We start from the raw sequence: 71,749 nt of genomic DNA, 5'->3' as shown, positions 1-71,749 counted from the left end.
TGTCATCAAGATGGCAGTTTCAAACATTATGTTTTTAGTATTTGTGTGTCACCAACTGGTACTCAATGGTAAAAAACCTTAGTGTAATGTTTCAAAAGTTTAAAAGTTAAACTTGATTTATTATTTGTTTAACCTTACATCTTGTTTTCAGGTTTTGCTTCTCCAGTTGGGCGTCATTTATACCAGACTGGTATTAAGCAATTCTGTTTTAGGAGCAAAGGTTTGAAATTCTTATGTGGTTTTTAACATTGTGCCTTTTTGTTTGCACTGTGTACTTAAGTTTGAGGCCTGATGACTTTGGTATTAAAGTTAATAATGCCTTTTGTTTTCCAGGTGGTCCCTTGTCTTTTCCTTGTGTGATCAAAAAAAATCCAACATGGCCAGTGGTAGCGAAGTCTGATATGGTTGTTGAGATGTCTTTGCAGAATGCATCTGGGCTAACTGTCCAAAAAGGTGACTTTTGTACTGATGCTATGAGGCTGAGGTTGACCTTGACCATGAGGGAAGATAACTACAGCTCTTTATTTTTGCACCAATTTTCTTTAGGCATTGATGGGAAGTTGACGCCATCCAGTTCTCTTTCCAAAAAGGTTGATGGGAAGTTGATGGAATCCAGCTCTCTCTCCACCACCAAGGTTGATGGGAAGTTGCCTGTGTCCAGCCCTGTCCCAGTTAAGGAGTCCAGCCCTCTCCCAGCTGAGGGTGATGGGAAGTTGCCTGTGTCCAGCCCTGTCCCAGCTGAGGGTGATGGGAAGTTGCCTGTGTCCAGCCCTGTCCCAGCTGAGGTTGATGGGAAGTTGCCTGTGTCCAGCCCTGTCCCAGCTAAGGAGTCCAGCCCTGTCCCAGCTAAAGAGTCCAGCCCTGTCCTAGCTGAGGGTGATGGGAAGTTGCCTGTGTCCAGTCCTGTCCCAGCTGAGGTTGATGGGAAGTTGCCTGTGTCCAGCCCTGTCCCAGCTGAGGTTGATGGGAAGTTGCCTGTGTCCAGCCCTGTCCCAGCTGAGGTTGATGGGAAGTTGCCTGTGTCCAGCCCTTTCCCAGCTGAGGTTGATGGGAATTTGCGTGTGTCCAGCCCTGTCCCAGCTAAGGAGTCCAGCCCTGTCCCAGCTGAGGTTGATGGGAAGTTGCCTGTGTCCAGCCCTGTCCCAGCTAAAGAGTCCAGCCCTGTCCCAGCTGAGGGTGATGGGAAGTTGCCTGTGTCCAGTCCTGTCCCAGCTGAGGTTGATGGGAAGTTGCCTGTGTCCAGCCCTTTCCCAGCTGAGGTTGATGGGAAGTTGCCTGTGTCCAGCCCTGTCCCAGCTAAAGAGTCCAGCCCTGTCCCAGCTGAGGGTGATGGGAAGTTGCCTGTGTCCAGTCCTGTCCCAGCTGAGGTTGATGGGAAGTTGCCTGTGTCCAGCCCTTTCCCAGCTGAGGTTGATGGGAATTTGCGTGTGTCCAGCCCTGTCCCAGCTAAGGAGTCCAGCCCTGTCCCAGCGGAGGGTGATGGGAAGTTGCCTGTGTCCAGCCCTGTCCCAGCTGAGGTTGATGGGAAGTTGCCTGTGTCCAGCCCTGTCCCAGCTGAGGCTGATGGGAAGTTACCTGTGTCCAGCCCTGTCCCAGCTAATGAGACCTGCCATGTCCCCACTGAGGTTGATGGGAAGTTGCCTGAGTCCAGCCCTGTCCCAGCTGAGGGTGATGGGAAGTTGCCTGTGTCCAGCCCTGTCCCAGCTAAGGGGTCCTGCCATGTCCCCACTGAGATTGATGGGAAGTTGCCTGTGTCCAGCCCTGTCCCAGCTGAGGTTGATGGGAAGTTGCCTGTGTCCAGCCCTGTCCCAGCTAAGGAGTCCAGCCCTGTCCCAGCTGAGGGTGATGGGAAGTTGCCTGTGTCCAGCCCTGTCCAAGCTGAGGTTGATGGGAAGTTGCCTGTGTCCAGCCCTGTCCAAGCTGAGGTTGATGGGAAGTTGCCTGTGTCCAGCCCTGTCCCAGCTGAGGTTGATGGGAAGTTGCCTGTGTCCAGCCCTGTCCAAGCTGAGGTTGATGGGAAGTTGCCTGTGTCCAGCCCTGTCCAAGCTGAGGTTGATGGGAAGTTGCCTGTGTCCAGCCCTGTCCCAGCTGAGGTTGATGGGAAGTTGCCTGTGTCCAGCCCTGTCCCAGCTGAGGTTGATGGGAAGTTGCCTGTGTCCAGCCCTGTCCAAGCTGAGGTTGATGGGAAGTTGCCTGTGTCCAGCCCTGTCCCAGCTGAGGTTGATGGGAAGTTGCCTGTGTCCAGCCCTGTCCAAGCTGAGGTTGATGGGAAGTTGCCTGTGTCCAGCCCTGTCCCAGCTGAGGTTGATGGGAAGTTGCCTGTGTCCAGCCCTGTCCAAGCTGAGGTTGATGGGAAGTTGCCTGTGTCCAGCCCTGTCCCAGCCGAGGTTGATGGGAAGTTGTCTGTGTCCAGCCCTGTCCAAACTGAGGTTGATGGGAAGTTGCCTGTGTCCAGCCCTGTCCCAGCTGAGGTTGATGGGAAGTTGCCTGTGTCCAGCCCTGTCCAAGCTGAGGTTGATGGGAAGTTGCCTGTGTCCAGCCCTGTCCCAGCTGAGGTTGATGGGAAGTTGCCTGTGTCCAGCCCTGTCCAAGCTGAGGTTGATGGGAAGTTGCCTGTGTCCAGCCCTGTCCCAGCCGAGGTTGATGGGAAGTTGTCTGTGTCCAGCCCTGTCCAAACTGAGGTTGATGGGAAGTTGCCTGTGTCCAGCCCTGTCCCAGCTGAGGTTGATGGGAAGTTGCCTGTGTCCAGCCCTGTCCAAGCTGAGGTTGATGGGAAGTTGCCTGTGTCCAGCCCTGTCCCAGCTGAGGTTGATGGGAAGTTGCCTGTGTCCAGCCCTGTCCAAGCTGAGGTTGATGGGAAGTTGCCTGTGTCCAGCCCTGTCCCAGCTGAGGTTGATGGGAAGTTGCCTGTGTCCAGCCCTGTCCCAGCTGAGGTTGATGGGAAGTTGCCTGTGTCCAGCCCTGTCCCAGCTGAGGTTGATGGGAAATTGCCTGTGTCCAGCCCTGTCCCAGCTAAGGAGTCCTGCCATGTCCCCACTGAGGTTGATGGGAAATTGCCTGTGTCCAGCCCTGTCCCAACTGAGGTTGATGGGAAGTTGACTGTGTCCAGCCCTGTCCCAGCTAAAGAGTCCAGCCCTGTCCCAGCTGAGGGTGATGGGAAGTTACCTGTGTCCAGCCCTGTCCCAGCTAATGAGTCCTGCCATGTCCCCACTGAGGTTGATGGGAAGTTGCCTGAGTCCAGCCCTGTCCCAGCTGAGGGTGATGGGAAGTTGCCTGTGTCCAGCCCTGTCCCAGCTAAGGGGCCCTGCCATGTCCCCACTGAGATTGATGGGAAATTGCCTGTGTCCAGCCCTGTCCCAGCTGAGGTTGATGGGAAGTTGCCTGTGTCCAGCCCTGTCCCAGCTAAGGAGTCCAGCCCTGTCCCAGCCGAGGTTGATGGGAAGTTGCCTGTGTCCAGCCCTGTCCCAACTGAGGGTGATGGGAAGTTGACTGTGTCCAGCCCTGTCCCAGCTAAAGAGTCCAGCCCTGTCCCAGCTGAGGGTGATGGGAAGTTACCTGTGTCCAGCCCTGTCCCAGCTAATGAGTCCTGCCATGTCCCCACTGAGGTTGATGGGAAGTTGCCTGAGTCCAGCCCTGTCCCAGCTGAGGGTGATGGGAAGTTGCCTGTGTCCAGCCCTGTCCCAGCTAAGGGGTCCTGCCATGTCCCCACTGAGATTGATGGGAAGTTGCCTGTGTCCAGCCCTGTCCCAGCTGAGGTTGATGGGAAGTTGCCTGTGTCCAGCCCTGTCCCAGCTAAGGAGTCCAGCCCTGTCCCAGCTGAGGTTGATGGGAAGTTGCCTGTGTCCAGCCCTGTCCCAACTGAGGTTGATGGGAAGTTGACTGTGTCCAGCCCTGTCCCAGCTAAAGAGTCCAGCCCTGTCCCAGCTGAGGTTGATGGGAAGTTGCCTGTGTCCAGCCCTGTCCCAGCTGAGGTTGATGGGAAGTTGCCTGTGTCCAGCCCTGTCCCAACTGAGGTTGATGGGAAGTTGACTGTGTCCAGCCCTGTCCCAGCTAAAGAGTCTAGCCCTGTCCCAGCTGAGGGTGATGGGAAGTTGCCTGTGTCCAGCCCTGTCCCAGCTAAGGAGTCCTGCCATGTCCCCACTGAGGTTGATGGGAAGTTGTCTGTGTCCAGCCCTGTCCCAGCTGAGGTTGATGGGAAGTTGCCTGTGTCCAGCCCTGTCCCAGCTAAGGAGTGCAGCCATGTCCCCACTGAGGTTGATGGGCAGATGACTGTGTGCATATGCTCTAAAGTCTCAAACAGATCTAGTAAATATCTAAATATGCCACTTTCAGATCTTATTTTTACTCAATAAAACCAGTTCTCTTTCTCAAAGTGCTGCTGTTTTTTGTTTACTCACACTCACTTGAACAATTGAGGGTGAATTCACTTGACAACCACAACAATGGTGGACTACTTATGTTTAAGGGTAAGCTGATAACCTCAAGGTATATGCATAACTTTCAGGGTATGCAAGTAGCAATCGACTTCCTGAACATAACCTTTCTTTTTATCATTATAATTGGCACCAGACAAATGATATAGTTCTTATTCACACTGGTTAAAGATTAATGAAAATATTGAAAAATTATTGCACAATCACCAAATGGGTGGTGATATGCACCAAGTACATAAATCAGCATTTAACAAAAGTAAAAGACAATAGTATGCAGGTTTTTTTTTGTTTTTTTTGCATCTGTTTCCATGATTTGTCTCTCTGAGAATGTCTTTGTGTTAACCATGAACATACTCCTGGACACATTTTTGGAACCAGCATACCTCGAGTAAGCAAAGTTTGGTTTAATCAACCAAGAGTGCAGGGTATGTTTGACTGTACACTTAAAAAAAAGAATAGACATAGAAATAGAACTGTATTGTCCTGAAGAACCATTTATATGCTGAAAGAAATGGTTCTTTGTGTTTGAGTTTAGGGTTCTTTATTCTCACCTTTTTATTTTCAGAATCTGTCACTGACAAACAGTGGTGGTAAGAGTACTAAAAAAAACATACTCAAGTAAAAGTACCATTACATTCCAAAAAATGTAGTGTGAGTAGAGTACTTGTCCAAAAACTACTTGAGTAAAAAAAGTAGCTTATTTAAAAGTACTCATGAGTACTGAGATGTGGATTCTACCCCCTTATAATAAACACTGTACATTACAGTAAAAAAAAAAAAAAAAATTGAAAACATAGTACACACTGTAATTTACAGTATATTTTGTTTGTCAGAAAGATTGAAGAATAACTATCCTCCATCTTTTTAAAATGCATTAAAACAACATGGAAAGACTAGTACAGAGACTGGGAGCTGAAAGAGTTGTTCTCAGTACACTTGTCACCATTTAAATCATATTATTTGAAAAATAAAATAAATAGTATTAAAATTGGTTGTAAGACCACTGAGCCTGAGCATGCAATTGTTGCACATAAAATATCAATATTCAGAACAGTGCAAACAATTCTAAACCCTTTAGAAACTCATACAAGAGTTCAGCATCACACACACCATGAGATGGGTTAAATAGAGAGATAAAAAATAACCAATTTATCCCCAAAACTGTACCAGTTTTAGTGTTTTGAAAAAGAAATGAGAATCATTAACATGATCAGTTTACCTCACCTAATAAACTGAAAAAGGTTAGGATAGTGAACTAACACTAATTACACTGTAATTCCATGCCATTGAATATGTTAAAAATTAAAAGGTAAATGCACATTGTTCTAGAAGGGGGGCATCATCCCTTACATTTACTTAAATTGTTATGCTGATAATATAATTTTTAAGGACATTTTTGAATTAAATAGAGAAGTATTTCCAGAGAAACTTTTCAAAAGAAATACAAAAACGCACGTCTCTGCAGTCTCTGCGAAGCTGTTTTCAGCAGCATCCACAAATAATAGGAACAAATAAAATGTTGAAAAATGTTTTTGTGCAAGTGCACTTGCTAAATGAAGGCGGATTAAATGAAATGGATCGATCAAAAAACCTGTAGTTGAAAAGAGCTGTAGTCACATACTGACAGAAACACAAGTTAATGCACTGCATATTGAATCTGGTCCTCCAATTTCAGTACATAAGGTGTTTTTCCACAGTTTTAGAGTGTCCCCAACACAACTTCACAGCACGCAACATGCGGTCACATACTAAACTCCTCAAGGGTCAACGAGGTGCTGACTTCTCCAAGTGACGCTGCATGACACCGCATTTACGCACATATTATGAACGTAGTATGCAGAAATATAAAATGTACCTTAGCATATTAGAGGAAGACGCTGATATCTCGATGGATAAATTTTTTTGATAAAACAAGCATGTAACGATAACGACCACAAATGGAGGGAAAATAGCGGAGTAAAAGTACCGATACATCACTTAAAATGTACTCAAATAAAAATAAAAGTACAATGATTTTTAACTACTCAAAAAAGTACAATTTCTTATAAAAACTACTTCAATACATTTACATTTTTACATTTATACATTTGGCAGACGCTTTTATCTAAAGAGACTTAACATTAGGCTACATTCCAAGGTACACATTTTTACATTCTTATCAGTTATTACAGTATTTATATTTAATTATATTTACAGTATAATTACAGTAATGTGAGTTTTTGTAATTCATTACTTCATGCCCTTGCTGCCAAAGCAACCTCAGTACTGATTTTCTGGAGCTCAGCTACAACTGTCAATATACTCTCAACAGGTAAATGATTTCTTTCTTAAAATGTCTATAAATTATAGCCTAACTTAAAATTTGTTAACATGATTGGTAGGAAACCAGTCTCTTTCTCTTTTTAGTTTAACTGAACTTGTAAGTGTGAGCAGCTCTGTTCAGAGGATACTTCTCTTCTCCACAAAGTAAGTAACAGAGATATGGAATTTATTATCCATTGTTTTTTGTTTTGTTTTGTTTTTAAAAAAAGACGGTAACAATTGTAACAATCCAATTGTGTATTTCAGATGCTGTCACATATCATAACCTCTTCATCTGCAGAGAGAAACTGCCACTCAGAATACACACATAATGAAGGAAGTAAAGACATCATATGAGGATTGATGAGATATTTCACAGGAACTTGGTCTATATCATGTTCAGTGTCAAGTGTTATTTATTCATGTATTCGCTAACAACTGTTATTAGAGCATGTGTCATTTTTGCTACAATCTGTCATGCCAATAAAAAAGTACCTAATTGACACAAAATACTGTTTTTTTTCATGTAACACCCAAATAGAGGCAATAAAGATAAGACCAGGCAGATAGAGGACTGAAAAACAATATTAATAAATAATATATAAATAATAGTAAAATTAATAATATGAATATACTAATATTAATGAAAATAGATATTGTTGAAAATGTTATTTATAACATTATTAAGGTCCTATATAACACTTTCAAAGCATGGTTCTTTATGGAACCTTATAAAAAGGGTTCTGCTATTGTTACAAACCGAAGAACCCTAATTTGGTATTGTTTAGACCACAGGTGTCAAACTCAGTTCCTGGAGGGCCACAGCCCTACAAAGTTTTGTTCCAACCCTGCTTCAACACACACACACCTGCAGTTTTCAAATAAGCCTTAAGGACTTGACTAGCTGATCAGGTGTGTTTAATTAGGGTTGAAGCTAAACTCTGCAGGGCTGTGGCCCTCCAGGAACTGAGTTTGACACCCCTGGTTTAGACCCATTTTTCTTAAGCTCGAGATAACCTTGCTTTCTGGAATACACCCCGGAAGTATTCAGTCGTGTGGAGTATTCATGTAAACACAGTCTGTTATGTACCATGCAAGCTTAAACCGTTAGGAGAGAATAGGATGTGTAACAGTATATTAGATCCGTGTATTCACTCTTAAAGGGACGGCAGCCTCATAAGCTGCTAATTTATATAGTGAATACCATAGTGTTTTATTTTCATATTTGAGTATTCAATTTCTGTAGTATTTCTTACTAAAGCATTTTAAATAAACCTAGGCTACCTGAAAGCGCTTATTTAAATTGTATGTATATTTGTAAATGTTTTCTATTGTATTTGTCCTTTTGTTTGTAGTTTAGTTTTTTCATTTCTTCTGTGACATTAAGAATAGAACAAAAATTGCCTGCCTTTATTACAGAAGACTGCCGGTCGTGTGTGAAATGATTGCAGTCAGCATAGTAATATAATACTGGGTTGACTAAAATGGGAAGATAAACAAAATACATTTCAAGGTTCACATTTAATTCAGTGGGATTTTTTTCTTCAAGACCCACCCCCTGTGCTTAGTTACCAGCTGAGGTTGATGGGAAGTTGCCTGTGTCCAGCCCTGTCATGATAAAATGACATATTGTCACGAACCGCTCTGAGACACGAAGGTGAGATCCAATTGCAGCTTTATTAAGGGGCAATCCAGACACGCAATCCAATAAACAGGCAATTGGTCAAAACACAGGTAGACAATCCAAACAAACAAAACAAAAACAAGACAGGCAGGGGTCAGAGGCAAGAGAGTAATCCAAGGAACAGGAAAGAAATCCAAAAACCAAGAAACAAGAAAACCAGGAAAACGCTCAGAGTTGCAGTGTGACACTAAACAAAACTTCGCCATGATTGAAAGAATGAACAAGGAATAAATAGGCTGAAACTGACAAGGTGATGAGATACAGGTGAATGAAATACAGGTGAATACAATCAGTGATGATGAGTCCGGGCAGTGAGTTATGGGAAATGTAGTCTATGAATGAACAAGATAGTCTGGTGTGGAGTGCCCTCTGGTGGCTCTCATGGGCACTCCAGCTAGTGACCGTTACACATATAAGCAGTTCCGTATTACAGTTTTTCTCAGTCGCTTTGGTGCATTTCTCACATCACTATTTACATTTGCACAACAGTTAATGCAGTTCTCAAAACAATTAGTACAAACTGCAAAACCTAGTTGATAACCTGCAAAAGCGTGTCACTTGCTCAAAATGGAGAGCTCATTCCTCAAAAGCAAGTATTCATGTCAATGAAAGTGTCAGTGTCATCAAGATGAAAAGTCCTGACACCATTGTTTATGAACAAGATAGTCAAATGGCTTTGTCATGTTTTCATTATGACAGTTTACTCTGTAAATGTTATCCAATGCAAAAAAGTCAGATCTTGGTGACAAGACAGCACTATATACTATTTGCACAGCCATTTAAAAAATACAGTAAAGTTACACATTACTGTATTTAGTGAGGTAACTGAATATGTATGTTTCACATTTTTACTGCATATGCTCTTTGCAATTCTAATTTGTTCACAGCATTGTGCAAAAGAAAAAAATACACCCTTATTTACAACACACATAAACTCCCTTTGGGTAGAGCTGTGCACAACTGTACACAATATTGTACATATTGGAACATATTGGAATATTTGTATGTAATGACTCAAGCAATGAAATGAGGACTATTAGTTTTATGAATGACTATTCAGCATTCACAAGTATAGTTAATTTTGACTGACATGACATAAGCAGATGATAATGTTATAAAACAGTGGAGAGTTGTATGAAAGCAACTGATGCATGTCCAAAAGCATTTGCAGTTTGCTGGAAGGAATGAGAAACTGCTACTATGATGTGCACAAATGACTGAATGTTGTGGAGGTTGAACTAACTGTTGTGCAAATGTAAATAGTGATGTGAGAAATGCACCAAAGCGACTGAGAAAAACTGTAATACGATCGATGTGATTTTGATTAGATTCAGTGGTCTGAATATTAAGATATTATATGCCTACTTTACACTTTTAATAACCCACAAATGCAACAAAAATAAAAGTTTGAAAGCTACTGTATGAATATACTGTATGAGTGTGATTCATTTAAACTGCAAGATTGTCACTGCATGATTTTTTTCCCTCAGTATTTTTGACATTTTCCAGTACGTAACCACAGACGTACCCTCGGTGGGGCAGCGAAGCGGAATGACCGGCCCGGACGTGGGTGGCGTAGCGACCCGGTGGTCCTGACAGAGGAGGCCAGGGAAGGACCAGTGTTCCACGGGGACCTGCTCTGACAGGGGTCTGGTGACAGAGGGGGACGAGAGTGGCGAGGCAGACTGCCATCCACAGCCTCTTGGGGCTCGGAGGAAGGGGCATCAGTTCTTAGAAAAAAGATTCTCCACCGGTCCTGTTACCAGCTCCTGAGAAGAACTGAGCCCTAACTCCAAGCTGCCCGTCTCAGGAGTGCTGCTTAGCTTGGCATTTGGCCGGCTAAGGGGGGGACACGGGCGGTGCCACCCTCCTGCTCGGGGCCGGTGAAGGCGGAGGAGGAGCCGCAGGGAGGTGGCCTCGGCGGGAAGCAGACTAAGGAAACCGCACGTAGGGCTAACTGTAGGTGCAGAAGGCCTCAGTCTGCTTCTGGGGGGGTCGAAGACTGTTGGGCGCAGTCCTCAACCACACCACCGAAGAGCCCAGCCTGGGACATGGGGAAGCTGAGAAAACGAGTTCCCAGACACCCTCACATCAACCTGGCTGAGCCCATTCCTGGACCACACTTGTGGACATCACCTGGCCCAGGGATCAAGCAGCTACCGATGTCGCCCGTAGAGTGAGGTCAGTAGTGTGCATGACGGATCGACCAGCCCTGACATGGGAGGCATAGCGTCCCAGCGTGGGGGCGTGGTCAAGTTTCCGCGTTCTGTCAGTGTTGGCCAGGGAAGGACCAGCGTTCCACAGTGGCCAGGTTTGACAGAACTCCCGGGTCAGCACTGCCTCAAAGGCGAGAATTAGGCGTCTTGCAGACAGAATAGCTACAGTAAATTTGAAGTCACAGAGAGAAATGTTTTAAGAGTTGCAAACTTGTAGATTATTTTTTCTCTCTCTCTCCCACAACACAACAGTTACACCTTCTCAAATTCTTCATTGCAAGAGCACAAATTCTATTCTACAAATCAAGAAACTCGTACGCTCACATTTTTGCTGCAGTGAATATGGTGCAAAACACATTCACACACCCGCATCAAAAAATGTGAAGTCACAGAGAAATTTTGCTCATCCGCAAATCAGTATGTGAATTCATCCAAGTTGCACACTTGTAGAATATTTTCTAACAAATGTCTTGGATATTTTTCCAGCACAAACACGAGTACATGACTACAACTCTTTAAATCTGCTGCGACGAGTCTCAAACACTGTTTTTCGCTTTCAAGTGACAAGTTTCCTGTGCTCTCCCTTTTGTACCATTGGTCCGTGTGAAATATGGAGCAAAAGTGACTTGTGAATCTGTAGAGGCAGTGGGCGGAGCCTACATGAATATTCATGAGTTTCCCAGACATGCACATGGAACTGATCATTTTAGTTCACGCTCGTAAAGTTCATAATGTTTTTATTAGTCTGCATGTTTTGTGCATTCGTCAATGACTGAATGATTGCAGGCATTCACTTTGTGTAGGCCTATATAAAGTACAGCAAACTTCAACTAGTCGTATAGCCTACAATGTACCATACAATAAATGAAATAAACCTGCATAAATGTATGTGTGGACTAACAATTTTTTCATTTGAAAGGTTTCCCAAAATTTGGTGCTACCAAACACAAGAGCCTTAACTGCATCAAATACCTCTTGGCACTGGGTGGACCAGAAAAATTCAGCCTTGGCCTTCAACAGATTGGTCCGTGGGCACACTACTACCAAAAAGTTTTAACAGAAAGCACGGTAGTCCCCCGCCATTCCTAGGAAGCACATCAGTTCGTTCTTTGTGGAGGGCTGTGGTGGGAACTGATTCACAGCCTGGACCTTGAATTGAATGGACCTGGACCAACAACCTTGCATCGGTATGTGACTGTACAGTAGCTTTGGTTCTCAGTCTTCCCACTGTGACTTTTTCAGCCTTTAGATGGTGTAGTGTCCCTGGTAGATGGCAACCAAAATGTTCTAATTAAGATCCTGGAAATTTAATAAGTATCAGCAAAACTATTCTGTAATTGAAGAGGAGGCTTCAGGGCTAATTTGGGCTCTACAGCACTTCGAAGTCTGTGTTGGTTCCGGTTTGATCCCTTTAACTGTGCTCACTGACTACAACCCACCCTGCAAAATCCCAACCAGCGCCTGATGTGTTGTGCTTTGTTCTTGCAACCATTCAACCTCGTTATTAGACACATTAGTGGTAAGGATAATATCATTGCTGATGCCCTGTCCCGTCCTCCTTTAACCTAGTTTGTATCTCTTCTCTCTGCTGACCCCTGCTGGTTGTCTGTGCCTCTTTCTCTTAAATTGCTCCCCAGGTACCAGGGCTGCCACATTATGACATTCTCACACCTCATTTTTTTGTTAAAAGTTAATAGTTTTTGGTTTACAATAAAGAACCTTTTTGATTGGCCCATACCTGCTGTTCGTGTCCCCTCATTTCTGTCACAGGCTATGAGCCGGCCTGTGACAAGATAAAATAACCATAACAATGTTACTCCTCTCATTCTTCAGTCAGGCCTTGACACTGACTTTGTTGCCTCACTGACATTAGACTTAGACTTCCTTTATTTATCCCTGAGGGGAAATTAAGGTGTTACAGCAGACACAGAAAATCAAGACCACATGCATGACAAAAATAGACAATACAATCAATAATCCGAATATCTCAATTACAAAATACCATACAATGACCTACTTAACAACATATTCAAAAACACCTCCAATTCCCTTACCCACATACACACTCAATACTCACATTACACATCGTACAAAACAATGCCACTCAACCCCTAGTCCAAGCAAAACATTCAATCTAAAATTTAAAACAAGTTATTACAGTATGTACTAAATATACAAGATAAACAACTTCCGTTCATGCATCTACGTAAGTACGCATACCATACATCACCGTATACATCACTATGCGTATAAATACCTAAATATACCCATATACATATACACCAATACATGCACGCACATAAACATTTCTATCCATGTAAATGCATACCCTCACTGTTCTGTACATACTTCAAATCAGGGTGTGGTTGTACAGCCTAATCGCAGCAGGAATAAAATACCTAAAATATCTCTCCTTTGTACACCGAGGAGGAATTAACCTCCTACTAAATGTACTATTCTGTGCACCAACAATGCCATTTAAAGGGTGAGCAGTTTCACACAAAATGACCGAGTTTGGCCAGAATTCTCCTCTCCATCACCACCTCCAGTGGGTCAAGGGTAGTCCCCAACACAGAGCTGTCTATCTTTATCAGTTTATTCAGTCTGTTTGCATTGCTGATCCTGATTCCACTTCCCCAGCATAGAAAAGTACTGTCGCCACAAGACTCATAAAAGAAACTGAGCATTTCTCCCTGAACTCAAAAAGATCTCAGTCTCCTCAAGAAATAGAGGCGACTCTGTCCTTTTTTGTATGTCATCTCAATGTTAGTGGCCCAGCTCAATTTGTCGCCCAAGTGCTCTCCCAGATATTTATAGGAAGTGACTGTCTGAATCTCTTCACCATTAATTCTGATGGGAGACACTGCATGTTTAGATCTCCTAAAATCAATCACCATCTCCTTAGTTTTGTTTGTGTTAAGCTGGAGATTGTTCTGCTTGCTTCGGATCTCGGGCGCTGGTGCTATTATACCGGCGGGATAAATGACTCTTGCGCCCGACGCAAATCTATAATGAGTTGGTCTGAAGTAGCTTCATCACTCATAGGTGTGGTTTGGGCGTAACGTGAAATAATCCAATCAGAGCATCATCTCACATTCCCTTTAAGAGCAGGTGTGCTTGTTCCATGGCGGATTGCCATTATAACGGCGGATTTGCCAGGCGCACGCCAGGAGCGGTTCACAGCCGAGGAGACCAACGTTCTCGTCAGGGCCGTAAAACACAGAGAAGTGACATTGGGGATGGAGAAACCCATCCAAATTAGCTTTGGTTAAACAGGCGTATAATAATTTTGGTAAATGTGTAAGCTAGATTTATGCCTATTTTTTCACATCTTCATGGACACCACAATGATTTCCTTCGTGTAGAATATTTTTCCTTGTAATTATGGTTTGCAAAAATGTGAACTACTGCGTCTGTGTAGATGAGAGAAGCAAAGTGTATGTGCGTTGTGCACACGCTACATTATGGCCAAGCATGCGCCCTTAAAATAGCATCTGGATAATGCGCCACTGACTTTAGACTAGGTTTTTCCTGGTCTGTGGCGGAATTAGCACCAGGGAACGTTTGCGCCGGAACACGCCTCCTCTTTTCGCTGCAGCGCCCCCCCCCCGGGAGCGCAAGTTAATTTCATAATTTACCGACGTGTGTCTGTGGAGGGAAAAGTTCGCTGTGCGTCGGGTGCAAAATAGGAATGATACATGCGTCGGTGTACAAAGTCAATTGCGTTGTGTGCAAGATAGGGCCCTTAAAGTCAGAGGTGTAAAAAGGAAAGGTGCCAAAACAGTCCCCTGTGGCACACCCACATTACTAACTGTCAGTTCTGACCTGCAGTTTTGTAGGCGCATATACTGTGGTCTGTCAGATAGTCCATGATCCATGTTACAGTGGGGATGTCCACGTGAGCTGAAATTAGCTTATCTGGCCTGGCTGGCTGGAATTAAAAGCACTTGAGAAATCAAAGAACATGCATCTCACTGTGTTCCTAGCCTTCTCCAGGTGCGCCTGGCTCCTGTCTGCTGATCGATGGCTCCTGTCTGCTGATCGATTGCTCCTGTCTGCCTTGCTGCTGAGTGGTTTGCGTCTATATGCTCCGTATAGCTTTCTGTTTTGAATCTTTATTTACTATCATTCCTTGTTGTTTATATTGCTAAATATAACTTACTCATCACCACACATTAACCTGACATCGCTAGCTTCAATCTAAATTGTTATCGCTAGCACAACACGTTAGTAATTCGCTAGCCTGTTAACGTGCCATCCGTGCCTGCCGTCTTTACTTTTATTTTTTCTCATGCACGCTGCGCCATCCATACCTGCGTCTTTTTTTCTTCTTCTCTCGCCTTACAAGTCAATCAAACAACTGTGGTGAGTAGGATCAGTCAACAAACACGGTGAGTCATGTCATCTTCTCCTCTTATTGTCACTTGCACTTCGTGTCACATGTATATTTATATTATTAAAATGTAAAATGTATATTTTCTCCTTAAAACTGCAGTGAACCAAAGACAGTCTCAAAAACACGGTTTGAAATCGCTGGTGTTTCTGACGTCACAAACTACCTTGTAACCAATCAGATCATCGTGTGATCATCAACAAGTGGATCTCTGAGCTGAGTGAGTGAGTGAGTGGAGGTGGGGCTCATTTGCATATTCATGGTACCACATATACTAAACGAGGCAAGGGTGTAGAGTTACATTCTAGCTATTTTAAGGCACAAAGGAATGTTTTTTCAAGGAAAAAACGTTTAAATATGTCATTTTGGTGATCAAAGATGAGTTTTGAGGGATTCAATTATTGACTACAGGGGGACTTTAAAACATGATTTAAAATGTACTTTAAATTGACATTACAAAGTCATTACTGAAGTGTGTTAAAAAACAGTAATGAAAACATGTGAAAAATGCACTCGAGTGGCCTTTTTATTTCATTATATTATCTGTAAGTATAGTTATTTTTTTTAAATATGCTTTTCTGATTTGAAGGACTGCAAGAACACATTCAGCACAATCAGACACACTGTTTTTCACTAGGGTTCCCCATGCAATAACACACACTTACTGCAACAGATGACGGACTTCAACACAAATTTTAGTGTCTCATGTGACTGGAACACCAACATTATGATTGAAGCATGATTAAAACAACAAAAAAGCAGGATTTTTACATCCACCTGATATGGACAGCTCAATTGTATTTCCAAGCCTTGTTGCATGAATATTCTTGACGCGAGTTGGTTCAACAGTGGGGGATTTGGAAGAAGTTGAAGTTTGAGTTTTTAGGCCAAATAAAACTGAGGAATTTGACTACCTCTTTGGATCAAGTGCTCTGTGAAGTGCAACTTTGTTGTCTATCTTTTACATTTTTAAAGTAAATGTGCTGTAAACTGTCTGTAAATATCACACTCCATAGTAACATTGTTATTGTTGCAGAATCTATTGTTTCATAAGTATTCAAGCCAGTGTTTTTATCCGACATCTGTGGTTATTTTTCACATAAACGGGTCCAGAGACACATGGTGAGCGTCACCCAGCGTCCAGCCTCGACCGGTTCATCTGAGGACATGGGTTTGTTTGCTTTAGAGCCGGTCATGTTTTGATTGAGCTCGAGTCCAGAGGAACAGCAGAGTCTTAACACACAGGTCATCAAGGTAGACAAGGGTTGTTAAGTTAAATTCCTGGGCTCCTCCGACAACAGGAGCGTTTCACCATATGTTTGAGCTTAAGTTCTGGCGGGGGTCTTGTCTTCATGCTGGACCTTATCTAGTCCATGCTGTGTGAGGCAGGGGATCTGAAGACACCCCTTCCCCCGTCCCGTGAGTGTCTCTCGCCCAACAGCAGAAGCCTTCACACCTCCATTTAACTGTAACGGCCTTTCAAAGGGATGTACAACAGAGAAACTCAGAATGAAACACTGGACATTTAAAAGTCTTACTATAAAATTGTATTTTTATTAATTAAATTGTGATTTGAAAAGAAAAATCTATAGTAAAAAAACAGGTTTAAATTAACAATTGATTTAACATTTACATTTTTATTGTAAAATACGGTGAACATGCTTTTTGGAAGCATAAGTAGGAGTTAACGTATAATTTATATACACTACCGTTCAAAAGTTATGTTTAAATAAATGTATTCAATAAGCGCATTAAACTGATACATTTTTACAGTAATGACATTTATAATGTTACAAAATATTTTTTTGCCTAAAAAAATGCTGTTCTTTTGAAGTTTCTATTCATCAAATAACCCTGAATTTCCCCCCCCCCCCCACAGTTTCCACACAAAATATGAACTGTTTTCAACATTGATAATAATCAGAAATGTGTCTTCAGCATCAAATCATCATATTAGAATGATTTCTGAAGGATCATGTGGCACTGAAGACTGGAGTAATGATGCTGAAGATTCAGCTTTGATCACAGGAATAAATTATGCTTTACCGGTCTATTACAATAGAAAACTGTTATTTTAAATTGCAATAATATTTCACAATATTAGTGTATTTCTGATCAAATAAATGCAGCCTCTAAGAGTAAATATTTATATTTATAAAATATTTATAACAGTCAAATTAAAAATATTAGAAATAGTAAAATGTTCAAATATAAATGTACATATTTATAAAATGTCCTTGTGTTTGTGTTGGTGTTTTGTGTAATAGATGGGTAAAAAAAAAAAAAAAAAAAATTGTTTTCACCAAACATAATTAATATTATTCCTATTCATTTTTAATTGTACTGCCTCCACATTTGTCTTTTATCTATATAAAATAATGTATATAATTCAATTCAGCATTTATCTTGTTAATCAAAGCTTTTCAAGACATATTTCGATCATACATGTTTTAAAGCACACACACACACACACACACACACACACACACACACACACACACACACACACACACACACACACACACACACACACACACACACACACACACACACACACACACACATGTTGTAAGTGAATTCTGATCACATGTCTGGTCTTGATGAAGTCATAAGACTCAGTGCTGAATGAGTGAGTGAGTGAGTGAGAGAGTGAGAGAGTGTCTGTCTCCCTCTGAGCAACACAAGGAAAACATCTGTTCTCAACGGAGGGCATTTCTGTGCTTTATACGCTCGCTGTGTCCAGGTCAAGAGATCACGACACTCTGGTCACTAAACACAACCTGTGGCTGTTTTATAATGTGTATTGACAAGCATAAAATGCAGCAAATTATGTGAACGCCAATTCAACACTAAAACCTTTTGTATGTGTGAGATGTTTTGAACTAAATGAAAGAGTTAGTCAGAATAGTTGTGTCCCAAATGATGCACTGCACACTATGCACTATACTCAACCGTGTATGAATTTTATAAGGTTATTTTGTCATTCAACATCAGAATCTGATAGTCCCTCCGCTAACTAAAGCTGCAACAGTCGAGTGCATGAAGTGTCCAGCATTGCACACTTCTGCTGAATTCAGAACTGCATACCTTGTTGTTTAAGGCCCATTAAGTAGATGCTACTACTCTTACTACTTTAACCATCTGTCTGTATGGCAGAATTAGTAAGAGTAGTAGCCTATACTAGTATGCAGTTCTGTTACGTAAGCGCATCATCCAGGCAGTTTTTCTTTTTTGGATTTTTCAGTGTGAACACACACTATTTATACTGCAAAACAATATAATAATAACCTATTTTTCTTTATAATTTACTGTGAAAATGTATACATTTAACAAGACAATATACATACCTCAACAGGTAAATATTGTTAAAATAAGTTTTATCTATCTATCTATCTATCTATCTATCTATCTATCTATCTATCTATCTATCTATCTATCTATCTATCTATCTATCTATCTATCTATCTATCTATCTATCTGTCATGCAGTAGCAGTGGTGTAGTCTAGTTTTTTGTAGTGAGTATACTCTAATATAACTTATTTATTTATTTAATTTATTATAATTAACACAAGACTTTAACAGCCAATGACATTTACAGCTGGGGAGACTGGACTGATTTTCTACTGTTTAGTGTTAATCACCATCTAACTCAGTCAGTTAAGAGCTACCTTTAGCCTTAGATGTTATATGAATATGGTCCCTGAAGCACAGGTTTTATCAGTTGACAATTTTCAACAATTTTTTTAAAAAATTATAGGCACAAATACAAATTTACTTTTAGAAATTGTTTTTGAAAAAAATGTTATTTTAAAATACATTTTACTGTGCAATTTCTTTCTAATTAATTTGAGTTAGACCGAACTTTTATTTTGGTGGGTTGTAGACTTTTGAGTTTCTGAGTGTTTAATAAACTATTATTATTATTATTATTATTATTATTATTATTATTATTAGGCCTGAAGTATACTCTGTGCAATAGTAATATATTTCTGTTATAATTTCTTCAAGTTATACAGAACTTTTATTTTGACAGGTTGTCGTAAAGACATACAGTTTCTATGTGAAACGAATGAATGATAGTTTTAGCAAATGAAATGGTGAAATTCTCATCAAGTGACTCTCATAGCAGCTCTGCGATGAAATGCACATGTGTAGCTTATGTCTCAATACAGTGAAACGCTGAAAACACCACAGGCGTGAGTCACGTGCTTCTGTGTGTGTGTGTGTGTGTGTAGTGGAGCACACACATGAGCGCTCATTCCCAGAGACGCGTAGAACAATTGCAGTCTCTTTTAGCTTTAATATTCATAGACACTAGTCCATATCGAGATTTTATTCATTGTACAGCAGCTACTTTTGATTTATTCATTCAAAAATAGCCTAATTCCGTGACGTTCTGCTTTATACAGCAAGTTCCATTTGTGACTGGATTCCGCGATTCGATCCGTCGCTTCGCAAACACAGACGGGGTGAATTTATGAATGAAAGTGTGAAAGTTCTGACACAAAACGAAGTTGATACGTATCCTCACGCTTTTTTTAAGTGGGTATACGCAAATCCTTGGCCTTTTCTAGTGGGTATACGGCGTATACCTGCGTATCACGTAGACTACACCACTGTGCAGTAGGCATATGTCTTATCATAAGACCTGCCATGTCACCATTTTAATAGGCTAGAATAAATGTGAACTGTTCTGTTGTGGCTTAAAATGTAATATAAATGAGATTTTAACAAGACAATATAGGCAACATGTAATCTATGTTAGAGTTGAATATTGTTAATGACTTTTCAAAGTGTTTTGTATTTGTAGTAGGCCTATTTGTGTCTGGTATGAGACAAAGCTGTTTTTTGTCATGTGTGTGAGTGTCTGGAATGTGTCTGGCTGGTGTGTGTGTGTGTGTGTGTGTGTGTGAGGGGTTTTAGCTCGGTTGACGCGCGTGCTCGGAATCCTCGCAATGAATGAGGACCAAAATCACGGCACTTCACACCCTCCGCGTAATCAGATCATGGACACATTGACTGACACAATGAAGACATGAATGCGCAAAGTAACCGATGGACATGTTAGCACCTCATTTCCATTAGGGCAGAAATGTGTGAGTGTGAGCATGTGAATGTGCCTGAGGCATGAGATGGAAATAACAGAGGAGGATTCAGGACGGACACTTTTGTTCAGGAAAGTCGGTTAATTTTCAGCCACGCACCCGCTGAGCGTCTCTCACGCCCCGCAGAGCCCCGTGCGGGGAACCGGTCTGATGTGTGTCCTCTGATCCCGCAGATGAAGGATCAATGGGAGCTTGTGCTCCAAATGAGTGTTAAATGACTTGCGATTGTGCTTTGTGTCTAAACCGGTGTATTTCACCCTTTAATGGGGTGACCGGGGCTAGTTGTCACACAAATAACCTACGCTTTCAAAATGTTAACTAAAATTTAATAACATTTAGGCTAACTACGGATTTATTTCATTTTTCAGGGATGCAAGTCAGTGCAAGTTGTCACGTGTTCTAAAAATGCATTTTACAGTTATGATATAGGCCAACGGTTTTATTACCGTTTTCCATTGTGACAACTTGCCCCTCAGTGTTTACATCGCAATATTGAATAGGCCTATTTAATTCAGATGTCAACCTAATATTTTATTCACTTTAAATAGGCCTATTTATTTCAGTTTAGTTTTGTGTTTTTAAACTGAAATTTATCCACCTGCATTGAACATCTCCAAAATCTCCAATGTTTGAAATTAAATTAAATGCAGGCTAATAAGCATTTCTATGGCACTTTACTGTGTAGGCATACTGTTCACCCAAAGTGCACTACACTCATTTCAGGGGGTCTCACCCAATGTTTAACAACAGTTTTACAAATGTAGCCAATTTTTAATAATCAAACAGTTCTTCCAAGATTGGAATCTGAGGTATTGTTTAAAGTTAGGGAAACCCGCTGGCATTCGTGGAGAGTTCCCGCGGGCACCTGCAGTGGAGGCTGCTCTCGGACAGGGGGCGTGTCGTGGCCCCGCCCCTAGCCCCGCCCCTTTCCCGCAGCCTCATATGAAGAGACCCGTGTGCGCTGAATGGCAGTGGTTCATGTGCAACTTTAAGAAACTAACGTTCCTGCCTAGACGCATAACAAGATTACTGGACATCGGAAGCAGACTCTGACTCTGAAGCGCTGCAGCTTTTTCACAGAGTCAGTCAAGAGTTGCTCTAAAACTTGAAGTTTGGAGAAGATCTTTACAAAATGCCTCGTTCATTTCTTGTCAAGAAGTATTTCTCCAATAAGAAGCCAAACTACAGTGAACTGGAGAGTCAAACTGGTGAGTGTGCTTTTAAAAGCTGTTTGTTTATTTGTGTTATTGTGTACAAAATCAGTATGCGAATTGAAGAGCTTATGAATATGACTTATTACTTATGAGCTTATGACAGCACTTGATCCAGTAATACTAACACTCTCTCTTCTCTTCTATTCTATTATTTAATAAAAAAAAATAAAAAAAGAACGTACTGCGTTAGATTAAACTGAGAAGGGTCATAGCACTTGCATATTGTTGTCCTACTGTTAGTTTAACTGCTTCTATTGTTCTCATTTGTAAGTCGCTTTGGATAAGCGTCTGCTAAATGAATAAATGTAAATGATTAGCCAACACTTTGTCATGACATCCTGCTCTATTTATGTTCACAGTACTTTTTTTATGTCAACACTTTTTTTTTTTTTTAGCTATTTCAACTATTTGCAATAGTTACGTTGTTACTTTCAGTTGGGTTATTTTGTTTTTCATTGTATTATTTTTTTGGTTACACTTAATTTTAAGGTGTCATTGTTACAGTGTAATTATATTTAAATACTGAGTAATAATAATTAACAACATGTACTTACTATAGGGTTAGGGTAGGATTAGGATTTGGTTGAGGGTTAGTTGCATGTAATTATGCATGATTTACTGTTAATACTATGGTAAATACATGTAACAAGGCTGTAAAATAAAGTATTACCGTTTTTTTCCCTCACAAACTGCAGGATAGTTTAACTAACTGCTAAAATGCTTCAGCTGTAGTATTTCACAGTTTAATTCCATTAATAAATCTCAAAAAGTGAGAGCATGCTAATGCAGTAGATATTCAGTTGATACTAACCAAAATAAAGTGTGCTTTTCATAAACTTTCATAAACCACCCCATAAAACCTAACAAACGGGACCATTTTCATGTAGTCCAACAACCCCCTGAACATGCACCTTTTCTCTTCCCCAGACCAGCGCTATGCTGTCGTTCCTCTGCATGACTTCCACACCATGGAAGGTGATTCTGTGGTGCCCATGCTTGTGTGGGCCAGCAGTGCGTTACCCCTCGCCTTCACACCGGCCTCCCCCAGCCCCCCGTCTCCTCCTGGGCCTCTGGACCTGAGCTCTCCGTCCAGCAGCAGCTCCAGCAGTGGAGAGGAGGACGACTGTCGCACCTCCGACCCGCCCAGCCCGAACCCTGACTCTGACCGCTCCCAGTGCTCCCAGTGCGGGAAGCCCTGCGGCAGCCCGGCTGGTCTGTCCCGCCACCAGCTCGCGCACTGCACCCCCGGCCCGCAGACCACAGGAGCCGCCAGCACCGTCACCAGAGCCGCCTTTCACTGCAAGCACTGTCCCAAAGAGTACACCAGTCTGGGTGCGCTGAAGATGCACATCCGCTCGCACACACTCCCCTGTGTGTGCGGCACGTGTGGGAAGGCCTTCTCCAGACCCTGGCTGCTGCGGGGACACATTCGCACACACACCGGTGAGTTAGTTAGCCCATAAACTGAAGCTGTGAGTGGCGCAACATTTGACCAAAATTAGTATTAAACTTGGAAACGTACCGTTTGTGGTAATCTTCTCAACAAGCCCAAAACTGTGCAGATAATAGGTGTGCCATAGACCATGTTCAGGTTAGATGACATATTGAATTGAACGCAGATGAAAACGAGGTTGTGAGGGACAGATGCGATGAAGGGTCTAGATCATGTTATTTTCACAACTCACAAGTTGTTTTTGTTTTGAGTTTTTGACCACTGAAAGATGCTTCATCGGCTGAAGAGTCGGTATGTTGTTCAACAACAGTACAATCCATTAAACGCACTGTATTCTGTCAAAGCTTGTTTCAGCCACAGAATAAAACATTTTAAAAGATAATTGAATAATCTTCAAATTCTGACTTTTTTTCTCAGAATTGTGTGATATGAAGTCACAATCGCGTGTTATAAAGTCAGAATTAGACGTTATATCTCACAATTCTGACTTTATATCTCATAATTTAGACTTTTTTTCTCAGAATTGCAAGTTATAAAGCCCAATTGCACGGGAAAAACATCAGAATTGTGAGATAAAAAAGTCTCAATTACCTTCTTTTTTTTTCTGTGGCAGAAACAAGCTTCCATAGTATTCTGTCCCTCATGGCCTCGTTTTCATTCCTGTCAAAAATTTAATTTTCCGCTACCCTGACTAAGGTCTTTTACTTTTCTAACCAAACGGATTTACGATTTCCATCTGGCAGACAATGAAAGTGGTGTAAAAATCCCAAACTGTCTTATCTAGAGATAAGCACATCATAGAAACTTGGGGGCTAGGCTCTTTTATCCATGAAATGCAGGGGGAAAAACAATATATCGGGGCCACAAATGAAGACTTCCTAAATTGTTTCCTTGTTTTAGTTACATCATGGCCTCAGTTAAAACAAGGGAATGAATTGGTACAGCATGACCACGATTTATTTCCAGTTCATTACTAAAGCAAAGAGCATTAATTCTTAATTTGTTGCCAAGATATACATTTTTTATTCCACATGTCATGTGCAGGGCTTGGTACTTGAGTTATAAAATGAAAGTTTGTTATAGTCAATCTTTCATCTTACATCATGGTCATTTAAACTCTGACGATACGTGCAAGAATAAACGAAAGGGATGTGGCGTGGTTATGGAGAAAGCCTTTGGTTAGCATTCCCATTATTGTCAATGGCAGTTTCTCGGCTGGTTCATCTAACAGCAGTGGCTAACTGCCCATGTTAACTAGTAAAACCTTGACCGTCTGCATAAAGGACCCCCAAATAGCACTATCTAGAGAAAAGAATGTCATTGAAACTTGGAGGTGGCTCTTTAGAGCAAGTATTTATGGCACACGTTTTGTAGGTTCATCTTGCAGAATCTAGTTGTCTGAATTGCATTTCAAGGTTAGAGGTTAAAATGCATAAAACATCTTTAACGCAATGAAATATAATGTGTGTATACTAAAAGTTCTTCATCTCTGTTTTAAGGCGAGCGCCCCTTCTCGTGCCCCCACTGTAACCGCGCGTTTGCGGACCGCTCGAACCTGCGGGCTCACCTGCAGACCCACTCCGAAGTGAAGAAGTACCAGTGTGGGACGTGCTCCCGTACCTTCAGCCGAATGTCCCTCCTGCACAAACACACTCTCTCCGGCTGCTGTCCGTCTGCCTAGAGGAGGAGACAGCTAAGTCCCATCTCTCGGCGCTGGGACGGGACGGGCTTAAGCCATAAGTCAATGTCTGGACTCGTAGAGACTTGTTTTTGAAGCACACGGTGCCTTATCTTTTATTCCACAAGCCAAAAGAAGAGATTATTTTTCTATCAGTTTTAGGGTGTTTTCACACCTGACCGTTTGTTTTTCGGAACCTGGTGTGTTTTCTCCCTTGGTTCGGTTTGTTTAGGCATGTGTGAACACGGCAATCACGCTCAGATCTGCACCAGAACAATTGCTCCGAGATGCAAACCGACTCGGTTCGCTTGAGGTGTGAAAGCAATCCGACCCAACGGACCAACGAACCAAATGGTATTATAATTCATAACGGGAAAGGGGCTATATAGAAAGCAGTAGTGTCCGATTCTGTGAGTGAGCACATTAGTTATCACAGATGAAAACCAAAAGAGCGTCTGTTGTGTAATTACGCTTCCCAGTGCGAGAATGCTGTCCCATTGAAGACTTGATTCCTGCTCTAGCTGCATTATAACATTCATCTAGTGTTCGCATGTGTCTTGACACAGTAAACCTCTAGACAGAGCTGGGAGATCTGTGTGTCTCGACCATATAGACTGTAAGGTCTCGACAGTTAAAAATAAAGCCACAATAAGCTCATGGAGCGAACTTGTCAATCATCTTGATGGATGACGCAGAGGAATCTCTGCCCAATAAGAGGACAGTTACTCGCACGTGACTTGCGTGATCACATTTTGGTACGCTTTGAAAGGTTGCCTTGTGAAAGCAAGCCGTACCAAGAAGAAAATGCAACATTGTAACAAATTAAGTACTTGTTTCGGAACAAAACAAACGATCTATAGGTATGAAAACACCCTTAGTCTTGCAAGCATTCCCACAGGGAGGGTCTGTTACACATAGACTGCAAATTTTTGTCGTGGGAAAAGGGCCCATGAACTGGCTCTCGGTGGATTCCCAAGATACACCTCGGTGCCGGCTGGTCCGGGACTGTGAGGGGGCAGCTGCTATTAAACCTGTGTGGTGAGAGGTCATCTCTCACCAAGATCTCCACAGACTTGCCGGGATGTATTGAGACAGCTGTTGGGCTGTCGACAAATGCATCGGCTCTCCGTTTCTCCGTTAGACTCATGGCTGAAAAGCACCAAAGACCTGCTTTAATAGGACGTTCAATTAGGCTATGGAATTTGTCTCTGTAATTCGAGCTTCGAGGTATTGCGTCATTCGCCAGCTTCTGAATTGGCAGTCTGACTTCTGAATCAACGTCAATGTTTTTATATTCTTAAAGACTGAACAGGGTGTCAAAAACACAAGAAGAGGGTCATTTGGTTTTAGATGTCGTTTATGTGCAAAGTTTACTCCAAGCCCTCTGAACCAAAGAGATTTTGCAGTCTCTCATTTGAGAGAGGTCTTCCATGAAGTCTGTTTCACAGTTTGTTTTCCAAAGCCACAATGATATACGAAGCTGCCTTTCTACTTATTGTTTACATTTTGGACTTATAACACAAACCAAATGCTAAGCAATCTTTTTTGAGCAAAGATGTTTTTGTGTATTTCCACTTGCTATTTTTTTTCCAATAAAGTAATTTATGTTCTTTTGCAGAAAAGTGTCTAATTTGTGTTTTTATGAAGGTGGGATGTGTTGAAGGAACAGTTCACCCATAAGTGAATTAATACTGTATACATATACTCATATCATTCCAAAACAGCATAACTTTATATCTTCCATGGAATACAAAAGGACATTTTTAGCAGAATGTTCTCACTCTTAGAGTTACAACAACAACAACTATAAAAGTTGTATAAAAGCATTTTGTGCACATATGAAGTACAACAATAGATTTTTGCTGAAAATGCTTGAGCACACTACATCAAATGTTGTTTATTGCCCATTTTTTTGGGCAAATTGTCATTAAAATTGTCATAAAAAAGTCATTTAAATGAATACAAGCTACTAGAATTTTGAAAGAATATAGGAAAAGTAACTGGTGTGAATTATTCCTTGAATGCATTATTTTTATCCACTGGTCTCTGAATAGATATGGTGCAATAAATATTTAGCGTCTGCGTCTAGACGCAGTCAGATATTTTGAGTGATGGTCAGAGCACCTGCACACACTTTCTGCTTAGCCTGACGCTAATACAACACCAACCCAGTTTAGCTGACACATGGCCAACAAATGTTCACGTCCGAGACGCACTGCAGGTGGAAAAAGACCAAAAGGGAGGCAGAAGACTTAGAGGAGCACCAGAGAGACGAGGAAGAGAAATGAGCCCGTCTGCACCATTAAGACCCGTGGATCCAGCTCTTCGCTCCAGAACCTCAATCTGTCAAATACATAGATATGCCTCCCTGAGGGGGAAATTTAATAAATGTGGGAAATTCCAACAATCTGTGCTTTGAATGTGGCCAGAGTTTTGAGGTTTTCAGTTTTGTAGACTGCCTCCACAACTCAGCCTTTCCCTGAGCAATCTGAATCCACAAAGCCCTTGTGACCTGCGTTGACGCCAACCAGTCTTGCTAGAGTAACGATGCACTTCCTTTGCTGATTTGGAGGCTCAAAGCTGTGGGATTTTGGTGGGGGAAGCTAGTTGAAGGGGGGAGGGCACGCTTAAAGAAGTATTCCAGGCTGAAAGCAACTCAAGCTCTGTCTGTGGCATACTTTATCTACAACATCTGTGACCACTAAAAATGGTGTGCTTGAGTATGGAGCTCCTCTAGTGATAACAAAAGCCCAATACTTTTTAAAGAGTTTTTTCTTTTTCTTAAGAATTTTTTAAGAACATTTAAGCTTTGTGAACTTGGTAACTTTTGCACAATATGTGCAAAGATAAACTAAAGGAATTTGGTGGTAATTATCTTTAAAAAGGTCTATAATACCTGGAGAAAAGCATTCCTATTAATGTCAATGGCAGTGTCTTGCAACATCAGTGGCTAACTGCCCATGTTAACTAGTAAAACCTAGTAAAACTGTCTGCATAAAGGACATGCTGCAAACTTCAGCAAAAGGAATAATACTGACCACAAGTTATGTCCGACTTCAAAAGGACAATTTAGACAACTTTACACACTGAAACAGCATTTATTTACTGAATAATTAATTCAAGTGAATTAGCAAGAAATACTAACATCACATTTTGGCTTTAAACTCAAAAACAAAAACAAAAACCTTCCACTGTCAACACTTTTCTGAAAAGCAGTGTTGTTATTGCTAACCTAAACTTTTGGTTGCTCATTGGCAAATATGTGTGTGTTTGGGTGTATGTGGGCCGATATGGTCAGATATGACTGGTGTTCAGTAGACGAAAGTCATTTGGGCTTTTGGGTTTGATGTGGTTGGCCTGAACTGCAGACATAGAGTCAGACATAGTAGACGTGAAGGATTGAAGCCATGGAGTCATGTTCACAGAGAGATGACAACTGTGTGTGGGCGGCTAGATGGATGGGTGACAGAGGGTGATGTCATTGTCTTTCAACCCTTGAAACAGCACAAATCTGCAAGAATTCCCCGTAGAGCCAAAATATGTCCCCTCGTACCTGTGAGGGGGTGAGATAATATGTCTGTAATTGATGGCGGTGCAGTGTGGTATGAGTTGCCCTGTTGTCAGTCCTGTTGTCGAACATTTCTGAGGGCATTTCAGCTGCATATATTATATGTCTGTCAGTAATAAGGCATGAAGAACACATTTGTCAAAGCACATATTTGTGTATATACTGTTGTACAGGCTATATAACCAAAGCCAAAATTAATTAATTTTTTAAGTAATTTGAAAGCCACAAGGTACCAGTAGGAGTATTGGTAAAGTGGTCTAACATCACCAGTTTCTTTGAGGGATCATGCCATGTAAAAAATCCCTTGTTCCTATTGTTGACCTAGATTAACCTCACTTTTTCCTTTTACTTCGTCTTTCATTCCCTTCTTTCCTCTCTCTGGGCTGTAGGAGCCCGTCGGACACAGGAAACGGCTTGTCAGTCACATATAAACACTGGCCTTTTTGCAGCACTGATAAAAAACATCTGAAGCATCTGTAGAGAAACGCCTCCTGCTAGTTAGAAAGGGAGCTGAAAAGGACAGGAATAGTTTGAGCAAAAATAAAAGTTCCTTCATCATTTACTCACCCTCATGTTGCTCCAAAACCGACTGACTTTCTGTGAAACACAAATGGACATTAGAATGATAAGGGGATGGAGCTGTCAAAGTCCAAGATGCACCATAAAAGTATTATTAAGTGATCAGTAAGGTTCATGCGCTATATTCCAAGTCATATGAGAGTTTGTGTTAGGAACAGGTCACAATTTAAGTTATTTTCTGATAACATTTGACATGAATGATGAGCAGTTATGAGACAGGCAAGATGTTTAATATTATTGACATCAAACTTTAGTGATGTTCTACCAAAGACAGTGTTGTAGTTGAGAACAGCTCATTAGAGACCCGTGTTACTGTAAGTCTGAGTCTAGAACAAGACTAGAAGAGGGTCTGAAGTGAACTATAAGGCTTCCATTTGGGCTGAATGAAGCCTGGTCCGAGTCTGAATCCATGAGTCCAGGACAAAGAAAATACATTCTTGGACTTGGACTCGAGATGGACTACAACAATTTCATTCAGATTTGGAGCGATGAGAAAAAGAGTAAAACTATGCCATCTCTAACCCAATTCTTTAACCTTTTCATGTGGATAGTTTTGGACATTTACACAGTTCTGAGACCAGTTTTACATTCGGACACAAATATTTAGGATCATTGATTGAACTGGGAATACAGGTCCTAGATATTAAATAACCTTGTTCACGTCTCTGTGCTCAGCAGGGGTCGTACATTGCCCTTAAAGGGGCATATTTGTGCAGTGATGCTCTTGTCTTTTCATGTTTGAGGTGGTGGTTTAGAGAGCTGAGTCATAGGGATCGTGTTTGAGCCAGGAGCTGTTATGATGGTTTGGATTACTAACACAGTTCTGGGTGACTGTGCTCTTGTGTGGGGATTACCCACATGCTTTGGCTTCTAAATTTCTTTCTCTTTCTCTTTTCCAGATGCAACCTCTCTTTGGAAGCCTTTCTGTCCCCTTCCACCTCAATGGTCTCAACTCCCCTGCTGGCTCTGTTTCCTCAAATGTTCCCCCTCTTCTTGAACGTAGATCGTGTCATAGCAGGTAAATGTCTGCTCATCATTTACTCACCCTCATGCCATTCCAACCCTGTATGACTTTCTCTCTTTTGCGGGACCCAAAAGAAGAATGTTTAAGCATTTTTGAAAGTCAATAATGCACAAAATGTTTATGCTGTAAAGATAGCATGAAATGAATGAACACGACTAAGCTGGCAAGTTCCAACTTCAGACTATATCGATACACTATATACTGTTAGTCTACATCACATATGGCGTTACAAACATCAAATGTCATGCTGTTTGGAGTCTAAGCACTAAATAGGGATGAACTGAACTGAACTGATGCTCACTTCCGATTGGAATTTGCCCCAAGAGTTGGTTTGGTTACCCCTGGCCTGTCTCGTATTTAGTATTCATCCCTTTATCACAGGGGTGTCCAATCCTGCTCCTGGAGGGCCACTTTCCTGCAGAGTTCAGTTCACTGGAAGCTTCTAGTGATCCTGAAGACCTTGATTAGCTGGTTCAGGTGTGTTTAAATAGGATTGGAGTCAAACTCTGCTGGATACTGGCCCTCCAGGAGCAGGATTGTACACCCCTGTGATAAAGGGATGAATACTAAATACCCTGCTTTATCTGTTCTGATCAACATGTGAATGGAGGGGGCAGGTTGTACTTGAGGTGGAATAACAGTTAAGGATTTAAGCAACCTTGAGAAACACAGCTGTTATACAGCATCACATTAGCAGCAGACTGAAGTCTGGTGTTCAAGGCTTCAGGCCCAATTGAAGAATCTCTGCAAGAGCCAAACAAAGAGTGTGTAATAACACATTCAGATTTACAGGGAGACTGAGGAGAGGGGCAGGAAATTAGAGTTGTGTAACAATATAAACAAGGAGAGAGCAGGGAGAGAGAAAGCCTAAAAGAGAAGGTAAGGAAAGAGGAGAAACAAGTTTCTTAATAAACTTTCACGTTCCTAAGAAAGTTTCTTAATATGTAAAGTTTTTTAAATGAGCACCAAACTACTGAATGCACCTTTAAGATCAATGAGCTGTAGAAACTGCATGTCTCTATATGTAGTTGCTACTTTGTTCTACGCGTTTCATCTGTGGTCTCTTATTGGCCCAAGTCAGAAGAGCTCACCCTCCAAGTGTCGGTGATATTCTGGTGTCTAGGTATGGCTTCTTCAGTGTAAGTCTATGGGATTTATTTGTCCACCAGAAGTAATATCTCACCTGAACACCTCAACAAGCGACATGATTTGAGTTATCATTCAGGACGGTAGCATACAGTGTTTTTTTTCCATAGAGCGCTTTCATGCAAGCACTGTAAAGTGTTTTGTTCTGTGAAATTGAGGGCGTGTCTCTCACTGTGTGCTGCACCTGCGGTGACAGAGAAAACACCTGCAGTGTCTCTGACTGCGCCACAGGTATTTGGGGCCTCGGGAGGTAGCCTACTTTGGATGATTTGAAAGGTGCAAGGTGCACTTTTGTTCTGCCCTGAGACCTGCAGCACTTTACAACACTATTGTTCTGCCACTTGTGTGAGGCAGAGGTGAAGGGGACTGCCGTGACACACACACACACACACACACACACACACACACACACACACACACACACACACACACACACACACACACACACACACACACACACACACACACACACACACACACACACACACACACACACGCTGGCCTTTTCACTTGTGTCCTGAAGTTGGGCTGCAGGTGTATAATTGCACCTGTCTGAAATACACTCTCTCTGGCGGCCTTCGTATCTCTTCATCTCACAACCACTCAGCGCATTCATAAGTCTTAGCGTTCATTTATCTCTGAGTGTGTGCATTTTTGAGGAAGATTTGGTGTCTTCTTACTGTGACTTATGTCAGCATATTATATTCCTCTTCCATAAAGCATATGTGGCACTGATCGGTTCCAGGTACTGATGAAATTACAAATTTCATGGAGCATATGGGAAAACTGCTATAATTATGCGCACACACACACACACACACACACACACACACACACACACACACACACACACACACACACACACACACACACACACACACGCACACGCACACACGCACACGCACACACACAGATATAGAGATATAAATATAAACTTTTGAGGCCTGCTTTGATATCCTTATGGGGTAAATGGTGCATTATAGAAGATAGTTTAGTGCTGAAGTGTCTGTAAGAAACTGCCCATGAAAAGAATAGAAAATTATACTGATACACTGCTCTCCCAAACAATTAAACAGATTAAATGAAGTGCAAATGGAGAATTTAGTTAAGTGAAGTCAAATTTACTTGTGCTTTTCACAATACATATTGTTTTAAATCAGCGAGATGTGTTAATGTGTCATGATGTTAATGTTTATATTATCCTAAAGAAGACCTATGTTTTTGTTTTTCATTTTCAACTTTGTTTCTGTTTGAGAATGGAAAAAGGTCTGCAGTGTTGCAAAGCACAAAGTCCCTCTAGCGGGAGTTATTCTCTATATCAGTGTCACTGTTTCTGAACTCCCTGAAACGCCTCCATTATAGTCTTGAATTTTCTTCCTGGAACGAACACGTCACAATATTCCTCATTTAAATAATTCCCGCCCAAGGCATACTCAAAGTTGAGAAGAGTTGCATAGTGTGTTGAAACTAGCGGTATGGTAAGGGGCAGGACATTTCCCAAACACGCTCAAAGCTGACCAAACTCAGCACACTGATCCAGCCGACCAATCAGAGCACAGTGTGCTTTTTGAGAAAGAGGGGATTCATAGAGACAGGAACTAAACGGGTGTGTTTCCCTAAGCCAAATATGGTCGCAAGTTCTGATGTTATCAACACAATTCAACAAAACTTGCGAAAACAGTTGGCTAATGATGCTTTTGGAAAAGTCACCTCAGAGCCTTACTGACAGACCTGGAAGAGACGAGCTGCAACAATGTCAAAGATGTGAAATATTATGTGTTTTTTTAACATTCAAGCGTGAAAACCTGTTCTAGTAGAGCCAAACAACATCATCAAAACTTTGAAAAAGGGTATATTAGGTCCCCTTTAATATCGTGATGCCTTATCGTTGCATTTAGCAGATTGTGCCTGTGCCAAACGCCACACTTCATGTGCACGTGTAGTCCTGCAGACTTAGAATGGCCACTATAGGTCTCCCATTTGTTATTTAATGTTTCAGAAGGGTGCTAGCGAGCCCCTTTTTCTTAGAGCAGATTTTTACCCAACAGTCAAATCATTATGTCACGAAAGTGTGGACCGCGAGGGCTTAGGGTAGGCCTATGCTAAGTTTTGTGTCTGTGTATTATATTTTGGGACGTGATTTAGGTTATTGTTATGAGTATTGCTCTTTTCCCTCTTTTTCCTGCATCCTTTCAGCTCACGGGTATGACTGCCGCCTGATCCCAATTACCTTGCTGGCTTCCCTACTGGCTGTGAGTAGCAGATCAGTGAAGGAAGTGGTATAAAGCTCAGTGCTCACTGAGAAGAGGAGATAAAATGAATAAATCGTGTTGTGTGGAGAGGGTTCTTTGCCTGTTCCAGACTCAAAATGTCTTAAAATGTGCTCTTTATAGTAAAGTATGTGCTTTTAAGTGATATTTGAACTAAAGGAACAACATTTATGATTCTATTGTTGTCAGATTTTATTGGTGATTTGAAATATTGAAACATAATATTGAGAAACAGTTGTGGAACTTCCCTATTCAAGTAGATAAACAGAGAATAGCTGCTTAGGGGCTTTAATCAAAGATTTCTCATCAAATTCTTCCAAGATAAAGGTTTCTGGCATTTGCTCTCCAATATTAAGTCCTATTAAAACACCTCTCAAAATGCTTGCTACGGATGCGAAAAACGCAGAAAATTGAACCCGATCCGAATTCTTTTATGATGGATGAAAGTTTCGGAGGCAGTGTGTAAACGTGATTGACACAACGTGAGGTCGGTCGTATTTATTTTTTAACGTGTGGAAATTTTGGACGAGAATTTCGGACTCAGTGTGCAAGGACCATAACTCTATAGATCTATGCTTATATCATCAGTGTGTCTCTGTGCGTTACGTCTGAGCAGTCGTTTCCTCTGGGTGTGAGTGTTTGGAGAAGCCGAGGTCCCAGCACAGAAGGCACAGACAGGTGGATGGAGGGGAGACAGAAGGGGCCCGTGACCTCTGGATGTGGTCAGGTGGGTCCACACCTGTCCTCTTACTACGACTAAAGATTCCAGTTACACCAGACTGTGCAGCACATCTAGACAACATTTAAGGAATCATAGACATGCTCTCAACACAAAGACTGTAAATCTTTACAATCAGTACTGTAAAATAAATTCAGTCAAATTAAATTTTAGATTAATTAAAAGATAAATTAATAGTCCAGCCATGAAACTCTATTCAAATTCTGATTGGTTCGTTCAATGTAATGTTCGTTCTCAGCCAATCTATTTCACGTACCCATTCCCAGTGCTGGCTAGATTATACTTAGAAACTATAGTCAGTAACTGATTCCAAATTAGGCCTAAATGACAAAAATTGTAGTTAGTAACATAATCCATTACATTACACATACGGTAATATAATCAGACTACTTTTTGATTACTTTTGACGTAACTTGTTTATCACATTGATTTAAATAGGATAATTTTGTACCATAGTGATATAAAAATACAAAGAGAAACAAAATATATTCCGTTCTTAATCAACAACATGAAGTTCATTAAATAACATCATGATTTCCCAAACTTGGGTTCATGAAGGAACTGCAGGGGGTTTGTGAGTTTAATGGAAAGCTAATAACTTATTAAATCATAAAAATATTAAATTCAATAATTTTAATATAAAAACAATCAAAATAAAAACCCTTACTGTAAAAGATACAGATAATAAATGCATGTCATGTGACCATTAACTGACTTCAGAGAACTGTGAACTCACAAAAGTATTGTTAGATTATTGACTTAATTATTAATTTATTACCTTAAAATCTGAGGGTACTTCAAGCTAATATGCTTTGGCTAAAAAAAGTTCGCGAATCCCAGCATTACATGAAAATAAGAAATTATGTGAATTGGTGCATTTTAATGCGTCTGAAGGACAAAAGCTGATGAAAAGACATACACGGATAACTGACCCACTGTGTGACAATTCAAATATTGAGTGACAATCAACAATGCGTTCATCAGTAGTTCATGAGAGATCCGACATTGAAATGTTGACAAAGAAAACACTTCTCAAATGATTTCTGTAAATCCACTAATAAATTGATGTGTCAGTTTTCAGTGATAGTCTCATGACTAGTGGCTGGTCTCTGGTCTATATATAATATAATATAATATAATATAATACTAAACTTTCTTATATTATCGGCAAGTACCTTTTTTATATTCTTTTAAGTGCACATTCAATACAATTAAAGGATACAAAAATGCTAATGTAAAACTCTGCTGGAATCAATCAATGTAATCAAGTGTCCTAGATTTACATGCATTTTTACCGCTTCTTATACATGCAAACACACACACAGATCAGTGAGCTGTGACAGATAGTGACGTGCCAGCTCGGTTTAAGGTCTGCTGAAGCGTCTCTACAGCTGTTACTGTGTAATTCTAGATATCGGTCCACCTGAGCAGCCCGTGGAGCCAAAACAACAGCACCCCCGTCCTGCCCCCCTCAGTGCCCCCTCAGGGGCTAGTCACGCAGGTGTGTGTATGTGGATGGGCTCAGCCCAGCATGAATCAAACAACCTCATTCCTCTGCCGAATCAGTGGCGGGTTAACTTTTAGCCAGCTTTTTTCGCATATTACTTCATCAGCAATTCTGTCATCATTTACTCACCCTCATGTCCTTCAAAACCTGTATGAATTATTGGTTACACTTTATTTTAAGGTAAGAGGCCTTACCTTACACAATATTTTGTTTTACAGTGTAATTATACATTCAAGTACTGAATAACAAGAATTAACTACATGTACTTACTTTAGGGTTCGGGTTCGGGTTCGGGTTAGGATTAGGGATTGGTTTAGGGTTATATGTATAATTTATAGTTATTACTACAGTAACTACATATAACATGTGTGACAAGGACACTGTAAGTGTTACCGAATTATTCTTTATTTTGTGCAACGTGAACAAAGTACAACAAAACGTCTCAGTTACTTATGTAACCCTCATTCCCTGAAGGAGGGAACGGAGACATAGTCGACGTGTCGACTGATTGGGATTGTAAAAACGAGCCAATGGACATTGGCGTGCGTGAATTGCATCACACGCCCGCCTCGCAGCGTGGGTATAAATACGGAAGTGGATGCACGCACCAGTTGTTTTTCGCTGAGGAGCCGAGCGGACCCTGGTCAGTGGTGGCACAGCAATGGCTAGGGGACTACGTCTCCGTTCCCTCCTTCATGAGCCATCAGTTTCCACAGCCTTTCCCTATCCACACTGTCAAAGGCTTTTTCGAAATCTATGAAATTCACATAGACAGGCGAGTTCCATTCGATGGACTGTTCAATAATAATCCTGAGGGTGGCAATTTGGTCTCCACAGGATCTGTTGTTCCTGAAGCCAGCCTGGTTTTCCCTCAGTTTCTCATCAACCCCCTTCTGGAGCCTCTCGAGCAGGATATGGTTGAGCACCTTCCCAGGTGTTGAAAGGAGCATTATTCCTCTGTAGTTTTTGCACTGCCGGAGGTCTCCTTTCTTGGGGATTTTCACGATGTGACCATCTCTCCAGTCAGATGGGACATTTTTTTCCTCCCAGATGGTTTTCATGAGGTGGTGGAGCATGTTAGTGGAGGTTTCAGCCTTAAGAGCTTCTGCTGGAATCCCATCTGGTCCTTCTGCTTTCCCCCCTTTCAAGGCCTTAATGGCTTTTCTGATTTCCATCTTGGTGGGGGGGTAGCAGTTAATCTCCAATGGGTTTGGGGCTATTGGGATATCTGCTGTCAGTTGAGGAGGCTGCCTGTTGAGCAGGTCACTGAAGTGTTCAGTCCATCTCTTCACCTGGTCATCCTTGGTTGTGAGGAGTACACCCTGTGAGTTTTTAATGTGTGCCTGTGCGTGTCTGAATTTGCCTGTGAGCTTTCTTGTAGTTAGGTATATGTCTTTCAGGTTGTTCTTTCCTGCTGCTTCTTCTGCCTGTTGTGCTAAATCCTCAATAAATTTCTTCTTGTCTCTCCTTACACTTCTTTTCACTTCTTTATTTGCTGTTGCATATTCTTTCTGTGCTGCCACCTTGGTCGCTCTGGTTTCACTTCTGTTTACTGCCTCTTTTTTCTTCCTCCTCTCACTCACTTTGTTATCTGTATCTCTGGATAGCCAGGGCTTGCTGTCTGTCTTCCTCCTCCCTACTACTTCTTTGCATGTGTCTTTCCACAAGGTTTTCAGACCTTTACATATCTCTTCCACTTTGCTTGGGGTTTCTATTTCTAGGGCTTGGTACCGGTTGTGTAGTGCCACTTTGTAGAGTTCGGATGTACCTATATCCTGAAATTGCTGTGTGTTGAATTTGACCCTTTCTTCCCTGTGCTTCATGCATTTTAACTTCAGCTGGATCTTTGCTGTGAGGAGGTGGTGGTCAGATCCTGTGTCTGCTCCTCTTCTGACTCTGACATCCAGCAGAGAGTGTCTAAACTTCTGACTTATGCAGATGTGGTCTATTTGATTTTCTGTGGTGTGGTCAGCAGACACCCAGGTGGCTTTATGGATGTTCTTGTGTTGGAATACTGTCCCACCAATGACCAAGTTGTTGTCTGCACAAGCTGCTGCGAACCTCTCTCCATTCTCATTCATGGTCCCTAGTTCTTCTCTTCCCATTACTGTCTCAAAGCCGTTGTTATTGCCCCTTATCTTTGCATTCATGTCTCCCATCAAGATCATGACGTCCTTCCTTTTCCTGGCCTGTAGAATAGTGTATAGTTGGTTGTAGAATTGGTCCTTTGTTTCATCATATGTGTCATTGGTGGGGGCGTAGCATTGTACCAGTTGGTGGTTTATTTTCTTGTGGGTGGTTTGAAATTTGGCAGTGATGATCCGTGAGTTGATGGGTTCCCAGCTGAGAAGGGCCCTTTGTGCTTCCTTGGACAGCATGAACGCTACTCCCTCTGTGTGTGGTGCAGAGTCATCGGGATGTCCTGAGTAGAGTATGGTCTCTTTACTCGCCAGCTTGACCTGCCCTGACTGGAGCCACCTGGTTTCTCCCAGACCAAGGAGGGATATCCTGTACCTCCTTATCTCCTCTGCTATCACTGCTGTCTTTCCACCAGCATACATGGTCCTCACATTCCATGTCGCTATGGTGGTGGGTCGCTTTGAGGTCAGAAGCCGCTTCAAACGTACAGTCTCCTTGCGGTTTTCCATGTACGTCGTCATATTTTCTTTAGCTTGGTTCGCTGCAGAGGATTTTCAGATTTTCGTCGATGTTCCCGTAGCTGAAGGCTTTTTACGGGGTGGAGTAGCTGGTCCCACGCCCAACCCCCACCTTTGGGGGAATGTTTTGGAGTTGGCTTGTTAGTCCTCTTCCCTCCCCTATTGTCTTCCAGGTAATGGATTACAGCATCCTACCACGTTAGGCCAGACAGGCTTTGGGTCGTGTACAAGCTGTCTCGGCACATCAAGCCCAACCAACTCCTGCTGCTGTGTATTGAAAGCTGCACTAGGCAAGCTAACCCTACCAGCAGCGCGAGACAGCCCTCCATACTGCATATCCGTTATTCTGCTCTAGCTTTGACAGGTTAGCTTAGCAGATAGGTAACATAAGATCCATGAAATAAAGACCCAGGAAACCGGAGTAGAGAGAGGCCTTTAGTAAGGATCTTTCCAATTTTGTAAAACTGTAGAAACATAGTAATATGGCATTACAAACTGCCCATACATATACATGAATATGCAACTCAAGTCTAACATACATAGCTATCCAATAAGAAAAATTAGACTTGCAGGACTAGTAAGCATTTCAGCTAACTTTAACATGGGTGTCTATGGAGAAATGCTAATCGCGATTAACATCTATTAATACAACATAAATATTATGCTAAAACAGACAATACACAAAGACTATAGCAAAGTAGATACACTTCCTACAGAAATACTTACAGACTTATACCTTCAAAAACTACCAAAGGCAAAGAGAAAAGAGTAACTGCTGCATGTCCTCTCAGTAGACCAGAGTCAGAAGCAAACAGGAAACCAATGGCAAGAGAGGAGGGACTAAAATATGAAAAATCAAATGCAATACAACTTTACACAACTAGATGTCTCTAATGCAGCACAAAGTGGGGGCAGAACACCCGTTATACATGGCCCCTAAAGCTAGTGTTTAATAGACACTTGTTCTAGGAGCAATTAGCCCGGAGAAACAAAAGGTCTGAACACTGCTAAAGGTTTGGCAGCATACCAGGTGTTGTTAATACACAGAGCATGCTGCTCTGCCACGGCCACCTAGGAACTTGGTCATAAAGTCAGTGCTGAAGCGGTCATCATATGGAGGAAACCATTTATATGCGGCTGCATCTCACATATGACCTAGGAGCCTCTGAAGTTTATTCAGTGGGACCCTTTCTCACCTCTAAGCACCGATCGGACACATTTCAATTGAGAAACGTGTAAACCAAGTTCACCTCCGTACCGGAAAAAAACCTTCCTCAGTCTGTAGATGAGTACTCCTTTCCAGTTGACCTGAAACCCAACTGGCTATGTAGCACTCGAAGGGAGGGACTTGTACCCAGACTTCGACCACTCAACACAAGACACAGGATGACCCATGTTTGCGGAGGAGTGGATATCTGAAGTATGCGTCCTTCAGGCCCCACACTGCAGACCATTCATAGGGATGCAAATTAGTAATGCATACTGTGTAGTAACTTGAATGGAGGCTTTAAAAAGGGCCTGAATCAAGCATACAGACCCCTGATGGTCTAACTCACTATAGTTCGAGTACAATGAAGAACAAGCCTACTTAGAACCTATTTTCATATTGGCTGGAGGAACGGCTCGATCACAACCTTCACCAGTAGGAAGCGACGACCCCACACACAGCAGCACAATCTGAACACAGAAGTGTAACAAACAGCGCTGCACATGGGCGGGTGCCGGACTAACTGAATCGTCCTTGCCGAGTCTGATGATACAAGATCCGGCTGAGTTGGTCGGGAGCACTTTTCAGTGCTACAACGGACCGACACAGGGGGCCCAATGCATCAGAGACATACTCAGAGTGAGGCAGTGTGTTAGAGACAGGGACCCAGCTCGGAAAGCCCGAAGGCGGCCCGAAGCAGGGTCTGAGTTGTAAACACCTGTCTCTAGGTAGCGGCAGAGAATGCGTGAGAAGGCGTGACCGGGTCCTCGAATGCACTTAATGCCAGCTAATGAAGCCAAGTCTGTAGGTAGAGGAGAACCGCTGGATCAGCCAGGAGCACCGTGTAGTGCTACAACTGGCGAAGCAGCGGAACCGCAGATACCACAGACTTCAGGCAACAAACAGGGACCCAGCTCGAAAGGCCCGAAGGTGGCCCGAGACAGGGTTTGAGTGTGTAGTTACCTTACCTGTCTTACCTGTCTCTAGATGACCTCAGAGAGTGCGTGAGAAGGCGATACCGGGTCCACCCAACTGCTGGCTGGTGAACAAAAGATAGCTGAAGGTTGCAAGGCTGCACAGGGTCGTACACCAACAAACTAACCTCTTTTGAACTCAGAAAACAGAGTAAATAGCTCTTTCTTTGAAAATGTAGGTCCCGCTTTTACAGGAGCCAGCGGCGGAACAGACATACACAAACAAAGACTCCTCCCGATCCTCCACCGGGAGAAGGGAGTGGATCGGTACCATCTTGGTAGCTTGGTAGCGCCTTGAGCGGGTGGGACGCCCCGTCTGCGACCGGGTCCATGCTGAGATCTGGGTGGAGGCTGCTGCGATGACTCAGCAGGAGCAGAGGCGGAGGCAGACGGACGCCATTGGCGACAAGCAGGCGGAGGATCTGCCCGGGTGGACGAGTGGAGGCAGCAGCGGAGCAGGATGTGCCGGATGGCCTCCATCTGCTTCTGGACAGCAGAGAACTGTTGAGCAAAGTTCTCTACCGCGTCGCCGAATAACCCAACCTGAGAAATGGTTAAGTCCAGGAACCGAACCTTGTCCGCTTCCCTTATATCTGCCAGGTTGAGCCAGGTTGAGGTTGCAACCTTCGTACACCGGAGGGCAAGATCAGTTGCAGTGTGGAGTACACCCATGAGCTCATGGTCTGAACCACCCTCGTGCTTATCCATGAGTGCCTGGGCCTGGTGGACCTGAAGCAATGCCATAGCATGCAGTGAAGATGCAGCTTGCCCACAGGCTTTGCTAGCTTTGCCCGTAAGGACAGATGAAAACTTACAGGCCTTAGAGGGGAGATGAGGAACCCCCACTTCCATGACGTAGCGGTCGCCGGACTCAGTTGCATTGCGACAGACCGCTTCACTGGAGGGATAGCCTCGTAACCCTTAGCCGCATATTAAATCAAGATTATTTACTTAAAGGTCCCATGACATGCTACTTTTTGTAGGCTTTAATATAGGCCTTACTGGTCCCTAGTACTGTATCTGAAATCTCTTTCCAAAAATTCAGCCTTGGTGCAGAATTATAGCCACTACAAGCCAGTCCCAGAATGAGCTTCCTTCAGACAGGCCGTTTCGGTGTCTGTAGCTTTAAATGATAATGACGAGGAGAAAGGCGGTGCAAGGTGGAGGGTGGGTGTGGCCTTGACCATCTTGCGTAACGGTACCATGCATGTTTACGTTGGATAACTGTTATAGCAATGGCACGAAGACACGCAGTCTTTCAAGCATTTCAGTTTGACCCAGAATCTGATCCGGATGGAGAAGCAACGGATGAAGAAGTTGCAAATCAGCGGCTCCAGCAGGACGTTTCCGAATGGTTAGTTTAAAATATTATGTCTGGATACGGTACTTTATTCGGATGGTTTACAGTTATTATCATGTTAGGTAACGCTAACCTAACTTACTGTTGCCTTTTCATGAGAGATCTGTAACGTCTGTATTTATCTTATTACATCAAGCTCTGCGATCTTGAAATGCGGATATCGCGCGCGCCATTTAACCAACAGGAAAACGGTTATCCAAATAACAAAGAAATGTACAACACTCGCGTTACAGTGTGTGTATTCACACACATAAACTGCATAGCTAATGTTACAGCCACATTGTGTAACAATCTAGGTAACCATAAACAGTAAAGCAACACACTTATATCATTAGTTGACTTACTTGTCCGAGGTGTGTAGCTGAGCCAAAGAGAGTGATCCAGACTTTAGTTTTAGACGTTCAGCAAGCCCAGCTCTGTATTGACCCTTCGGTGTTCATTTGTACATCCAATTATTGAGCAATTGTTATGCTTCGCTCGCTCAAAAGCCATGATATCTCTCGTGGACAAACTAAAATCGCGCGCGCGCGTTCCTACTTCCTAGCGCATTTTCTCATGGGCGAGAAATATTCTCTGGGCGGGCAAAGCAGAGACAGGGGAGGTAACATTTCCTCCTTATGACGTCATAAAGAGGAGATTCAAGATCAGCGCGTATGAGCCTCCATTTTCTCAAAGGCAGAGAAAGATAGCAAAAGCTCGATTTACACCGATTGAAATTTCTAGAAACTTGGGGACCATATACAGGCTAGGGGAACTCATATTAATGTTAAAAAACCTCAGAAAGTGAAAATTTCATGTCATGGGACCTTTAAGCAAAATGCCTGATGAAGGACTTGCGCCTGGACACGACGGCAACGCAGTCCTGAAGTGTCAACTAAACTCTCCCCGGTGAACTGACCCATCGAGTTCTTGTCAAATGATTCCAATTCTCATGGATACGCGGAAGCGACAAAAAAAATCTGTTCTGTCAGGACCACTATCGTCAAATACGATTGACAGTTAGCATACAGTTTGGATTGGCGGTATGTTTCCGTTCTGGGCAAGAACTCCCTGCACATCCATGCAGCCTAGCATGGATAAGAGCAGGGAGAGCAGCAATAAAAAAAAAAAACTTAGGGTAAACAGAACAGAACAAACATGAATGTATGCAGATATCTTTATTTCAAGATTTAAAGTACAACATAATTTAAGAATTTATTCTGATTCAAGGGGAATCGGAATGCCAAATCCTGACTGACGAGAGGGGGAGCTGGGGATGGAGGAGGGTAATTAACTCCTCAGAAACGCGATAGCTGCTGATAATACTGAAGGAGCTTATATATGTATACAGTGTTAGGCGTCATATTCTTATAGGTAGACTTGGTTTAGCTGATGTGAGTTGACTAACTTGACCTTCCAGAACTGACGCTACGCTTGATTTCTGACCACTATCATCAAGTATGATTGACAATTAGTATACATTTTGGATTGGTGGTATGGTTCCATTCTGGGCAAGAACTCCCTGTGCATCCATGCAGCCTAGCATGGATAAGAGCAGGGAGAGCAGCAATAACCCTCCAAAACAAAATCATATGCCAATATCCCCCAACACAAACTGACAGTGCAAATCTGGATGCTTTATTGCAGTTACCTGAGTGAGCCATGGCAACAAGCATGTTGCCAATACCTGAAAAGCTTGAGCAACAGCATGTTACCAACAATACCGGGAAGCCTAAACGAGTATGTTGCCAATACCCGCATGAGCCATAGCAACAAGCATATTGTCAATACCCGAATGGTTGAGCAGTAAACATGCATATTGCCATGACAGACATGCTGTCTGAAATAAAGTGAAAATTGAGCTCAAAATGAATCAGCTGCTTGCGGTTGTAGATCTGCAGTCCAGTTCTGTAAAACAAACAGCCAAGATGCTCAAGTTCTCCTTTTTGGATAAACTCCCTTGTTAAAGTAAATATCTCCTTATTATAGAGATTAGAAGAAATGAAAAACGTGAGCTTAGAATTATAAGGTTCTATTCCCACTTTTGGTCAAAATTCAGTTTGACAATCTGATCCATTAGGTGTTTATTAATGCCTGTGTGGTGTTATTTATAAAAAAAAAAAAAAAAAAAAAAAAAAATTGTTAGTAGTTACTAAAATAAAAAGATTCCATCTCGCCATTGCCAGCTGGGATGTAAAAACTTTGATGCTCAATATCTCAGAACCACCCTAAATGGAGATAGAACCTTATAACTCTAAGCTCACAAAGAGTAGACTTGGACATTTGAGGTATAATGCATTGAAATAACCTTGTTTGAATTGTTTTGAAAACATTAGATGTTCATTAGGACACATTATGCAAAAGAATCAAACAAGAGCAAACATTTCAGAAAAATAACTGCTTTTATTGACTAAAAACAAGATCTGAAAGTTAGATCCATTTATCTCCAAGTGCTTGTGCTCAAAAGTCTGGGAAGTTGACATCAACCTCAACAGGGACTTGGCAGGACTGTTCAGCAGGGACATGGCTGGATGCTGTCAACTTCCCATCATACTCAGTGGGGAAATGGCTGGACTGTTCAGCAAGGACATGGCTGGATGCTGTCAACTTCCCATCATACTCAGTGGGGAAATGGCTGGACTGTTCAGCAAGGACATGGCTGGATGCTGTCAACTTCCCATCATACTCAGTGGGGAAATGGCTGGACTGTTCAGCAGGGACATGGCTGGATGCTGTCAACTTCCCATCAACCTCAGCGGGGACATGGCTGGACTGTTCAGTGGGGACATGGCTGGATGCTGTCAGCTTTCCATCAACCACAGCAGGGACATTGCTGGATGCTGTCAACTTCCCATCAACCTCAGCGGGGACATGGCTGGATGCTGTCAACTTCCCATCAACCACTGCGGATACATTGCTGGACTGTTCAGCAGGGACATGACTGGATGCTGTCAACTTCCCATCAACCTTAGCGGGGACATGGCTGGATGCTGTCAGCTTCCCACCAACCTCAGCGGGGACATGGCTAGCATCAGTGACCTTCCCATCAACCTCAGCAGGGTCATGGCTAGATGCTGTCAACTTCCCATCAACCACAGCGGGGACATTGCTGGATGCTGTCAACTTGACAACCTCAGTGGGGACATTGCTGGATGCTGTCAACTTCCCATCAACCTCAGCTGGGACATTGCTGGATGCGGTCAACTTCCCATCAACCTCAGTGGGGACATTGCTGGATGCAGTCAACTTCCCATCAACCTCAGCAGGGACATGGCTAGATGCTGTCAACTTCCCATCAACCACAGCGGGGACATTGTTGGATGCTGTCAACTTGACAACCTCAGTGGGGACATTGCTGGATGCTGCCAACTTCCCATCAGCCTCAGCAGGGACATGGCTGGACTGTTCAGCTGGGACATTGCTGGATGCTGTCAACTTCCCATCAACCTCAGCGGGGACATGGCTGGACTGTTCAGCTGGGACATTGCTGGATGCTGTCAACTTCCCATCAACCTCAGCTGGGACAACGCTAGATGCCGCCAACTTCCCATCAACCTCAGTGGGGACATGGCTGGATGCTGTCAACTTCCCATCAACCTCAGCGGGGACATGGCTGGATGCCGCCAACTTCCAATCAACCTCAGCTGGGACATTGCTGGATGCGGTCAACTTCCCATCAGCCTCAGCAGGGACATGGCTAGACTGTTCAGCTGGGACATTGCTGGATGCTGTCAACTTCCCATCAACCTCAGCGGGGACATGGCTGGACTGTTCAGCTGGGACATTGCTGGATGCTGTCAACTTCCCATCAACCTCAGCTGGGACAACGCTAGATGCCGCCAACTTCCCATCAACCTCAGTGGGGACATGGCTGGATGCTGTCAACTTCCCATCAACCTCAGCGGGGACATGGCTGGATGCCGCCAACTTCCAATCAACCTCAGCTGGGACATTGCTGGATGCGGTCAACTTCCCATCAGCCTCAGCAGGGACATGGCTAGACTGTTCAGCTGGGACCTTGCTGGATGCTGTCAACTTCCCATCAACCACAGCGGGGACATTGCTGGATGCCGCCAACTTCCCATCAACCTCAGCGGGAACATTACTGGATGCTGTCAACTTCCCATCAACCTCAGCTGGGACAACACTAGATGCCGCCAACTTCCCATCAACCTCAGTGGGGACATGGCTGGATGCTGTCAACTTCCCATCAACCTCAGCTGGGACAACGCTAGATGCCGCCAACTTCCCATCAACCTCAGTGGGGACATGGCTGGATGCTGTCAACTTCCCATCAACCTCAGCTGGGACATTGCTGGATGCTGTCAAATTCCCATCAACCTCAACAGGGACATGGCTGGACTGTTCAGCTGTGACATTGCTGGATGCTGTCAACTTCCCATCAACCACAGCGGGGACATTGCTGGATGCCGTCAACTTCCCATCAACCTCAGCTGGGACATTGCTGGATGCCGCCAACTTGCCATCAACCTCAGCGGGGACATTGCTGGATGCCGCCAACTTGCCATCAACCTCAGCTGGGACATTGCTGGATGCTGTCAACTTCCCATCAACCACAGCAGGGACATGGCTGGATGCTGTCAACTTGCCATCAACCTCAGAGGGGACATTGCTGGATGCTGTCAACTTGCCATCAACCTCAGCGGGAACATTGCTGGATGCTGTCAACTTCCCATCAACCTCAGCTGGGACATTGCTGGATGCTGTCAACTTCCCATCAACCTCAGCGGGAACATTGCTGGATGCTGTCAACTTCCCATCAACCTCAGCTGGGACATTGCTGGATGCTGTCAAATTCCCATCAACCTCAACAGGGACATGGCTGGACTGTTCAGCTGGGACATTGGTGGATGCTGTCAACTTCCCATCAACCTCAACGGGGACATTGCTGGATGCGGCCAACTTCCCATCAACCTCAGCTGGGACATTGCTGGATGCTGTCAAATTCCTATCAACCTCAGCAGGGACATGGCTGGATGCTGTCAACTTCCCATCAACCTCAGAGGGGACATTGCTGGATGCTGTCAACTTGCCTTCAACCTCAGCGGGGACATTGCTGGATGCGGTCAACTTCCCATCAACCTCAGCGGGAACATTGCTGGATGCTGTCAACTTCCCATCAACCTCAGTGGGGACATTGCTGGATGCTGTCAAATTCCCATCAACCTCAGCGGGGACATGGCTGGACTGTTCAGCGGGGACATTGCTGGATGCCGCCAACTTGCCATCAACCTCAGCGGGGACATTGCTGGATGCCGCCAACTTGCCATCAACCTCAGCTGGGACAACGCTAGATGCCGCCAACTTCCCATCAACCTCAGCGGGGACATTGCTGGATGCCGCCAACTTGCCATCAACCTCAGCGGGGACATTGCTGGATGCCGCCAACTTGCCATCAACCTCAGCGGGGACATTGCTGGATGCCGCCAACTTCCCATCAACCTCAGCGGGGACATTGCTGGATGCCGCCAACTTCCCATCAACCTCAGCGGGGACATTGCTGGATGCGGTCAACTTCCCATCAACCTCAGCAGGGACATGGCTGGATGCTGTCAACTTCCCATCAACCTCAGAGGGGACATTGCTGGATGCTGTCAACTTGCCTTCAACCTCAGCGGGGACATTGCTGGATGCGGTCAACTTCCCATCAACCTCAGCGGGAACATTGCTGGATGCTGTCAACTTCCCATCAACCTCAACAGGGACATGGCTGGACTGTTCAGCTGTGACATTGGTGGATGCTGTCAACTTCCCATCAACCACAGCGGGGACATTGCTGGATGCTGTCAACTTCCCATCAACCTCAGTGGGGACATTGCTGGATGCTGTCAAATTCCCATCAACCTCAGCAGGGACATGGCTGGACTGTTCAGCGGGGACATTGCTGGATGCCGCCAACTTGCCATCAACCTCAGCGGGGACATTGCTGGATGCCGCCAACTTGCCATCAACCTCAGCTGGGACAACGCTAGATGCCGCCAACTTGCCATCAACCTCAGCGGGGACATTGCTGGATGCCGCCAACTTGCCATCAACCTCAGCGGGGACATTGCTGGATGCCGCCAACTTGCCATCAACCTCAGCGGGGACATTGCTGGATGCCGCCAACTTGCCATCAACCTCAGCGGGGACATTGCTGGATGCCGCCAACTTGCCATCAACCTCAGCGGGGACATTGCTGGATGCCGCCAACTTGCCATCAACCTCAGCTGGGACAACGCTAGATGCCGCCAACTTCCCATCAACCTCAGCGGGGACATTGCTGGATGCCGCCAACTTCCCATCAACCTCAGCTGGGACATTGCTGGATGCTGTCAACTTGGCATCAACCTCAGCTGGGACATTGCTGGATGCTGTCAAATTCCCATCAACCTCAGCAGGGACATGGCTGGACTGTTCAGCAGGGACATTGCTGGATGCTGTCAACTTCCCATCAACCTCAGCTGGGACATTGCTGGATGCCGCCAACTTCCCATCAACCTCAGCAGGGACATAGCTGGATGCTGTCAACTTCCCATCAACCACAGCGGGGACATTGCTGGATGCCGCCAACTTGCCATCAACCTCAGCTGGGACATTGCTGGATGCCGCCAACTTCCCATCAACCTCAGCAGGGACATTGCTGGATGCTGTCAACTTCCCATCAACCACAGCGGGGACATTGCTGGATGCTGTCAGATTCCCATCAACCTCAGCAGGGACATGGCTGGACTGTTCAGCGGGGACATTGCTGGATGCCGCCAACTTGCCATCAACCTCAGCGGGGACATTGCTGGATGCGGTCAACTTCCCATCAACCTCAGCAGGGACATGGCTGGACTGTTCAGCGGGGACATTGCTGGATGCCGCCAACTTCCCATCAACCTCAGCTGGGACATTGCTGGATGCTGTCAACTTGGCATCAACCTCAGCTGGGACATTGCTGGATGCTGTCAACTTGGCATCAACCTCAGCGGGGACATTGCTGGATGCTGTCAAATTCCCATCAACCTCAGCAGGGACATGGCTGGACTGTTCAGCAGGGACATTGCTGGATGCTGTCAACTTCCCATCAACCACAGCGGGGACATTGCTGGATGCTGTCAACTTCCCATCAACCTCAGCTGGGACAACGCTAGATGCCGCCAACTTCCCATCAACCTCAGCGGGGACATTGCTGGATGCCGCCAACTTCCCATCAACCTCAGCAGGGACATTGCTGGATGCTGTCAACTTCCCATCAACCACAGCGGGGACATTGCTGGATGCTGTCAAATTCCCATCAACCTCAGCAGGGACATGGCTGGACTGTTCAGCGGGGACATTGCTGGATGCCGCCAACTTGCCATCAACCTCAGCGGGGACATTGCTGGATGCCGCCAACTTGCCATCAACCTCAGCTGGGACAACGCTAGATACCGCCAACTTCCCATCAACCTCAGCGGGGACATTGCTGGATGCGGTCAACTTCCCATCAACCTCAGCTGGGACAACGCTAGATGCCGCCAACTTCCCATCAACCTCAGCGGGGACATTGCTGGATGCGGTCAACTTCCCATCAACCTCAGCTGGGACATTGCTGGATGCTGTCAACTTGGCATCAACCTCAGCTGGGACAACGCTAGATGCCGCCAACTTCCCATCAACCTCAGCGGGGACATTGCTGGATGCGGTCAACTTCCCATCAACCTCAGCTGGGACAACGCTAGATGCCGCCAACTTCCCATCAACCTCAGTGGGGACATGGCTGGATGCTGTCAACTTCCCATCAACCTCAGCTGGGACATTGCTGGATGCTGTCAAATTCCCATCAACCTCAACAGGGACATGGCTGGACTGTTCAGCTGTGACATTGCTGGATGCTGTCAACTTCCCATCAACCACAGCGGGGACATTGCTGGATGCCGTCAACTTCCCATCAACCTCAGCTGGGACATTGCTGGATGCCGCCAACTTGCCATCAACCTCAGCGGGGACATTGCTGGATGCCGCCAACTTGCCATCAACCTCAGAGGGGACATTGCTGGATGCTGTCAACTTGCCATCAACCTCAGCGGGGACATTGCTGGATGCGGTCAACTTCCCATCAACCTCAGCGGGAACATTGCTGGATGCTGTCAACTTCCCATCAACCTCAACAGGGACATGGCTGGACTGTTCAGCTGTGACATTGGTGGATGCTGTCAACTTCCCATCAACCACAGCGGGGACATTGCTGGATGCTGTCAACTTCCCATCAACCTCAGCAGGGACATTGCTGGATGCTGTCAACTTCCCATCAACCTCAGTGGGGACATTGCTGGATGCTGTCAAATTCCCATCAACCTCAGCAGGGACATGGCTGGACTGTTCAGCGGGGACATTGCTGGATGCCGCCAACTTGCCATCAACCTCAGCGGGGACATTGCTGGATGCCGCCAACTTGCCATCAACCTCAGCTGGGACAACGCTAGATGCCGCCAACTTGCCATCAACCTCAGCGGGGACATTGCTGGATGCCGCCAACTTCCCATCAACCTCAGCGGGGACATTGCTGGATGCCGCCAACTTGCCATCAACCTCAGCTGGGACAACGCTAGATGCCGCCAACTTCCCATCAACCTCAGCGGGGACATTGCTGGATGCCGCCAACTTCCCATCAACCTCAGCGGGGACATTGCTGGATGCGGTCAACTTCCCATCAACCTCAGCTGGGACATTGCTGGATGCTGTCAACTTGGCATCAACCTCAGCGGGGACATTGCTGGATGCTGTCAAATTCCCATCAACCTCAGCAGGGACATGGCTGGACTGTTCAGCAGGGACATTGCTGGATGCTGTCAACTTCCCATCAACCACAGCGGGGACATTGCTGGATGCTGTCAACTTCCCATCAACCTCAGCTGGGACAACGCTAGATGCCGCCAACTTCCCATCAACCTCAGCGGGGACATTGCTGGATGCCGCCAACTTGCCATCAACCTCAGCTGGGACATTGCTGGATGCCGCCAACTTCCCATCAACCTCAGCAGGGACATTGCTGGATGCTGTCAACTTCCCATCAACCACAGCGGGGACATTGCTGGATGCTGTCAGATTCCCATCAACCTCAGCAGGGACATGGCTGGACTGTTCAGCGGGGACATTGCTGGATGCCGCCAACTTGCCATCAACCTCAGTGGGGACATTGCTGGATGCGGTCAACTTCCCATCAACCTCAGCAGGGACATGGCTGGACTGTTCAGCGGGGACATTGCTGGATGCCGCCAACTTCCCATCAACCTCAGCTGGGACATTGCTGGACGCTGTTAACTTGGCATCAACCTCAGCTGGGACATTGCTGGATGCTGTCAACTTGGCATCAACCTCAGCGGGGACATTGCTGGATGCTGTCAAATTCCCATCAACCTCAGCAGGGACATGGCTGGACTGTTCAGCAGGGACATTGCTGGATGCTGTCAACTTCCCATCAACCACAGCGGGGACATTGCTGGATGCTGTCAACTTCCCATCAACCTCAGCTGGGACAACGCTAGATGCCGCCAACTTCCCATCAACCTCAGCGGGGACATTGCTGGATGCCGCCAACTTCCCATCAACCTCAGCAGGGACATTGCTGGATGCTGTCAACTTCCCATCAACCACAGCGGGGACATTGCTGGATGCTGTCAAATTCCCATCAACCTCAGCAGGGACATGGCTGGACTGTTCAGCGGGGACATTGCTGGATGCCGCCAACTTGCCATCAACCTCAGCGGGGACATTGCTGGATGTCGCCAACTTGCCATCAACCTCAGCTGGGACAACGCTAGATGCCGCCAACTTCCCATCAACCTCAGCGGGGACATTGCTGGATGCGGTCAACTTCCCATCAACCTCAGCTGGGACAACGCTAGATGCCGCCAACTTCCCATCAACCTCAGCGGGGACATTGCTGGATGCGGTCAACTTCCCATCAACCTCAGCTGGGACATTGCTGGATGCTGTCAACTTGACAGCAACCTCAGCGGGGACATTGCTGGATGCTGTCAACTTCCCATCAACCTCAACAGGGACATTGCTGGACTGTTCAGCTGGGACATTGGTGGATGCTGTCAACTTCCCATCAACCTCAGCTGGGACATGGCTGGATGCCGTCAACTTCCCATCAACCTCAGCTGGGACATTGCTGGATGCCGCCAACTTCCCATCAACCTCAGCGGGGACATTGCTGGATGCTGTCAACTTCCCATCAACCTCAGCTGGGACAACGCTAGATGCCGCCAACTTGCCATCAACCTCAGCGGGGACATTGCTGGATGCCGCCAACTTGCCATCAACCTCAGCTGGGACATTGCTGGATGCTGTCAACTTCCCATCAACCTCAGCGGGGACATTGCTGGATGCGGTCAACTTCCCATCAACCTCAGCGGGAACATTGCTGGATGCTGTCAACTTCCCATCAACCTCAGCTGGGACATTGCTGGATGCTGTCAAATTCCCATCAACCTCAGCAGGGACATGGCTGGACTGTTCAGCAGGGACATTGCTGGATGCTGTCAACTTCCCATCAACCACAGCGGGGACATTGCTGGATGCCGCCAACTTCCCATCAACCTCAGCAGGAACATTGCTGGATGCTGTCAACTTCCCATCAACCTCAGCAGGGACATTGCTGGATGCTGTCAACTTCCCATCAACCACAGCGGGGACATTGCTGGATGCCACCAACTTCCCATCAACCTCAGCGGGGACATTGCTGGATGCTGTCAAATTCCCATCAACCTCAGCAAGGACATGGCTGGACTGTTCAGCGGGGACATTGCTGGATGCTGTCAACTTCCCATCAACCTCAGTGGGGACATTGCTGGATGCCGCCAACTTCCCATCAACCTCAGCGGGAACATTGCTGGATGCTGTCAACTTCCCATCAACCTCAGCAGGGACATTGCTGGATGCTGTCAACTTCCCATCAACCACAGCGGGGACATTGCTGGATGCCACCAACTTCCCATCAACCTCAGCGGGGACACTGCTGGATGCTGTCAAATTCCCATCAACCTCAGCAGGGACATGGCTGGACTGTTCAGCAGGGACATTGCTAGATGCTGTCAACTTCCCATCAACCACAGCGGGGACATTGCTGGATGCCGCCAACTTCCCATCAACCTCAGCAGGGACATTGCTGGATGCCGCCAACTTGCCATCAACCTCAGCGGGGACATTGCTGGATGCTGTCAGATTCCCATCAATCTCAGCGGGGACATTGCTGGACTGTTCAGCTGGGACATTGCTGGATGCCGCCAACTTCCCATCAACCACAGCGGGGACATTGCTGGATGCCGCCAACTTGCCATCAACCTCAGCGGGGACATTGCTGGATGCTGTCAACTTCCCATCAACCACAGCAGGGACATGGCTGGATGCTGTCAACTTCCCATCAACCTCAGCAGGGACATGGCTGGACTGTTCAGCTGGGACATTGCTGGATGCTGTCAACTTCCCATCAACCTCAGCGGGAACATTGCTGGATGCTGTCAACTTCCCATCAACCTCAGCGGGAACATTGCTGGATGCTGTCAACTTCCCATCAACCACAGCGGGGACATTGCTGGATGCCGCCAACTTCCCATCAACCTCAGCAGGGACATTGCTGGATGCTGTCAAATTCCCATCAACCTCAGCAGGGACATGGCTGGACTGTTCAGCGGGGACATTGCTGGATGCTGTCAACTTGCCATCAACCTCAGCGGGGACATTGCTGGATGTCGCCAACTTGCCATCAACCTCAGCGGGGACATTGCTGGATGCCGCCAACTTGCCATCAACCTCAGCGGGGACATTGCTGGATGCCGCCAACTTGCCATCAACCTCAGCGGGGACATTGCTGGATGCTGTCAAATTCCCATCAACCTCAGCAGGGACACGGCTGGACTGTTCAGCAGGGACATTGCTAGATGCTGTCAACTTCCCATCAACCACAGCGGGGACATTGCTGGATGCCGCCAACTTCCCATCAACCTCAGCAGGGACATTGCTGGATGCCGCCAACTTCCCATCAACCTCAGCGGGGACATTGCTGGATGCCGCCAACTTGCCATCAACCTCAGCGGGGACATTGCTGGATGCTGTCAACTTGCCATCAACCTCAGCGGGGACATTGCTGGATGCTGTCAAATTCCCATCAACCTCAGCAGGGACATGGCTGGACTGTTCAGCAGGGACATTGCTAGATGCTGTCAACTTCCCATCAACCACAGCGGGGACATTGCTGGATGCCGCCAACTTCCCATCAACCTCAGCAGGGACATTGCTGGATGCCGCCAACTTCCCATCAACCTCAGCGGGGACATTGCTGGATGCCGCCAACTTGCCATCAACCTCAGCGGGGACATTGCTGGATGCTGTCAACTTCCCATCAACCTCAACGGGGACATTGCTGGATGCCGCCAACTTGCCATCAACCTCAGCGGGGACATTGCTGGATGCTGCCAACTTGCCATCAACCTCATTGGGGACATTGCTGGATGCCGCCAACTTGCCATCAACCTCAGCGGGGACATTGCTGGATGCTGTCAACTTGCCATCAACCTCAGCGGGGACATTGCTGGATGCTGTCAAATTCCCATCAACCTCAGCAGGGACATGGCTGGACTGTTCAGCAGGGACATTGCTAGATGCTGTCAACTTCCCATCAACCACAGCGGGGACATTGCTGGATGCCGCCAACTTCCCATCAACCTCAGCAGGGACATTGCTGGATGCCGCCAACTTCCCATCAACCTCAGCGGGGACATTGCTGGATGCCGCCAACTTGCCATCAACCTCAGCGGGGACATTGCTGGATGCTGTCAACTTCCCATCAACCTCAACGGGGACATTGCTGGATGCCGCCAACTTGCCATCAACCTCAGCGGGGACATTGCTGGATGCTGCCAACTTGCCATCAACCTCATTGGGGACATTGCTGGATGCCGCCAACTTGCCATCAACCGGGGCGGGGACATTGCTGGATGCCGCCAACTTGCCATCAACCTCGGCGGGGACATTGCTGGATGCCGCCAACTTCCCATCAACCTCAGCAGGGACATTGCTGGATGCTGTCAACTTCCCATCAATCTCAGCAGGGACATGGCTGGACTGTTCAGCAGGGACATTGCTAGATGCTGTCAACTTCCCATCAACCTCAGCGGGGACATTGCTGGATGCTGTCAACTTCCCATCAACCCCAGCTGGGACATTGCTGGACGCAGTCAACTTCCCATCAACCTCAGCGGGGATATGGCTGGACTCTTCAGCAGGGAAGTTGCTTGATGTTAACTTCCCATCAACCTCAGCGTTAAGATGGTTGGACTCCAACTTCCAATCAATGCCTAAAGAATGCAAAAGAGAAAAAAAAAAAAAAGTTATTTTTCCTCAGGGTCAGTGTCAACCTCATAGCATCAGCACAAAAGTCACCTTTTTGGAGAGTTAGCCCAGATGCATTCTGCAAAGACACCTCAACAGCCATTTTACACTTCACTACCACTGGCCATGTTGGATTTTGTTTGTTCACACAAGGAATAGACAAAGGACCATCTGGAAAACAAAAGGTATTATTAACCTTAACACAAGAAGTCATCAGACCTCATTAAAAGTTAACTTTGCATAGTGTAAAACAAAACAAAAAAAAAACAAAAAAAAAGCCAACCACTATATAAGAGTTACAAACCTTTGCTCTCCAAGCGTACTTGTTGAATACCAATCTGGTATAAATGACGCCCAACCGGAGAAGCAAATCCTGAAAATAAGATGTAAGGTAAAAAAATAAAAATAAATTACATTTGTATTTAACATTTGAGACATTACACTAAGGTAAAAACAACTTTACCAATGGGCATCAGTTGGTGACACAAAAAGGTTAAAAACATAAAGTTTGAAATTGCCATCTTGATTACAGATGAAACAATAACTATTCTATATGCTTTCTAAAAACAGTCTTCAAGCCAGGGCTTTTAAAATAACACAGATTTTCATCACCTGGGTTTCTTGTTAAAGTCAAATTAGTGACAGATGATCTGCTCGTTAACATTCCCGTGCACTCATTGGTTGGTTGAAAAATCACTATTGTAATTTGCTAAATTTATTTTTCCGTATCTTTATAAACACATCAGATTGTATGATTTTTTTTTATATTAAACCAGACCATTTATCAGTCACAAAAACAATGAAGTTAAATTAAAGTGACAACATCTGAACAGATAAATAAAGAGGCAAAGTGTCAAAAGAGTCAAACATAGTAAATTATCAGAGCATTAAACTAATTATTTAGCTCATTACTGGACAAGCTACTTTATTAAAAAAAAAAAAACTACTGTCAAACATAAAAAAAGTAGTCAAGATAGTACTATTGCTACTTTTACCAGATCACTATTCTGCAAGCAGTGCACAAATCAAAGTTGTTTGTCATGAATATTACACTGCAAAAAAAAAAAAAAAAAAAAAAAAAAAAAAGATTTTCTTTGTGAGTATTTAAACATTCTTAAATCAAGGTACATTTGCTTGAGAATCAAGATGACTTTAGATATTAAGTCTTGTTGTGTGAAAAATCATCATAATGAGTTTATGCTGAACACAAGAACAAATTCAGAAAAATAAACTTTCATTTTAAAAGTAATTTTATTTTTCCGAGCAGATTGACAGATTTATTTTAATCATAACCTCACTTAATATTGTTGTTTTTTTTTCTTTCAGAAAACAGTAATTCATATATTATGTAATTTTTCATGGAGTCATGTAAATCTGGATACGGCCTGGATCCAGCAGACTGCGGTTAACCTCGGGATAAACAGAGATACTAATTTTAGCGTAGACACCATTTTTAAGGATTTACATAAGGGACATAAGAATTTATAGGAAGTTTTCCCGGTTCCGGCTGACATAATCTATGCACCCTAACATTGAATTATACAAATTGATAACGTGTTATGTGTATGCTACTTTGTTATGTGTATGCTAGTTCAAAAAGATGTGTGATTTTAGTGTAGATTTAAACTGACAGAGTGTGTCTGCTTCCTGGACAATGCTTGGAAGACTGTTCCAAAGTTTAGGTGCTAAATAGGAAAGGATCTACCGCCAGCAGTCAATTTTGATATACAAGGTATTATCAACTGGCCGGAATTTTGAGATCGCAATAGACGTGAAGGACTATAATGCATTAAGAGCTCGCTCAAGTACTGGGGAGCTAAACCATTTAGTGTTTTGAAAGTAATCAGCAATATTAAAAAATGTATACGATATTTAATAGGGAGCCAATGCAGTGTTGACAGAACTGGGCTAATATGGTCATACTTCCTGTTTCTGGTAAGAACTCTGGCTGCTGCGTTTTGGACCAGCTGTAGTTTGTTTATTAAGCGTGCAGGGCAACCACCCATAATAGCATTACAATAATCTAGCCTTGATGTCATGAACGCATGAACTATCTGTTCCGCATTTGTCATTGAAAGCATTTGATGCAATTTAGATATATATTTTTAAGATGGAAAAATGCAGTTTTACAGATACTAGACACGTGACTTTCAAATGAAAGATTGGTATCAAAGAACACACCCAGGTTCATAACCGACGACGGAGACTTGACAGAGCAGCCATCAAGTGTTAGACAGTATTCTAGGTTATTACGTGAGGAAGTTTTTTGTCCAATAATTTGAATCTCTGTTTTTTTTCTTTTCAGAATTAAGTAGTATTACTAGTCATCCAGTTTTTTTTATATCAGCTATGCATTCCGTTAATTTTGTGAATTGGTAAGTTTTATCGGGGTGTGAAGAAATATAGAGCTGAGTATCATCAGCATAACAGTGAAAACGTCTCAGGTTACGACTGTAACCTATGTTCCCTGAGAACAGGGAACGAGACACTACGTCAGAATGACCCTATGGGGAACGCCTCAGGCGTGACAGGTGTCTGAAATAAATATCAACTCACGTCAATCATGTTCACCGGCGACAGCCTGTGCATCATCAGCTTGAATGATGAGCGCGCGACCTGGATGTATAAAGGGGAGCCTTGCACACATGACAACATCCTATCGTCTGAAGGGACTGTTGCAGGCAGGCCCCGAGGCATGGCAGGAAGACGTAGTGTCTCGTTCCCTGTTCTCAGGGAACATAGGTTACAGTCGTAACCTGAGACGTTCCCTTTCGAAAGGGAACTCTACACTACGTCAGAATGACGCTATGGGGAACGATATACCAACGCCACCATGCTGAGGGGAGTGCATGCCCAAAGGCAGTGACAACTGTCCGAACCAGTAATTCAGAAAACACTGGAACCACTCACCCTTAGGTCACATCGGGCTGTCAGTGACAGCACTCCCTACCGGTCATCACCCAAGCTAATGAACCAAGAAACCGCCAGAACATAGTTAATGGGGGGTATATCTGGGCCAGCTCAAAGGCTTAGGACCACAGCTTCCAAAAGAAGGGGTCCCTTCTAGGGAGTGTGGCTAGGGGGCCCAAGGGACTCCCAGCCAGTCACTATTCAGGGGAGCGTGCCACCTGAAATACCACCAGGCAGGCCTGACCTGGTGTCACTACATAAGACACTAGAGTCTGGCCACTTCCTGTCTGTCTGAAGACAGAGCCTCTGGACACTTGCCTTAAGAAGGCATCCAACCCGAGGGACTGCAAAACAGGCAGTGAACCACTCAGCCCGGATCTCGGAGACGGGAAACCCTGGAGAGTATGACTCAGCATAGTGCTTTACAACCCTTGCCAGCGAGGGGAGTCTCTCTACTCGATCCATGGATCTACCCAGTGTTTGTGTTTCAAAACACTGAGGAGGCCTGTGAGGGCCTAAAGGGAGCTACCTCCAGGAAGGCCTGGTAGGACCTCTAACCTGGCGACCACAACATGGGGGAGCTTGTATTCAACCCCAATATGTGGGAGCTTACCTTCAGGAAGGCCGGTGAGGCCTCTGACCTGGCAACCACAACATGTGGGAGCTCATATTAGGAAGGCCGGTGAGGCCTCTAACCTGGTGACCACAGCATGTGGGAGCTCCTATCAGGAAGGCCGGTGAGGCCTCTAACCTGGCGACCACAACATGTGGGAGCTCATATCAGGAAGGCCGGTGAGGCCTCTAACCTGGTGACCACAGCATGTGGGAGCTCCTATCAGGAAGGCCGGTGAGGCCTCTAACCTGGCGACCACGTCATGTGGGAGCTCATATCAGGAAGGCCGGTGAGGCCTCTAACCTGGCGACCACAGGATGTGGGAGCTCACTTTCAGAAAGGGAATAAAGCGTACAGCGCACAACCCTTACCATAAAAAATGGAAATAGAAAGTACATGAAAGAAAGTGCATGTACTTAGCCATTCTGAACCCAAGAAGGCCTGATGAGGCCTCTAACCTGGCGACCACAGCATGTGGGAGCTCATACTCGGGAAGGCCGGTGAGGCCTGTAACACGGTGACCACAGTGTGTGGGAGCTCATCAGAATGTGGAAGTTAGCTAGAGAAAAACATCTGTCGTAATAAAGTGACGACAGGAAGAATCTAGAATGGGACCCGAAGAGAAAGACCAGGGTCTGAGCCACATAGGAAGGGACAGAAGCGATACGCGCATGACCCTTACCATAGAAAATGGATTTTAGAAAATACACAAGACATAAGTCGTGTGACTTACCATAAGCATGGTATAAAAAAGGTACGGAACGTATGTACCAAAAAGGAATGAAGTAAAGGTTTGTTCGTACTTCATCACTCTAAAAACACAGTATGTGTGAGCCCACATTCGGGAAGGCCGGATGAGGCCTGTAACCTGACATGTAAAAGCTCAAAACCAGGAAGGCCTGGTGAGGCCTGTAACCAGGGAACCACCTTACGTGGGAACCTATAATCAGGAAAGCCAGAAGAAGCCTGCAACCTGATAGACACAATACGTGGGAGTTCTCATTCAGTAAGGCCTGGTGAGGCCTGCCACCTGACATGAAAGAACTCATAACCAGGAAGGCCGCAGAGGCCTAAAGCCTGGTGACCACTAATTGTGGAAGGTTAAAACTCAGGAAGGCCGGTGAGGCCTGTGACCTAACGACCACCGCACGTGGGAGCTCAAATTCAAGAAGGCCTGGTGAGGCCTATAACTTGATAATCACAGTAAGTGGAAGCTCACAGCATGTAGGAGCTCACATTCAGGAAGGCCGGCGAGGCCTGTAACCTGACATGTGAAGACTCCTAACCAAGAAGGCCTGGTGAGGCCTATAACCTGGCGACTACAGTATGTGGGAGCTCATATACAACCACAGTATGTGGGAGCTCATACTCAGAAAGGCCTGGTGAGGCCTCTGACCTGATAACCACAGAATGTGGGAGCTCATAACCAGGAAGGCCAGATGAGGCCTGTAACCTGATGACCACAGTATGTAGGAGCTCACATTCAGGAAGGCCGGTGAGGCCTGTAACCTGACATGTGGAGGCTCTTAACCAAGAAGGCCTGGTAAGGCCTATAACCTGGCGACTATAGTATGTGGGAGCTCATATACAACCACAGCATGGGGGGAACTCATACTCAGGAAGGCCGGTGAGGCCTCTAACCTGGCGACCACAGCATGTGGGAGCTCAAATCAGGAAGGCCTAGTGAGGCCTCTGACCTGATAACCATATAACATGGGAGCTCATATTCACCACAGTATGTGGGAGCTCACATTCAGGAAGGCCAGTGAGGCCTGTAACCTAACATGTGGAGGCTCGTAACCAGGAAGGCCTGGTGAGGCCAATAACCTGGCAACTACAGTATGTGGGAGCTCATATTCAACCACAGTATGTGGGAGCTCATACTCAGGAAGGCCTAGTGAGGCCTGTGACCTGACAACCACAGCATGTGGGAGCTCATATTCAACCAAAATATGTGGAAGCTCTCATTCAGGAAGGCCTGGTGAGGCCTCTGACCTGATAACCATAGAATGTGGAGGCTCATATTCAAGAAGGCCTGGTGAGGCCTAAAACTTGATAACCACAGAATGTGGGAGCTCATATTCAACCACAGTATGTGAGAGCTATACTCAGGAAGGCCTAGTGAGGCCTATGACCTGATAACCACAATATGTGGGAGCTCATATTCAAGAAGGCCTGGTGAGGCCTATAACTTGATACCCACAGTAAGTGGGAGCTCATATTCAACCAAAATATGTGGAAGCTCTCATTCAGGAAGGCCTGGTGAGGCCTCTGACCTGATAACCACAGAATGTGGGGGCTCATATTCAAGAAGGCCTGGTGAGGCCTAAAACTTGATAACCACAGAATGTGGGAGCTCATATTAAACCACAGTATGTGGGAGCTCATAATCAAGAAGGCCTGGTAAGGCCTATAACTTGATAACCACAGTAAGTGGAAGCTCACAGTATGTAGGAGCTCACATTCAGGAAGGCCGGTGAGGCCCGAAACCTGACATGTGAAAACTCCTAACCAAGAAGGCCTGGTGAGGCCTATAACCTGGCGACTACAGTATGTGGGAGCTCATGTACAACCACAGTATGAGGGAGCTCACATTCAGGAAGGCCGGCGAGGCCCGACACCTGACATGTGAAAAACTCCTAACCAAGAAGGCCTGGTGAGGCCTATAACCTGGCGACTACAGTATGTGGGAGCTCATAACCAGGAAGGCCGGATGAGGCCTGTAACCTGATGACCACAGTATGTGGGAGCTCACATTCAGGAAGGCCGGGTGAGGCCTGCAACCTGACATGTAGAAGCCCATCACCAGGAAGGCCGGTGAGGCCTGTAACCTGGCGCCACAGTATGTGGGAGCTCATAACCAGGAAGGCCTGGCGAGGCCTGTAACGTGGCGACCACCGTGTATGGGAGCTCATATTCAGGAAGGCCTAGAAAGGCCTGTAACCTGATATCCCAGTATGTGGGAGCTCATAACCAGGAAGGCCGGATGAGGCCTGTAACCTGGCGACCACAGTATGTGGGAGCTCATAACCAGGAAGGCCTGATGAGGCCTGTAACCTGATTACCACAGTATGTGGGAGCTCACATTCAGGAAGGCCGGTGAGGCCTGTAACCTGACATGTGGAAGCTCATAACCAGGAAGGCCTGGTGAGGCCTATAACCTGGCAACTACAGTATGTGGGAGCTCATTTTCAAGAAGGCCTGGTGAGGCCTATAACTTGATAACCACAGAATGTGGGAGCTCATATTCAACCACAGTATGTGGGAGCTCATTTTCAGGAAGGCCTAGTGAGGCCTATGACTGGATAACCACATTATATGGGAGCTATATTCAAGAAGGCCTGGAGCGGCCTATAACTTGATAACCACAGTATGTGGGAGCTCATATTCAGGAAGGCCTAGTGAGGCCTATGACCTGATAACCATAATATGTGGGAGCTCATTTAACCATAGTATGTGGAAGCTCATATTCAGGAAGGCCTAGTGAGGCCTATAACCTGATAACCACATTACTCCTTGACAGTCAATTCCTGGGAGCTCACCTCAGGGAGGCCCAAGCACTGTCCGGTTGCAAAATGGGGACTGTCTGGTCAAGGAGGCCTGTTAAGACCTACTACCTGACCATCGAAAAAATCTTTAGATTTACTCCCATAACATTTTGCCCCAGACTCTAAAACAGGAGATGTGGTCTGAAAAGAAACAGAAATATGTTAATTTCACATTTTACAAAAAGACCAGAATTACACCTGCTCTTTTTGTTCACTGCTCATTTTTCAATTAAAATGCAGCCAAAAACACTGGGTAACGCGATCTGGATGATAGGCTGAATTACTAAATATCTAACTTCTTAAAAGTCAGATAATATTCCATCATTTTAATTCATAGAATTAAATGCAACCATACTCACCAGACAATACTGTTTTAACATTTATACGTTCTCGTAATCTACACACTGCCTCGGCAAGCGCGAGAAAAGAGCCGTTAAAAAATATTTGGCTTTCATCCCTCGAGAAGAAAGTCAACAGTTGCGAGGTTGAAACATCCGACAGCGCACGGATTTTTTCTTTCTCACGCGCGCCGAGATATTTCTTAATGAACACTGCCAGCACCCTCAGGAACTGACTGTGAACGCCTCGTACCCAAACAGTATTGTTTCACAGATCGCACGCACCACAGCTCAGATGCTGAACCCTCCTCCCTCGAGAAAAGGGTCCGCGAAAGCGGAGCATTTTTAAATAAAAAACGCTCACAGTTTGCACAAGAGGCTCTCGAGAGAGCCTCCCGCGCGCTTCAGCGATATTCTCAATACAGACAAACAGTCCCTGAAGACGAAAAGATGTTGTCATGTGTGCAAGGCTCCCCTTTATACATCCAGGTCGCGCGCTCATCATTCAAGCTGATGATGCACAGGCTGTCGCCGGTCAACATGATTGACGTGAGTTGATATTTATTTCAGACACCTGTCACGCCTGAGGCGTTCCCCATAGCGTCATTCTGACGTAGTGTAGAGTTCCCTTTCGAAAGGGAACTAATGCCATGCTTCCTAATGATATCTCCCAAGGGTAGCATGTACAGGGTAAAAATCAATGGTCCTAGTACTGAGCCTTGTGGTACTCCATGCTGAACTCATTTACTGCTACAAACTGATAACAGTCAGATAAGTATGATTTAAACCATGCTAATGCAATTCCACTAATGCCAACATAATTTTCGAGTCTATTTAAAAGAATGTTGTGGTCAGTGGTATAAAATGCAGCACTAAGATCGAGTAACACTAATAGATAGATACAACCACGATTGGATGATAAGAGCAAATAATTTGAGACTTTAATGAGAGCTGTCTCAGTACTATGGTACGGTCTAAATCCTGACTGGAAATCCTCACAGATCCATTTCTTTCTAAAAAGGAACATAGTTGTGAGGATACTGCCTTTTCTAGTATCTATGACAGAAAAGGTAGATTCGAGATCGGCCTGTAATTGACTAATTCTGTAGGATCAAGCTGCGTTTTTTATTTATTTTTACAAGCGGTTGAATAATAGCCAGCTTAAAGGTTTTTGGTACGTATCCTAATGACAAAGATGAATTAATTATTAAGAAAAGGATCTACAGTATAACCTCTGGAAGCATCTCTTTATAGTAGCTAATAGCTTAGTCGGTATAGGGTCTAACATACATGTTGTCGATTTAGATTTAACGATTTTAGAAAATTCTTCCTCTCCTATAGCAATGAATGAATAGAATTTTTCCTCAGGCACACTATAATGCACTGTCTGATGCAATACTGTAGTAGACGGTTGCATAGTTATAGTTTTCTCCCTCAAATTATCAATCTTGTAAGTAAAGAAGTTCATAAAGTCATTACTGCTGTGCTGTTTGGAAACGAGGTTGTAGCTTTATTTCTCGTTAATTTAGCCACTGTACTACAAAATACAGTACGAGTGAGCCATGAAGGACAAGGGCGCCACACCTAAAAATACCAGCCACCAGACCACACAAACTTTCATAACTCAGACATTACACTGTGCATCACCATAACTTCTAAGTTCCCAGCGGCACCAAGACATAACAAACGCCATCGCTTATCACTTAGCTAAAGACTTATCTCCAATCAACCCTGTTGAAACCGAGGGATTTAAGGCAATGATAAAGACTATAGACAAGTGCTACTCTTTGCCCTCTCGCAACTATTTTTTATCTATTGCATTGCCAGGTCAACCCAGTGTTGAATGACAGTCGAGAATGAACTGCAAAATGTGCAGAACTTTGGACCTATGGTCAACCCGAACTATGGAGCCGTATTTACGCCTGACAGTGAATTTCATAACAAGTGAGTTCAACATGAAAAGTTGACTACAGACCGCGTTCTTCACCGCGAGGAACTGGCACAGGTACTAAAGGAGAGTCTCAAGTCCTGGAGTTTGGAGGAGGAAAAAAATGGTGTGCATTACCACAGACCAGAACAACTGGACAAAGCTTCAATGTTTTGGCTATAGGCTACATCTGACTATAGGTGAGCTGTGTATTACAATACAAAACACAGTAAAAATTTCATATATTCATTTAAAACTGAAAAATGTGTCTTTTATTATTAAATATAGGCCTATGACAGAAAACAGAATAAAATAAGAACACATAACATCAACATCGGCGTTCACTCGAAGCGAGTATGACTGTCCTCTCTGTTGGGTGGTCTACTTGTGGGGCCTTCAGATGGCTGTAGAGGCCAATCCGTGATCCACATACTTTGGTGCAGTGTGTGCAGGAGAAACATTTAGGAGAAACACAATTGTTGTTGGTGTTTGAGCCTTTTTGTCTTTCTCCTTTGCGAAGCTTGTCACTTTGTCTCTGCGGCACGGCAGAGTTCTGTTTCATGGTGTTCCCAGTTGCTTGATGTGATATGTAATTTCTTCAGAATGGCCTTGATATTGTCCTTGTAACGTTTCTTTTGCCCACCAGTTGCTCGACTACCTTCCTTCAGCTGGGATTACAGGATCTGTTTGGAGAGACGTGTATTGGGCATGCGGATGACACGGCATGTCTATCGAAGTTGGTACTGTATAATTGTAGTGGTGATGCTGGTCATGTAAGCCAGCAAGATGCTGATGTTGGTGTGTCTGTCCTCCCAGCTGATCCTCAGAATCTTTCGTAAGGATCTTTGATGGTATTTTTCCAGGGCTCTCAGGTGCCTGCTGTAGGTTGTCCATGACTCAGATTCCATACAGCAGGGTGGGAAGGACAATGGCTCTGTAGAACAAGAATTTGATTTGGGCTGTTAGGCAGAGGTGTGGACTCGAGTCATGTGACTTGGACTCGAGTCAGACTCGAGTCATGAATTTGATGACTTCAGACTCGACTCGACAAAATGTACAAAGACTTGCAACTCGACTTGGACTTTAACATCAATGACTCGTGACTTCACTTGGACTTGCGCCTTTTGACTCGAGAAGACTTGCTACTTCCCATGAAAACTGGGGGAAAAAATGTCCACATGGCCGCGCCGCTCTCAGTTTATCTGCAACTGTGAAAAAAAATGTGCACCACCTGTATGCATGCAGCGAGCGCGCGCGCTGCCTGCACGACATCCAATCACTGTAGTCCCACATTGTTTTGATTCGACAGCATCTAACGCCCGTTTCACTTTCACACATACTCCGTTTGCAGTGCGTATGCGCCAGCGGGTGCGTATTTTTTTCCGTACCCATGTTAACAGGTTAGAGCTTTCACACTGCACGCGGTTGCAGTCCGTCGATCCGTTCCAGGTGCGGTGCGTATACAGCAGTGCCGCGATCGTTTCCGCACCGAGTCTATTTCTGCTGTGCTGCACATGTGCTGCACGCGCTGAATTAAAGTGACAGTGCATGTTTCGTGGTCAACATGAACACAGATTGACCTAAAAATTTAGTAATTTCACCATAAATGCGATTAATTAAATAAAATGTAGTAATCTCACCATAATTGTATTTAATTAAATACTATTTTCACTTTAAGACCAGGGTAAAGCAAGGAAAACTACAATTTACCTCAACAAGGCGACATAATGAACAAATCTCGTCTCATTCGTGGAGGTGGAAAAACATGTTCCTTGTGACATGCAAGATTTATTGTATTAATTTAAATATAAAATAAAAGGCATGAGAGTCGGCTGTTTTTTTATATAAGTAGCCTATGGTTAAATATTTGACCACTTGCTTTAGGAACTTCATATAAGTAGAAGTAATGCATTGAATAATAGGCCTACGTTGTTTAAATTGTGTTTAAACGTGCATACGTCTATTAAAGAGTGTATATGTGTACAAAGAGAATCGCAATGCTGAGACATAAGACCGGGGTAGCCTAAATCAAGGGAAAATACATATTTCAACAAGGCAACATAACACTCGTCTCATTCGTGGAGGTGGAAAAACAAGTTCTTTGTGACATGCGAGATTTATTGTATAAAGATTTAAATTATGCAAAAGAAAGAGTATGAGTCTGCTGTTTTTGTCAATTTTAAGTTTTAATTTAAAATGTAGGCTATGCGATTTTAATATAAGTACATGGTTAAATATTTTACCACTTGTTTGAGCAACTTAATATAGCCTATAATTATATAAGAGTAATGCATTAAATAATACGTTGTTTAAATTGTATTTAAACGTGAATACGTCTTTTAAAGAGTGTATACGTGTGTACAAAGAGAATCGCAATGCTGACAAAATTTTTTTTTTAAATAAAAGATGCTAATAACTTCTGGATTTGAAATACAAATAGTGAGTATGTATTTGTGGTACAGCTGCGGATCACGCACTGCAAACGCAGCATATGTGAAAGCACTATCGCGCGTGCTGGTCTTGCACCGCATACGCACTGCAACACGCATTCCAATTATATTATCAGGTTGGTCCAGTTTTTCAGAAGTGATAATTTTGAGGAGTGAGGATTTTATTGATGACATGTTTAAAAAGGTTTAGGCTAAAACGACCCATGTCTATTTGAAAGTTAAACTGTTTTGCAATATGAGGTTAATACAATACAGGACTGAAGCTGCATGCTGTGCATTGTTCTAGTGCAATATGCTGTTGAAATACAAGCATTTTTTGTGAAAATTAAATTTTCTGTTTTTTACTGTATTTGATTATAAATCAAAGTATAAAAAGAGGTTTAAATAAATACAAATCTTACAGACGTACATGATTTGTATACATTTTATTTCTGTGGTAAGAGGACTTGAAATGACTCGAAACTAAAATGGTAGGACTTTGGACTCGACTTGAGACTTGTTGGCTTTGACTTTTGACTCGACTCGGGACTTGCCTCATCTTTGACTCGACTTGACTCGGGACTCGAGGGCAAAGACTTGAGACTTACTTGTGACTTGCATAACAATGACTTTGTCCCACCTCTGCTGTTAGGTCTCGGTCTTCAAAGACTCCTAAGACTTCCTAAGTCTGGCGTAGGCTCCACTGGCACAACTTAGGCGATGGTTAACTAAAGAAGGCTAAGAAGCAGTTTAATCACGCACATCCCAGTCAAGTACGGGTGCTGGATCTCATATATAATGCAAGTAACAAAGTAAAGATCCGTACACCGGAGAGCTCCCATTTAGAAAATGTATTAATGTGTAACATGTCGGGCCTTTCGCGGCCCTTCCTCAGACTAAAAAAAAACTAAAGAAGGCTGCCAAGGTAGGGGAAGTGGTCCATGTTTTCAAGAGTAGTGTTGTCCACTTTTATGGTAGGCTGGGTAGCTGGCTTGTTGGGTGGAAATTGATATAGGACCTTCTTGATGTTCAATTTTAGGCCCAGGGCTCTGTACGCCTTGGCAATGGCATTCAGGATGCCCTGGAGGTCTTCTTCCGAGTGTGCTGCGATGACGTTCATCGCAGCACACTCGGAAGAAGACGTTCATCATCCGCGTTCTGAAGCTCTGTGATGGTGGTGTAGTTGTCTTTGCTCTTGGCCTTGAACCTGTTAAGGTTGAAGAGTCTGCCATCGGTTCTATATATGATTGGAATCCCCTATGGCAGCTCTTCACCAATGAGGTGGAGTATGGCTGCAATGAAGATTGTGCTTTTTAAACTACTTTCTTTTTTTGTAAATTTAGATACAAAATTAAAGTATCAGCACACACAATTAAGTTTATCCTGCTTTATGTTTGTCCCATTTTATTGCATTTTTAATTGCCCTTTTAACATTTTTAATGCCAGAATGTATGTTAAATTAAATTAATTTACTTTATTAATTTAAATATGTTAAATTAATTTACTGCAGAGCTGATAACAAATAATATTTGTATTTGTAGAGAATGCTATGAAAGATTCATGAATTGACTGTGCTGTGGGTCTTTCCAAAAAGCTTGTGGCCTACTTTAGTCATAGATGGAGATCGAGGAGGGAGCTTGCTATTGCCCAAAAGGAGCTCAATCTACCTGAACACCAGCTTAAAACTGAGTGTTCAACGAGATGGGGATTCCTTCAAGCTATGGTCCAGAGGATCCTTGAACAGCAAACTGCTATTGGACATGTTCTCTCCTCTGACCGGAAGGCTAAACACCTGACACCAACCTGGCAGGGTATTCAAGTCCTTGAAGTGATCAACAAGACACTCACCCTACTGGCAGACTTCACTGATGCTCTCTCAGGAGAGCAGTGACATAGCACTTAACACTCAGGAGATGCTTGACATAGTCCAGTTTAAACCGTGGATCCAATACTGTGGCTATGTCAGTGAGGACAACAAAGTCAGTGTCAAGGCCAGACTGAAGAATGAGATGACTAGCATTGCTATGGTAAGGATATCTTTACATGAGTCACAATACACTTGCTATTATTACACTTGACAAGCTATTAAGATTTTTAAGTAATCTTTTCTCTTTTCCAGCAAAGTCACCCATAACTGCCCCCAGCACCCAGCCTGCGCTGCCCCCTGGAGGAAAGAAGAGAAAGACTGTAGGCAGTTTTTTTTAAAGCAGCAAAGGGCAATGAGGTAGAAGCACCATCTGATGCTTCTTCTCAAGTGATATCGCGTAGTAGATGAGAGAGGCAATCATAGGACGCAAGTGTTTGTTTTTGTGGTGCAAATGTTCCAGTGCATTGCATACCTTCCCCGCGATGCTGCCAGGGCTAGACTCTAAACTATGTGTATGACATCCTAGATCCTCTTCTTAATATCATTAATTCGTCTTTGTCTCTAGGATACGTACCAAAAAACTTTAAGCTGGCTATGATTAAACCGCTTGTTAAAAAAACGCAACTTGATCCTACAGAATTAGTCAATTACAGGCCGATCTCGAATCTACCTTTTCTGTCAAAGATATTAGAAAAGGCAGTATCCTCACAACTGTGTTCCTTTCTTTAAAGAAATGATATCTGCGAGGATTTCCAGTCCGGATTTAGACCGTACCATAGTACTGAGACTGCTCTCGTTAGAGTCACAAATGATTTGCTCTTATCATCCGATCGTGGTTGTGTCTCGCTATTAGTGTTACTCGATCTTAGTGCTGCATTTGACACCATTGACCACAACGTTCTTTTAAATAGATTAGAACATTATGTTGGCATTACGGGGAATGCACTAGCATGGTTTAAATCATACTTATCTGACCGTTATCAGTTTGTAGCAGTAAATGATGAGATGTCTCATCGATCACAAGTTCAGTATGGCGTACCACAAGGCTCAGTACTAGGACCGCTGCTGTTCACTCTGTACATGTTACCATTAGGAGATATCATTAGGAAACATGAAATTAGCTTTCACTGTTATGCTGACGATACTCAGCTGTATATTTCTTCAAAACCTAACGAAACTTATCAATTCACAAAATTAAGGGAATGCATAGCGGATATAAAAAATTGGATGACTCGTAATTTCCTACTTCTAAATTCTGAAAAAACAGAGTTTCTAATTATTGGACAAAAAACTTCCTCACGTAATAACCTTGAATACTGTCTAACACTCGATGGTGTCATGATTCTGCCTTCATGTCCTAGATCTTTCTTGTTTTGAGGCAGGATCATGACAGAACCATGTTTTGTGTGTAAGCACATGGCCATTTGTTTGGCTGTGTGCTTGCGTTGTCTCGTCATGTAACCCCGCCCCCTTGTTATCTCATCTCGTCATCATTAGATTATTGCTTTACCTGTGTCACCTGTTCCTGATTAGTTTGCTCCCTATTTAATCCCCTTGTGTTTGCTGTCCTGTGTCGGTACATTGTCTATCCTTGTCTGATACCCTCCGTGAGTTACCTGAAGAAAGCCTTGTCTTGTTAGAAGTATTTGATCCTGTCTTTATTGTCTAAGTTTTTCGTCTGAGTGTTAGTCTAGTGTTTTCTGTCTTAATAGTTCATCCTGTCTTGTTTTACCCCCTCGTGGGTTTTGTTTTCTGTTTTTATGTAGTAATAAACCCTTGTAATGTCTGCAAATGGTCTGCGATTGGGTTCTCTCCTTCTAAACCATGACAGAATGTACCGACCAATATTTAACCCAGCAGACAGTATGTCCTTTCCTGCCAAGCGACAATCTTTTGAAGGGACCCGGTTGGTCGTGTTTCGCGGGATCCGTGGAGGCCGCAGTAGAGGAGGTGATCGAGAGGGTTCTACAAGGTCTTCTTTGTCCGCTTCACTTCCTGTGATCCCTGAGGGTCGTCTGCTAGCCGTCGCTACACATGGGGACCAACCCAGTCCCGCTGCAACTCCTGAGACACCTTCCACGTCCATCAATCTTCATGGTAAGCGTGGAAGGCACCCGTCGTGGGAGTCAGCATCGGAGTCTTCCTGCCCGGAGTCCTCCTCGCCTGCGCTGAGCTCCCCAGTTCCTGTAACGGTTCCCGCTTCACCTCCCTCTCCTGTCACCAGTCCGTCCATGGCATCTGCTCCGCGGCCTAGGAGAAAGAAGAGGAGAAAGGGAGCCTCTCGTTCTCTGTCTCTGTCTGTCCCAGAGCCCGCCACTGTAAGCGCTGTCCCAGAGCCCGCCACGGCAAGCGCTGTTCCTGAGCCCGCCACGGCAAGCGCTGTTCCAGAGCCAGCTTCTGCAAGCGCTGTTCCAGAGCCAGCTTCTGCAAGCGCTGTTCCAGAGCCAGCTTCTGCAAGCGCTGTTCCAGAGCCAGCTTCTGCAAGCGCTGTTCCAGAGCCAGCTTCTGCAAGCGCTGTTCCAGAGCCAGCTTCTGCAAGCGCTGTTCCAGAGCCAGCTTCTGCAAGCGCTGTTCCAGAGCCAGCTTCTGCAAGCGCTGTTCCAGAGCCAGCTTCTGCAAGCGCTGTTCCAGAGCCAGCTTCTGCAAGCGCTGTTCCAGAGCCAGCTTCTGCAAGCGCTGTTCCAGAGCCAGCTTCTGCAAGCGCTGTTCCAGAGCCAGCTTCTGCAAGCGCTGTTCCAGAGCCAGCTTCTGCAAGCGCTGTTCCAGAGCCAGCTTCTGCAAGCGCTGTTCCAGAGCCAGCTTCTGCAAGCGCTGTTCCAGAGCCAGCTTCTGCAAGCGCTGTTCCAGAGCCAGCTTCTGCAAGCGCTGTTCCAGAGCCAGCTTCTGCAAGCGCTGTTCCAGAGCCAGCTTCTGCAAGCGCTGTTCCAGAGCCAGCCTCGGCAAACGCTGTTCCAGAGCCAGCTTCTGCAAGCGCTGTTCCAGAGTCTGCAGTCATGAGGGCTGCAGAGCGAGCAGCGGCCGATTCAGCTGCTAAGGCTGTTTTGCGGTCGGTTTCGGCGAGCCACGAGATGCCAATTGTCATCGCTGCAAGAGCCTTGTCCGAGTATCTGTCCAGTCTAGCCAAGATTCTGGAGATGCCTGTCCCAGCTGATGTGTCCAGTCCTTTCCCAGCTGATGTGTCCAGTCCTGTCCCAGCTGATGTGTCCAGTCCTGTCCCAGCTGATGTGTCCAGTCCTGTCCCAGCTGATGTGTCCAGTCCTGTCC

General features: G+C 44.6%; 3 protein-coding genes across 50 annotated transcripts in view; 2 read left to right on the top strand and 1 right to left on the bottom strand.

The window, feature by feature from the left end:
- Nucleotides 1–4,366, top strand: part of LOC311302486 (uncharacterized protein) — a 4,408-nt gene extending 42 nt beyond the window's left edge. The window contains exons 1-7 of one of the 13 annotated variants that reach the window (XM_084428400.1): nt 1–68; nt 152–220; nt 334–453; nt 547–785; nt 876–1,326; nt 1,368–1,559; nt 1,647–4,366. The exon at nt 1–68 is cut by the window's left edge and continues 22 nt beyond it. In XM_084428400.1, the coding sequence (XP_084284526.1) occupies nt 640–785; nt 876–1,326; nt 1,368–1,559; nt 1,647–4,352 (3,495 nt within the window). In that variant the 5' untranslated portion in view covers nt 1–68; nt 152–220; nt 334–453; nt 547–639 and the 3' untranslated portion in view covers nt 4,353–4,366. Of the gene's footprint in view, nt 69–151; nt 221–333; nt 454–546 lie in introns of those variants that run through there. The other 12 variants (XM_084428401.1, XM_084428405.1, XM_084428411.1 and 9 more) reach the window with 12 other exon arrangements.
- A 16,719-nt stretch (nt 4,367–21,085) lies between these two features.
- On the top strand, nt 21,086–26,090 carry snai1b (snail family zinc finger 1b). Its single transcript, XM_084427335.1, has 3 exons — nt 21,086–21,341; nt 22,275–22,790; nt 24,300–26,090. The coding sequence occupies exons 1-3, from the start codon at nt 21,266–21,268 to the stop codon at nt 24,479–24,481; spliced, it is 774 nt and encodes a 257-aa protein (XP_084283461.1). The 5' UTR covers nt 21,086–21,265; the 3' UTR covers nt 24,482–26,090.
- Nucleotides 26,091–43,871: 17,781 nt separating this feature from the next.
- LOC311303050 (uncharacterized protein) lies at nt 43,872–55,858 on the bottom strand. 36 transcript variants are annotated; one of them, XM_084429297.1, is made up of 9 exons: nt 55,317–55,858; nt 55,158–55,226; nt 54,905–55,024; nt 50,792–54,819; nt 50,174–50,449; nt 49,964–50,047; nt 48,116–49,621; nt 47,036–47,311; nt 43,872–46,633 (listed from the first exon to the last, which is right to left on the bottom strand). In XM_084429297.1, exons 1-9 carry the CDS (start codon nt 55,372–55,374, stop codon nt 43,949–43,951), a joined length of 9,102 nt encoding a protein of 3,033 aa, XP_084285423.1. In that variant the 5' UTR covers nt 55,375–55,858; the 3' UTR covers nt 43,872–43,948. The 36 variants fall into 36 exon arrangements, with proteins under 36 accessions (XP_084285423.1, XP_084285440.1, XP_084285447.1 ...); XM_084429314.1 differs by having other exon boundaries at nt 48,116–49,219; XM_084429321.1 differs by lacking the exon at nt 49,964–50,047 and having other exon boundaries at nt 43,872–45,085; nt 45,128–46,633; nt 48,116–49,921.
- Nucleotides 55,859–71,749: the final 15,891 nt, after the last annotated feature.

This window comes from Rutilus rutilus (assembly GCF_951802725.1).
Source record: "Rutilus rutilus genome assembly, chromosome: 13".
Classification (NCBI taxonomy): domain Eukaryota; kingdom Metazoa; phylum Chordata; class Actinopteri; order Cypriniformes; family Leuciscidae; genus Rutilus; species Rutilus rutilus.
The sequence above is the reverse complement of the archived record's forward strand: the minus strand, read 5'-3'. Positions and strand labels throughout refer to the sequence as shown.

Excerpts from the sequence above, each read along its gene's own strand:
- snai1b (XM_084427335.1), top strand. The coding sequence starts at position 21,266 with ATGCCTCGTTCATTTCTTGTCAAGAAGTATTTCTCCAATAAGAAGCCA. Across the intron at positions 21,342-22,274 it reads TGAACTGGAGAGTCAAACTG|ACCAGCGCTATGCTGTCGTT; the intron begins GTGAGTGTGCTT and ends TCTCTTCCCCAG. Across the intron at positions 22,791-24,299 it reads ACACATTCGCACACACACCG|GCGAGCGCCCCTTCTCGTGC; the intron begins GTGAGTTAGTTA and ends CTCTGTTTTAAG.
- LOC311303050 (XM_084429289.1), bottom strand. The coding sequence starts at position 55,374 with ATGGCAATTTCAAACTTTATGTTTTTAACCTTTTTGTGTCACCAACTG. Across the intron at positions 55,025-55,157 it reads AGTACGCTTGGAGAGCAAAG|ATGGTCCTTTGTCTATTCCT; the intron begins GTTTGTAACTCT and ends TTTGTTTTCCAG. Across the intron at positions 54,820-54,904 it reads TGGGCTAACTCTCCAAAAAG|GCATTGATTGGAAGTTGGAG; the intron begins GTGACTTTTGTG and ends TGCATTCTTTAG.